This window comes from Panthera onca, chromosome A1 (assembly GCF_046562875.1).
Source record: "Panthera onca isolate mPanOnc1 chromosome A1, mPanOnc1 haplotype 2, whole genome shotgun sequence".
Taxonomy (NCBI): domain Eukaryota; kingdom Metazoa; phylum Chordata; class Mammalia; order Carnivora; family Felidae; genus Panthera; species Panthera onca.
The window spans coordinates 121,614,766-121,684,646 of NC_138339.1; the positions used below are offsets into that span (position 1 = coordinate 121,614,766).

A 69,881-nucleotide genomic window follows, 5' to 3' on the forward strand; every position below is an offset into this window, starting at 1 on the left:
AGCTCAGAGCCTGGAGACTGCTTCAGATTCTGTGTCTCTTTCTCTCTTACCCTCTTGTGGTGGTGCTCTGTCTCTCTCTCTCAAAAATAAAAAAAACATTAAAAAAATTTTTTTAGGGGCAGTCTGGGTGGCTCAGTCAGCAGAGCGTCTGACCAGCTCAGGTCGTGATCTCATGGTTCATGAGTTCCAGCTCCGCCTCAGGTTCTGTGCTCACAGCTCAGAGTCTGCAACCTGTTTCAAATTCTGTGTCTCCCTCTCTCTCTGCCCCTCCCTCATTCATGTTCGCTTGCTCTGTCTCTCAAAAAATGAATAAACGGGGGCGCCTGGGTGGCTCAGTCAGTTAAGCAGCCGACTTCGGCTCAGGTCATGATCTCACAGCCCGTGAGTTCGAGCCCCGCGTCGGGCTCTGTGCTGACAGCTCAGAGCCTGGAGCCTGTTTCGGATTCTGTGTCTCCCTCTCTCTGACCCTCCCCCGTTCAGGCTCTGTCTCTGTCTGTCTCAAAAAATAAACGTTAAAAAAATGAATAAACATTAAAAAAATTAATTAAAAAAATTTTTTAAATGACCACTAACATTTACCAAGTTTTACCATGAGCCAGGCACTCTGCTAAGCACTTATGCATTATCACTTTAAATCCACACAAGCACTCTATGAGGCAATTATTAAATTACTCCCAATTAATAGATGAAGAAACTGAGGCTCAGGTAGTTTAAGTACCTCATCCAAGGTCAAACAGGTAGTAAGTGGCAGAATTAGGGTTTGAATTCTAACTTGTCTGACTTCAAACCCAGGGTTCCTCACCACTACATCATATGTATTCCCCTTTGAATCAAGACTGGTTCATGCCCTCCCCCCAAAGTTTAGAGAGGACCCCAAAGGAAATGGTCCCAAATCTGGCCTATAAAAGAGAAGAGGGCTAGCAAAGGAGGGATGGGGGCAGGCAGCTGGGGCCAGGCCAGGCCCCCTGTCTGGGAAGGGACCATATTAAAGCCTCATCTACAGCAACACAAAGAAAAACAATTTGAAACTTAATCATCTCCCAGAATTATGATCCCTCCCCGCAGCAGGAAGCACATTAGCAGAGCTGAGAAATGATAATTCAGCAGCCCCCAACCCAGCAGGGAGGGAAAGAGAGGAGGAGGGAGAGAGCTGGAGGAAAACTGAAATAGAGGCATGGGGAGAGACTGGGGGCAGGGAGAGGCAGGGCCTGACCTCTCGTGGTTTTTTCTTCTGCTGAGTTGAAGACGTAATTCCAGGGGAGTGGCCTGGTGGCGATTAACCCTTCAATTCTGCTAAGACAGGGCCTCGGTGAAGTTGCTCCTGGGGTCATTTTTCAGCACTGATAGATCCCCATGCCCAAAGCTGCACCAAAGCCCACCCAGGCAAGTTGTGGTTTGTGGTCACGGTCTGAGTGGAGAACAGCTCCGGGATCCCCACGACCCTTAGCACCCTCTTGCCTGATGGCACCTAAGCAAGTCTAAGGTCCGTCAGGACCCGAGGTGCTGGACAGCTCCCAGAGCCAGAAAACGTTCTCTAGAAGACAGCAGGCAGGGTGGGTGGGGCGAGACTTCCCTCGTACTCCGCCGTTCCCACTCTGAGGATAAGCCTGAAGGCTGCTCAGAGCTAATGGGGGAAAGGGCTCGGGGTCGTGAAGGGGTCCCGATGGAGATCTGGTGGCGATCTGGAGACTGGAGCCCTGGAGGCAACTTCTCCAGACGCATTCCTTCCTTCTGAGTCGAGACCCCCCACTGCCCCCACCAACCCTCCCCCCCCACCCCCGACCGGGACAATGGCGCCTTCAGCCCCCAGAGATGAATGGGGCCTTTGAGAGCGGCACGCCACGGGGTCAGCAGCGGCCACCAGTCCCGGGGCTGCCCAGCCTCCAGCGCTCGGAGCCACTAGGCTGGAGCTAGCTCTTAAGGGAAGCAAGGTATCCTATGGTCCCTGTCTGAGAGAGTAGTGGCTCTAGGAAAGAGTTTCATCCTGGATCAGGCAGTTCTTGCTAAAGAAGGATTTTAGGGGCTTGGGTAGAGAGAAATCTCCCTCCCCTTACCAGGAAACGTCGCACTTGGGTGTCCCCTCCTCAGGAGGCATCAGAGCACCCTCCTCAGAAGGCATTAGAGCAAGCTGCATGAACACAGAACCTACCAAACTTTTGCTACTTCCTTTCTCCTCTCCCCAAATCCAGATCCCACCCTCCCATTGGACAGGTTGTTTTTCCCCTTCTCTTAGTGCCGTTCTCCCTTCTTCTGGGGCAGGCCCCAGGGTCTGGTCCCTCCTCTCTGCTCCTGTCTCCCCATCCCTTCCTGCACTGCACAGACTACCCAGTTTCTATGGAAACAAGCCCAGGATGGCTCTGCCAGGAGGCCAAGGCCACTACTGTTGGTTGGGTTTGGGGGGTGGGGGTGGCAGGGGATAGGGATTGAGAGTACGAAGCAGGAGGTGAGTTCTAGCTATTCGCAGGTGGCAACAGAAACCTATCGGGAACCAGACTTTTACTGTTGGGGGAGAGACATTAAGAAAAGCAGCCAGGGATATAACTGGGTGATGTGATTTGAGGCAGAATCGAGGGGATCCCTGTTCCTCCAGTTCTCAATGCTCCAGACATCCAAAAGTCCCCTTCAGAAGGGAAATGAGTGGGTGAAGAAGGAAGGGAGACAGTAATACCAAGACCTCTGCCCCTTCCTATTTCATATGAGGCTCTATCAGTTTACCTCTCCTGGGAACATGTTCACTTGAGAGAAGGAGGCCCTCGGGAAATGAGCAGGCTCCCAGGAAGTAGGAGTGGAAACTGGAGTGAGTGTGGGTATTCAGGACTATTCAGGAATTGTCCCTGGGCAGCTGGACCTAGAGGTGGCCAGAGGCCTCAGGGTGTCAAATACTTTTGTGGCATCTCTCCCTAGCACCTCCACTGAGGAGTTGGGCAATGGGCCTGCAGGCTGCAGCTCCCTCCCGTCTTCTGTCCCATCAGGATGCTGGGGTATGAAAAGAAGAAAATAGAGGCGGCCAATTAGCAGTTGGGAGCAGAGAAGGTGGAAGAAGCTTAAGGAAGGAGGGGCCAGGAGAAGGTGGCTGGGTGGGTATAGATGTGTGTGGCTAGGACAAGTAGGGAGCTTCTGAGAGGCTTAACTGTCAGCTGCTGGGAAGTAATCCCCAGCCCTCACATCCTCCCCATGCTCCCACTTCAGGCAAAGCTGCCTATTGGGTGAGGGCCACTGGAAGCCTCAGAGTCCTGGGAGAATGTGTTGTGGGGGGCTTTTGGGAAGGGGCCTCCCAGGTTATCAGGGCTTTCAGCAAAGCTTCCCTGGAGAAGAGGAGGGAGTGAAAGGGGTCCCTTGGGAGCCTGGGTTTCCTGGATCTGAGCCATGGGCTCTCTCTTGGCTATAGCCCCCGGCACAGCCATTTTGGTGTTTGCTTATTTTGGTTATTTTTTGATCAGATATTTTGGCGCTGTGCACACTGCCTCCTGTTGCCATGGCAGCCGTGACAGGGGCTGAGGCACCGTGAGAAAAATACCAAAATTAATGAGTGAGCGAAAGTGCAGCCGAGAGAAAAACAAGGTTAAAAAAAGAGTTAAAACAGTAATGAAAACAGGCTTCCCAGCTCCACAGCAGAGCAGCTGCTGGAGCCTCCCCAGAGCGGCAGCCCCCACCCAGCCTCAGGCTCCTGGCATCTCCCAGACCTCAAGGCAGAACTCACTCGCCTTCCCCCACCCGGCCAGCCACAGGCGCAGCAACAGACACACAGAACCATCCCAAGTAAAACAGTAGATCAGCTCCAACAGCAGATCGGTCCCAGCTCAGGTTGCATGCTGCCTCCCAGAACAGCATCCTAGGGAACAGCTTCTCATCTCCTAGGCAACAGAGTCTGGGCTATGGCCCCCACACAACAGTGGTCCAGCTACATTACTAGGAAATGGCCTCCCAGCTACACTTGAGCTTCAGAGCTATGGCTGCAGGCATAACAGCATCCCAGCTAGAATCCCGCACACAGTAACAGCACAGCCACAAGCCTGGGCAACAGCATCTTAGCTATAGCCAATCCCTGGTATGCTGTCATCACAGCTATGGCTTCGGGACCAATAGCATCCCAGCTACAGTCCTATACACAACAGTAGCTCTGCTCTTATCCCAGGTAACAGACTTCCTCCCAGGTACAGGCTCCTAGCAACAGCCTCTCATCTCCTAGGACCTAGGCAATGGATCCAGCTACAGCTCTACCTACGTCATATTATCAGAGAACTGCTTCTTTGCTATAGCCATTCTCAGGTGTGCCAGCCTCACACCTATAACTTCAGGCCCAATGGCATTTCAGTTACAGCTCTTCCCTCAAAATGCACACATGAACACACACACACACACACACACACACACAGAGCTTGGCAACAGACTCGTAGGTACTCTGTGTTGTTCTGGCTATAGCCTATGTACACCAGCATCACAGCATTGCAACAGTATTTGAGCTGCAGTCAGAAACAGCAACTGGGATGCCTGGGATGCCTGGGTGGCTTAGTCGGCTAAGTGTTCGACTTTGGCTCAGGTCATGATTGCACCGGTTCGTGAGTTCAAGTCCTGCAGTGGGCTCTCTGCTGTCAGAGCATAGCCTGCTTCAGATTCTCTGTCTCCCTCTCTCTCTCTCTGCCCCTCCCCCCACAGCTTGCTCTCTCTCTCTCTCTCTCTCTCTCTCCCTCACTCCCCCCCCCTCAAAAATAAATAAACATTAAAAAACAAAAAAACAGCAACCTTTCTGTTATAGTGCCAGGCCTTACAGCACCCTAGTCCTCTTGGCCACAGCCCATCCCAGGTACATTCATATCACAGCAAGAGCCTTAGGCGACAAGAATACCAACCACTTCCACACCTAGCATCCCCCAGGCTCCAACCCCTGGCAAGGTCTCAAGTGGAATCTCAGGCACCATTAGTTTCAGGAGCCCCCCAGTGCTCTACTTGCTCTACTGCCAGGTCCCAGTTTGGTAGGAGGCCAGGAGCCTTGGCTTCTCTCCTCTTCAGATGCCACCTCCTAGTCCCTACTGTTTGCTGGCCTCCTTTCTAGGGGAGACAGTATCATCCCCATGTCTATACTGCCCCAGGCTCAGATTCCCCCACCCCCCAGAGCCCAGCCTGGCAGCTGGGGTAGGAGGGGATGGGAAGCAGGGAGAAGAGTAGGCACACCCTGTGTTGCTCTGGCCCAGTTCTGCTCCTACCACTTGGTGCAGGATTTGGGTTTGATGGTGGTGGAGCAGGGAGGATGGAGGAGAACATCTGGGAAATTAGCATTTCCTGCCCAGCTCCGCGGCTGCCTATCTTGTTCAGCCCTGAGCAAGGGATGAGAACAGAGGAGCCTTTGAATGGCTCCCAGCAAGCCAACTGGGGAGGGTTTGCTGCAGTGGGCAGTGGGCACATGCTGGGGGCAGGGAGCCTGGGGCAGCTCCTCTGTGGAAGATTTCTTCTCTCTGGGCCACTAATTCCTTCCTTGGAGATGTGCTCAATGATGAGGAGAGTGTGAGTTTGGCGGGGACAGAGGTAGAGAAGCCTGTTACAGGACAGATCCTCCTTTCACTAGCTCATCCCACCCAGAGCCTCCCACGTGGGCTCCTGGGGTTGAGGGCTGGGAGTAGGCACTAGAAGAGGGCCCAGGTCAGAAAGGGAGGCTGAGTGAGGGAGGCTGCTCTGCACGAGATCTTTGGCAGTCCTCGAGTGCCCTCTTAGCTGGCCTGAGATCCCACCTTACCCAGAATAGTGTTCCACAGAAACGTGGGGAGACAGAAGGGAGGGGGAGGGGGAGGAAGAAGAAGAAAAAGGGAATAAAAGTGGTAGGGATGGGAAAATGGAGGACAGGAAGGGGACAGAGGCTATGGCAAATAGAGGCCAAACAACCAGTCATCCCATAATAGGCTTTTCCACACCCAGTGCCAGGCCTCGCCAGGGATAGTCTTCCTCATTCTTTTGACCTAGAACACCCTGCCTAGGCCTATAAGTGGCAAAAGGCAGGACGTCATATTGAAGTGGAGCATTTTGGATGCTGGGATACCAAACCCTGAGCACAGGAAAGGGAGTTCCCAAGCTCTCAGAGACCTCTAGATGGCGCCAGAGAGCCAGAGCTGAGAGGGAGAAACCAGAATAGGAGTGTGTAAGACACGGCGTGTGACACCGTGTGTGACTCGGTGAGTGTGAGTGTGACAGGGAGCGTGTGGCACTGCGAGGGCGTGTAACACAGGCCGTGACACCGAGCGGCCTTGTGAGGCAGAGACCCGTGTGAGTCTGAATGTGTGTATGTCACTGGTAAATATGTGGGGCCACAATTCCATCCCGCCCTGAGGGCAGGTGATAGGGGGACCCTCGAAGAGCCCAAGCTCCGGCGCTTCACCTCATTCTCACTCTTGTATATATCCCCCATCCTCATTCTAGAGGAGCCCCCGGGTCACATTACCCTCCCCCTCCTAAGGTCCCCTCCATAGCCCCACCCCCACGGCTTGCTGCGGCCTTAGAGGCTGACCGCTCTGCGGCTTCGGCCAGAGGGGGAGGGGTGGACTTCCCCAGAGCGCAATGGGAAGGGAGGGCCACGCGGGGTGATCTGGGGGTCTGGTCGGGAAGAAGGTGGATCTGGAGGAACGGATGCCCTCCAGGGAAGAAGGCACTGGGGGAGACATTTCCCCTGCCCCAACTTCCCAAGAGGCAGAGTAGGGGACAGGTGTTTGAGTGAGGTTAGGAAGGGAATTCAGGAGGGGTCCCAGATGGGGGCTCTAGTGGGATAAGTGCAAGGTGAAGAGCCAGGGAGGGGTACTGCCTGTGTATCCGGGCCCGGGGTAGTGGGGAGATAGCGAAGGGGAGTCGTGGCTTTGGGGAGCAGTGCTCGGGGTCCCCTCCCGGAGGGACCAGGGCGGTCCCGAGCTCCACCTCCCGGCCGGGGGGGGGGGGGGGGGCTGAGGGCGGGGAGGCGGGCGGGAGGCGGGCGGGCGGGCCAGGAGGGAGGGGGAGGGAGGGGGCGGGCCGGGCTGTGCGCTCCGCTCGCTGCTGGCTCCGCCGCCGCCGCCGCCGCCGCCGCCTCACACACTCGGGGAGCGGGAGCGCGGCGCGGACACGAAGCCGCCGGGGCTGCTGTGCCCAGAGCCAGCCGGAGCCGGAGCCTGAACCGCAGCGCCAGCCCGAGCCGTGCCGAGCCGCAGCCCGGGCCGGGGCCGGTGGCGGCTCATGGACAGCAGGGCCGGCGGCCGGCGGTGCCCCGAGGCGGGTAAGGATCCGGTGGCGGTGGAGGCAGCGGCGGCTCCCGGCCAGGAGCGGCCATAGCCGGCGGGAGCTGAGGGAGGGGCGCTCAGCGGAGCGAGGCCACGGGGGCCCAGGCTGTGCTCAGCGCGCTGGGGCTGAGGTGGGGGCGGCTGGGAGCTTGGGCTGGGGGTTACGGCCGGGGCACCCTGGCCTCCAAAGTCCGAGGCGAGGAGCGGAGCGAGAAGAGGGGGTGCTGAACCGGACCTTTGCCTCGGCGTCCCGCACCCCTGCGCGTTTGGACCCGCGGGGAATAAGGCGACTCTAGGAGCGCGCCGAACGGAGGTGGTTGGGGGAAGCGCGCAGCCCCCAGTTTGAGGGGGGGGCTCCCCGAGGACGAAGCAAGCAAGGACCCTAATACACAACGCACACACACACTTGTTGGGCGACCAGCTCGGATCACTTAGGTGCTTCAAGCTCCCCGCGGGCAACCAGAGGGCCAGACCACGGACATATGTACACGCATACATACATCCGTACATATGTGCACACAGACATACCTCCCGCACACCAGCGCCCACTGGGGCACCGTCACTAGCACATAATCCGCTTCAGCGTCTGCACGCTCGGCAGCACGGACACACAACCCTTGGCCACAACAGAGCGACAGAACATAACCGGGTGTGACATTCGGCGACATGGACACACAAACACAATCCCGTGCCCTCATGTACGAGTGTCACAGCCACAGTTCGCCAAATGAACACTCAAAACCTAGCCTCTCACATACATATTCCTTTAAGGAACACACCCTACCATAAAATATGTTACGCACTCCTTGGCCAGAACATAGATAACACAACACACGTCTCGCTTGCCCCCCTCAACTGCACCCACATAAACACACAAGCCTAGTGTCTCAGCACACGCCTTGACGGTACACACCCTAACACAGAAAGTAGAACCTACAGCGGCGCCTCACGGGCACAAACACAGAATCTACTGCTTCACACATCTTAACACTGGGTGTCACACACACCTTACACCAACAGTGTCACATTACACCTGCAGCCCATACACACAAATACACACTCAGTCCCTCTCCCTCCGAGGCCAGATTCCGTCCTGGAAAGCCGCTGGGCGGTCCGGCGAGCCCCCAGCGCCCCTTCATCTTAATCACGACATTGTTATTGTAAATATCAGCACAGCGGGAACCCTGGGGGCTGGCTGGACCGGCTTCCCTGCCTGCGTCTCCCCCACCCCCACTCCGCGGCCAGCCCTGGCCGGGTATTCCCGGAACAGGCTGGACTGGCAGGCCGCGCCACCCCGGCTCCCTTGGGCTTCAGGGCCCCAGGTCCCTTTGCAGAGGGTGCAAGCCTGCGGCGGTATTTGCGACCCTCTTCGGGCCTTTTAGCTGCGTTCTGCGAGCCACCTGGGTCCCCAGCACACCTGGGTCCCGCACACCTGTGTCCCTCTCACACCTGGACGCCCCCTCCGCCGGGTGCCGGCTACAGGCCAGAGTCGTGTGCGCAGGCAAGGCCCTGCGGCCCGAAGGGAGATCGCTGCACGCGCTGGAGCAAAACTGGTAGGCGAGACGGACTCAGCTACCCTCGGGAGCCAGACTTCTGGCCTCAGTTTCCCCAGCAGTGATTGACGACTGTTTCTTCTAGCTGGAAGTATTCGGTGAGGCGTTGAGGTCTGTGAGGATTGAGTGCGGGGCAAAGACCCCTTTCTGCTAGCCTTGAGAGGGTCCTTTTCTGGAGAATGTCCCCACCCGGCTTGGCTCGCCACGCTTTGTGATTCCGGCGCCGGCTCGCTCCCCGCCCCCTCCCGGCGCCCGCTGCTCGGCTCCCGCCGGCGCCCGCTTGCTGGGGACCCTAGGCAGAGGGCCGAGACGCGGAGGAGGAGGGATTCCCCGCGGCGGCCGCTGGGGCCGGGGGCGCAAGGGGCCCGCTAGCCGAGGCACGTTCTCACCGCTCCCCCCTCCCCCGCCTCGCCTTGAGCTCCCGGAGGCCCTGCGTCGCTGGGATGGGGGTGGGGCCGCCTGAGTCCGAGGATGGTGGAGGAACAGCCGTTCCCCACCACCACACGACTGCGTCCTCTGGGAGGAGATGCCCACGCTCTGGGTGTGTGCGGGGAGCGCCCGCTGACCACGGAGGTGTAGACAGGGGGTTGCCCCGGCGATGGAGTCCAGGACACCTTGCCGGAAGACGCTAGGGGCCTTCCATTACCTGCTCTGGGCCAACTTCCCGTAGCTGCCAGGAAAGAGGTCGCCCCGAAGGTGTTTGTGACAGCCTAGAGGTGGGGGCTAGTTTCTTGACGTAGAGGTCTAGGAGGATTGAAATCTGTAATTACAAGTAGCCCAGGGCGTGGGGTGGAATGGGGGAGAGGGATGAGAAGGGCCTCCAGGGATGGCCTAGGGGTAGTGTAGTAGAGGAGCAGATCTGGTTGCAGTTCTAGCAGCGTGTTTCCCCTCTCTCCTCCGACCCAATTCAGTAAGTGACTTCATCTGGAAGAGGGTGTCTTGATGGTCTGGTATCTTCCTAGCAGAGGGGCTGATGCTGCTGTGGCTACTCGGTCAGGGGATCTGGGCTAGATAGAAATAGTGAGCTTACTGCTGGGAGGAGAGGGGTGGAAGCACCAGGAGAAGGCCTGCGGGGGCGGGGGTGGGGGTGGGGGGTCGGGAGGGGGATGGGGAGGAGATGGAGAAGGCTCTTCTGATATGGGGTGAGGGCTACCCCTACCTTGAGCAAGGATAGCTGGTGCTGCAGAGTGAGATTCTTTCAACGATGTATTGAGCACCTGCTATCCACCAGGGCCCATGGTGGGTGGTGAGGATGCAATACAGTGGTAAGATACACACCAACCTTGTCTTCATAGGTCTGCTCAACTGGCAGGGGATGGGTGCATTTATTTACTGAACCAGTGAGCACCTACTGTGTGCCTGATGCTGGAAATAAAATGCTATATGTATGTATATATATCAGTCCTTTACAACGTAATAGATCTCAATGCCACAGATCTCATTTAATTCTCCCAGATACCTTCCAAGGGGCAGAATTTATTATTTCCATTCCACAATATGGAAGTAGGTTCAGAAAGGTGAAGTCACCTGGCCAAGGTCATATAGCTAGGAAGTAAGTGGTGGAGCAAGGGTTTGAGCCCAACAATCTGACTCAAGAATGCAGGTGCCTGGAAGCCCTGCAGAGGCTAATAGAGGGTTGTGAAAGAGAAGGGAGAGGAGCTGAGGGCTGTGCACTTGTTCACTGTGGGAAGTCTCTGAACAGCTCCACCCCACACAGCCCTGCTTGTTTACCCTACTCTCCCAGAGGTTGGCTTTGTCCTTTGTGGTTTTTGTTTGTTTGTTGTTGTTGTTGTTTTTTTTTTTTTTTTTTGCCCCTGGTGGTAGTGGCTGTTGTGTAACAGTGCAAGGGTAAGAAGGGTGGGGGTCAGAGCTGACCTGGTCCCAGTGACGGCTGCCTCTAAGTGTTTTAGCATTCATCAGAAAGTGGACCATGGTCCCTGAGGTGGACTGAAACTGAAGGTTCCAGGTGAACCTTCACTGCTATTCTCCTCCCTCCCCAGATGTTGACACAGATGGCGTTTTCCTTGGCCTTCCCTGGACTCTGCCCCCTCATACCTTATTGCACTCCTCAGGCCTGAGAAGAATGAATCACTGTGTATGCTGCAACTCTGCTTCTCAGGGTGCCTATGTCACGGGGCAGAGGTGGGGACACCCTTGCCAGGAAGGCAGCCAGTGCCTGGGCAAGGGCAGATAAGATGCTAATCACTTCAAAAGCTGCCGCCTGGGACTAATGACTCCCAATAACCAACCACCTGAGCAAAGTTCAGGGATGCTGGGGGCCAGGGTTAGGGCTGCCTCACTGCTGGTCCTGGTTCCTCTGACTCCTGCATCCCTAGGATGGCATGTGCCCTGTGGTCGGGTGGGGGGGGGAGGCCTGGGAGGCTTGGGGTTCAGTCCTTGAACCCCAAGCCCTCTCTTTCTTTCCAGGCAAGTTGGTAGCCCGGAGTGGGGAGAGGGAGGGAGGGAGGAGATGCTACATAGCAAACACATTCTAGCCTCTGTGACCTTTGTTGATTTTCTTTCCCCCCCAGACTCTGGGCCTTGAAGAGACATTCTTATTTCCCACGTCCTGACTCTTCACTTACTACTTTTGTGACCTGAGACAGTTCCTTATTCTTTCTGAGCCTCAATTTTATCATCTGTACCATGGGGAGCTGGGTAATAATAAAGTACCCGTTTCAGAGGGTGGGGAGGATTAGATGAGATAATGTATGCAAATGGAGTAAAATCTCAGGGAGTGTTAACTGGGATGATAATGATAGTGATGACAGTGATGATGATGGTAAAGGCGACTGTAGAATTTGCACTTCTTTCTTAACTCCAGGGACCTAGTGTTTCCTGATATTGTACCCTGCTGTCTGGGGTGGGGGGTTCTCTAGGTCCCTCCCCCTAGAATCAGAATTCCTGGGGTGGGGGCATCATTTTAAAGCAACTTTCCAGGCACTTCATGGGCCTTAAAGCTTCTTCAACTCTGGCCCTCACTGTGTGTAGCCACACCCCCAAACCTATGTTCCCCTAAATTCCTACTTCCTAAAAACACCTTCTTCCCCATACCTTCCTGGCCTTGGATATTCCTCTGTGGCTCTCTTTCCAACTCAGAAGTTGTATACCACAGTCCTTTCCTGACTCTTCTGCTGGATGGAGGTAAGGGATCTCATAAGGGTGACAGTGTGAATGAGTGAGAGAGAAAAAAATGTGTGTGTGTGTGGCGGGGTAGGGGGTGGTTACTGTGTTTGAGCTGCCTGGGACGCCTGAGGGGTTAGAACTGTGTATTGTGACCCTGAGAGGGGGAAGGAAGGGCTTAGCCTGTAGCTATTGGAGCCGCTACAAATCAAAATCACCCTGACTCTGTCAGACCACAGACCTCTGAATTTATAGCCAAAATGTGTGAGCATTCATTTTTTCTTGGAAAAATATGCACCGTGGTTTCATAAAATTCATAAAGGGGGCTATGATCTAAAAAGGTTAAGAATCCCTGTTCTGAAGAGAGTGAGTGGAGGCAAGCAGTCACTGCCTTATTTCTCCTCTGTGTCAGGTTTTGGGTAATTCCCATATAACCCCCACCCTCCCAAGATTTATGCATAGAATTGGTGTGCAAGAGGATTCCATCGTGTGTGTGTGTGTGTGTGTGTGTGTGTGTGTGTGTGTGCTGTTCCCCTCCCACCCCCATGGGAGGACAGAGGGTCAGATACCCAGCAGGGAGTGAGGTTCTTTGGTGAGAGTCCATTGGAGGTGTGATTGGGTTGGAGCTTGAAAGTAAGATGAGCCTTGTGCTAGGTCCATTCAGGTAGAGGGGAAGTGATGGGAGGATGGTTCCACATGGGGCATTAGATAAATTCCTCCTTCCTTTACAGAGATTAAGATTGCAACTCAGAACAAGCACACACACTAATCTGATAGCAGCCTCACACATTCTGAGCACCTTACTGCCAAGGAGTGACGGTGGGAGCTGGTGTGGTTCGGGAAGGCTATGTGAAGGAAGTCAAGTGTTTGACTTGTGTAGGGAATCTGCGTTCAGTGAACATTTGCTAAGAGTCTACTGTGGACCTAAACAGAGAGGGATTAAATTTGACCCTGGTAGGTTCTCAATGGAGTAAGGGAATTGGGTAAGGAAATAAGCAGTAACCACCCAGAAAGTGCCAGGATAGGCTAAGCCTGGGAGCTAAAATAGTCACCCTAGGCCTCTTTCTGAGTGCCTGCTGTGTCCTGGGTCCAGAGCAGCGTCCTGAGGAGGTAGGAGCAAACAAAGCAGAGCCTCTCCTGCTGTATGCTCAGTCTTGTAGGAAAGACATTTGACAAATTACTTCCCAAAGAGCCACATAACTACAATTGTAGGTGCTTTGAGGGAGCATTTGTTGACTATTTACTGTGTGCTAGGCATTTAGCCCACAAAATTTCAAACTCCCTAGACAATAGGTAGTATTATTCCCATTTTACAGATAAGGAAACTGAAGCTCTAAATCATTTCCTCCTGCTCAGCAGCCAGGAAATGGGCAGTTAGGGTCCACCTCAGACTGTCTGATGTCTTCTTCATCCCGCAGCCTTACATGTGCCAAATGATTACAACCAAACAAGATTGACAAATAGTCATTGAGGTAGAACTGTTGTGAGCTCCACGGTAGCAGACTGAGTCTATCTTGTATGCTGTTGTGTTCCAGTGCCTGGGACAGAGCCTGGCACATTTTAAGTCACAATAAACATTTGTTGAATGCATGGTGCCCAGCATTGTGAAGGTGCGTGGGTTGGGGCAGGGAGATGAATGTAGGGAGCCTGGCCCTACTTTCAGGAAGTTTGGCATTTGCCTGGAGAGCCAGAGAACGCAGGAATAGGTGCACAGTACTGGGGTTGAACAACACAGGCAGGAGGGCGGTGTCCCAGAGAGCTCAGTGATTCATTGCCACAGGATTGGAGCAGACAATAATGGCTGTGAGTTGGAGAAAGGAGAGGTCACCATGGGCTGGAGAGGCCTGGGAAGGCTTCTTGGGGGACCAGAGTCTGCCTTTGGTGGGATAGGTGCCACCTAAGACAAGGCTGGGTAGGATTTCCAGGTGGGAGGCAGGTACTTCAGGTGCAAAAGGGGAGGTGGGAAAAGGAGAGTGACCCTGAGTCCTCTGCAGGAAATGCTTGACTTTGGATTTATTAATAGAGGAGCTGGCCATGGCCATGGCCTCCTAGAGGAAGAAGGGGTCAAGACTGGGACAGTAGTAGGTCTGGCTGGGGTCTGCAAGCGCATAGCCTCAAAGCTGGAAGAGATGGGCAGAAGTGAGTTATTGGGGTGATGGGAGTGCAGCTTGTGGTTGGCTGTGACACACAGGGGCTCCAATTGGAAGGACCTGGGGGCTGGCATGGAGAAGCATGTCTGAGATGCGACTGGACCAGTTAAGGGGGGAGGGGCAAGGTATGAAATAGGGGCCAGATGTCTGTGAGGAGAGGGGTCAAATAGGAGCCAGATGTTTACTGAGAGACTCTACATAGGGCCTGGAGGGGAGTGGTCAGGGAGAGGCTGGTGGTGTGGTTGGCAGTTCTGTCCCAGTTAGACCTGCTGGGCTCGCAGTTGCTAAAGACAGGCCAGGGCAGCTCCCGATGCCACTTCCAGGGCTAGTCAGCCCTGACCACAGTCCTGACCCCAGTGTTAACCTCTACACTGTTCTTCCACACACCTGTCGGTGTCTAGTCTGCCCGCAGTGGAAGTAGGGGAGGGAGGGAGGAGCTGGAGTCCTGGGAACTGGCCAGCGCAGCATGTGTCTGAGGGGAGGTGGGTGGCTAACTCCTTCTCTTCAACTCCAGCCATCTCCAAGCCTTGATAGGTGCCTAGTTTCAACTGCCCCCCCCCCATGCGGGTGAAAGCATTGGGCACTGTAGGTGATTATTGTCAGAAATGAATCATTTGAGGGTGCCTTGGTGGCTCAGTCAGTTGAGCGTCCGACTCTGGCTCAGGTCATGATCTCACGTTTTGTGGGATCGAGCCTGGAATGGGGCTTTGCTGACAGTGTGGAGCCTGCTTCGGATTCCGTGTCTCCCCCTCTGCCCCTACCCTGCTTGCGCGCTCTCTCTCTCTCTCTCTCTCTCTCTCCCTCTCTCTAAGTAAATAAACATTAAAAAAAAAAGGCATTTGACATGTCACATCTCATACACATATATTGACTGACATCTCAGAAGGGAGAGAAATGAGAGGTCCTTCCTACTCTCTCCAGCCATCCTGAGTGGCCCTCCTTATGGGGTCTGGGGAATGTAAGGGGTGCCCGTGTCTCTTTCCTACCATGTATGTGGGGGGTTGCTTAAGGCCTTCCCCTTCCACTTGCTGTCTCTCTGTATCTCAGTATCAGGGTAATTACCATGGGTGACTAAGGCAGGATGCTGGTGAGAAGGAGGTGTTGGGCAAAGCACAGAATAGAGAGCAGGGAGGAGGGAGTGTCAGGAGGGTCAGGGCGTTCCATGGGCGGGAGCTGCTCTAGACTTGTTCCAGGCCCCTTACCTGCTCCTCCAGCTGGGGCAGACACTGCTGCTACACCCAGCTGTGGGTGAAACTCAGGGTTCCGGGTTTTGGAATCAGGGTTCTGGGCTGGAGCTGAGCTCTCCTCATGGGCTAGTGTATAGGTGGCAGAGGGAGAGTCAGGGGCTGGCTTGGGTTCCTCCTCCCAGCTGACCTCCTGTTTTGCCTCTTCCCCTTGCAGCCCTCCTGATTCTAGAGCCTGCCAGGATGGGGCCCCTGAGGCCTAGCCCAGGCCCTGGGGGGCAACGGTTGCTGCTGCCTCCCTTGTTACTGACACTGCTGCTTCTGCTGGCCACGTCCCCAGGCCATGCCACTCGGGTGGTGTACAAGGTGCTGGAGGAACAGCCACCCAACACCCTCATTGGGAGCCTCGCAACTGACTACGGTTTTCCAGATATGGGCCACCTGTACAAACTAGAGGTAGGCTCCCCGTACCTGCGGGTGGATGGCAAGACGGGAGACATCTTCACCACGGAGACCTCTATCGACCGCGAGGGGCTCCGTGAATGCCAGAACCAGCTCCCCGGTGAGCCCTGCATCCTGGAGTTTGAGGTGTCTATTACAGACCTCGTGCAGAATGGCAGTCCCCGGCTGTTAGAGGGCCAGATAGAGGTACAGGACATCAATGACAACACGCCCAACTTCGCCTCGCCAGTCATCACGTTACCCATCCCTGAGAACACCAACATCGGCTCACTCTTCCCCATCCCGGTGGCTTCTGACCGTGATGCTGGCCCCAACGGTGTGGCGTCCTATGAGCTGCAGGCCGGGCCCGAGGCCCAGGAGCTATTTGGGCTTCAGGTGGCAGAGGACCAGGAGGGGAAGCAGCCACAGCTCATCGTGATGGGCAACCTGGACCGGGAGCGCTGGGATTCCTATGACCTCACCATCAAGGTGCAGGATGGTGGCAGCCCCCCACGTGCCAGCAGTGCCCTGCTTCGAGTCACTGTGCTTGACACCAATGACAACGCCCCCAAGTTCGAGCGGCCCTCCTATGAGGCTGAGCTGTCTGAGAACAGCCCCATAGGCCACTCAGTCATCCAGGTGAGAGGCCCCTCCATCTAACTGTTAGGGTTCCCACCTTTAGAAATGGGAGCCCAACCCAGCCTGATGAATGTTCCCTTTACTTAAGGGGAAACTGCCAGGGTACTGTGGTAAGAGCTTTTTTCCCCAGCCCCAGTGAGATCTTCCTATAAGCCCCACCCTACCCCAGCAGGTGATATGGTTTTCCTCTATCAAACTACTTAGAGTGACATAGCATAGCACAGATAGCATATGAACAACAATCCCCCCCCCCCCATTCCCAAGGCCGACTCAAGTTGGAGAAACCTCTGAGAAGTGAAATCCCCTCCCAAGTCAAAAGATATTCTCCTCCCCAGCTGAGTGAGCCAAGTTAGAACAAGAACAGTCTCTCCAGAGATGAGAATATCTTCCCAACCAACCAATGGCCCTTTAGCCACATGAGATTCTCCTGAAACTAGAGGACAGAGCCTTACTTTGCCTCTCCCTGACAGTCGAATGAGATTATTTTAGCCAAGTGAGTCCTCACAGTTCTAGAAAACTGCAGTCAGATGTCTGTCTGTACACCAGCTTCCTTCCCTGGTACAGGGTGCTCTTGAGTATGGGATGCTTGGTACAATGGGGGGTCGGTTGCTTCTACTGAAGTTCTCAGCACCCCTCTCCATGGGAACTGCCCCAGGGGCTTGGGCAGCTTGGTGGAGCCAGGGCCTGGGAGGGAGCAAAGAAAGCGTCCCTGCAGACAGGTGGGCGTATCTCCTGCTGTCATCTCAGCCCTGGCCTCCTGCCAGCCCCAGCTCCTTTCTCCTTCCCCCTGGGCTGAAGCTGTCTGTCTTTGAAGTGAGGGAGCTGAGGAGGGCACAGCCTGCCCTGTATACCGTTACCATCCTGGGAAACCCTTCATTCTGTATCCTTAAACTGAAGCAGGGCATGGGAAGGAGTTTCAGTCCTGTCCTTTTTTTTTTAAGAGGCTGGTGGACTTGAACGTGTAGAAGAGAGACTGAGGAAGAATAGGGAGACAGACCATCAGAGATGGTGAATAATAACAGCCTGGGTGCCAGGCAGTGTTCCGAACACATTATGTGTATTATGTCATTTAATCCTTACAGTACAAGGTAAGCATTATCCCCATTTCACTGATGGGAAACCGAGCCCATAGAGATTTGGAAACTCACCTGATCTCACCCAGCTGATGTGTTCACATCCCACCCTGACCCCATCCAGCAGTCTGGCTTCAAAGCCTATGCATGTAACAGCTTAGATCCCCTTCCAGTGGGCTGAAGCAAGAGAGCAGGGCAGAGATGGGGCTAGAGGAAGGGCAGAAAAGAGAGGATGGGAAAGGACAAGCAGTGGGAAAGAGGCAGGAAGAACTCAAAAAGGCGGGGAGGGAAACAGAGACAGGAGTGAAGAGTCATCCAGACAAAGGGAGGTAAGATGGCAAGACAGGTAGATAAGAAGCAGGGTGACCAGTCTGGAGACAGGGAGAGGTGGAAATCATAATGAAAAGGTAGGGGACAGATAGACCGGGGACAGGGCGGTTGGCGAGAAGAAACAGGTTGGCTCTCACAGGGGTTAGCAAATACCAGGGTAGCTAGGAAGCCCTGCCCAGGTGTCTCCACTGTTGAAAGAGTGCTGGTTCCCAGCCAGAAGGAGAGGAGACTAGCAGTGGTTTGAGGGCCCATCAGATGTGGTGTCCAGCACTGTGTTAGCACAAATTTTCTGAGATGGACAGGTGGATGGACAAAAAGAGGGATGAATGTTGGGGTGCGTGGGTGGCTCAGTCGGTTAAGCATTTGACTCTTGAATTCGGCTCAGGTCATAATCCCAGGGTCATGGGATTGAGCCCTGCGTTGGACTTTGCATTGGGCATGGAGCCTGCTTACAACTCTCTCTCTCTCTTTTTCTCTTTTTCTTTCTCTTCTTCTGTCCCTCTCCCCAGTTCATGCTCTCTCTCTCTAAAACAAAGCAAAACAAAACAAAAAAGAGGGATAGATGCTATTTAGGGAGCTTTTGCCACGTGCCAGGCAGTGTTAGGCAGTTTTAGAAGTATTATCTCACTTAATTCTCACCACAACCCCGTGAGATAGGTTCTATTATTATCCCCATTTTATACATTTTGTAGACTGAGGCTTGAGGAGGTTGAGTAATTGGCCCAAGGTCACATAGTTAGTTGGAAAGTGGTGGAGCTGGGATTTGAACCCAGGCCTCGTCCGCTGTGCTTCTCAGAGACTCTGCCAAGTTATACCTGTCTGTTTATCCCCAACACCCACATCCTACTGCCATCACATTCTGTCTGTCTGTGACGTAATTCGAACCCTCTGTTTCTCCCTGACCAGTGGTACCTCATAGCCATTCCCACCAGGTTCCTGTTGCCCCATCACCACCCATATTTGTAGAGTTGGGCCAAGTATGCGTCGGCATTGGCGTGGGAGGGCGTGCCCACTGCAAAGGGACAGACAGTTCATTGTTTGGTGCTGGGATCCCAGCCCGCTGCCAGCAAGCTCTGTGGCCTGCACTAACCCCTCCCTGTCGGCCGCAGCAGCTCGGCCGCCCAGATTCCTCAAGTTGGTGCCTAGCCAGGGCCAGGCAGGAGGGAAGAAGCTGCTGAAACAGGTTTCCCCGGTTTGAGAGAGCAGTGGCCTGGCAGGCTCACTCTGACCCATATCCCCACCTGGCTCCTTTCAAAAGAAATCCCCTCACCTGTGGCCTCCAGGTGGGGCATGTGGGGCTCTACTCGTGTGCAAATACACAAGCGCACAAACACGTACCTTCTCACACGATAACAAATAACCCCAGTCTTGTAACACATGTGTGTGCATGCGTGCATGTTATACACATATGTCATGCATACATGCCATTTCCACTACTCACACCTTTCCAGCTCTCTAGAAGGGTTGAAGGCCAGTTTAACTGGCTGGAAGGGCTGCCCCAGTTGCTAGCTGGATCCTCATCCCCATATTTGGGCACACTGGAACAGGAATGGTAAGCAGAGTTGAATTATGCCCCATCCCATCTCTACTAGTTGCTTGTAGCGCTGCTGAGGATTTGCAGGCTGCGTCTGTGCTCCTCCGGGAAATAGATCAGTGATACCTGCCACAATGTCAGGGTTGGGAAAAGGGCAGTATAGGTGCTGCTTTTGGAAATGGTGCCACGTTCAATGAATTCTATCTGCTGTGCTCATTGGAAAGGCAGCACACGTGTCCCTGACTTTGCTATCCCCAGACTAACTCATTCCTGTTTTCCTCTTCTCCCCTGCCCTGAAGGTGAAAGCCAATGACTCGGACCAAGGTGCCAATGCGGAGATTGACTACACATTCCACCAGGCGCCTGAAGTGGTGAAGCGTCTTCTGCGACTGGACAGGAACACTGGACTTATTACTGTGCAGGGCCCCGTGGATCGTGAAGATGTAAGTACCCTGCGCTTCTCAGTGCTCGCCAAGGACCGAGGCACCAACCCCAAGAGTGCCCGCGCCCAAGTGGTGGTGACTGTGAAGGACATGAACGACAATGCCCCCACCATTGAGATCCGGGGCATAGGGTTGGTGACCCATCAAGACGGGATGGCGAACATCTCAGAAGATGTGGCAGAGGAGACAGCTGTAGCCCTGGTACAGGTATCTGACCGAGATGAGGGAGAGAATGCAGCTGTCACCTGTGTGGTGGCAGGTGACGTGCCCTTCCAGCTACGCCAGGCCAGTGAGACTGGAAGTGACAGCAAAAAGAAGTACTTCCTGCAGACCACCACCCCGCTCGACTACGAGAAGGTCAAGGACTACACCATAGAGATTGTGGCCGTGGACTCTGGCAATCCCCCACTCTCTAGTACCAACTCCCTCAAGGTACAGGTGGTAGATGTCAATGACAATGCACCTGTCTTCACCCAGAGCGTCACTGAGGTTGCCTTCCCAGAAAACAACAAGCCAGGTGAAGTGGTCACCGAAGTCACTGCCAGTGATGCTGACTCGGGCTCTAATGCTGAGCTGGTTTACTCTCTGGAGCCTGAGCCAGCCGCCAAGGGCCTCTTCACCATCTCACCTGAGACTGGAGAGATCCGGGTGAAGACATCCCTTGATCGGGAACAGCGGGACAGTTATGAGTTAAAGGTGGTGGCAGCCGACCGGGGCAGCCCGAGCCTGCAGGGCACAGCCACCGTCCTCGTCAACGTGCTGGACTGCAATGACAATGACCCCAAGTTTATGCTGAGTGGCTACAACTTCTCAGTGATGGAGAACATGCCGGCACTGAGTCCAGTGGGCATGGTGACCGTCATTGATGGGGATAAGGGGGAGAATGCCCGGGTACAGCTCACAGTGGAGCAGGACAATGGTGACTTTGTTATTCAGAATGGCACGGGCACCATTCTCTCCAGCCTGAGCTTTGATCGGGAACAGCAAAGCACCTATACATTCCAGCTGAAGGCGGTGGATGGCGGTGTCCCACCTCGCTCAGCTTATGTTGGTGTCACCATCAACGTGCTGGACGAGAATGACAATGCGCCTTTTATCACTGCCCCTTCCAACACCTCCCACCGGCTGTTGACCCCCCAGACACGTCTTGGTGAGACGGTCAGCCAGGTGACAGCTGAGGACATTGACTCTGGTGTCAATGCTGAGTTGACCTATAGCATTGCTGGTGGCAACCCTTACGGACTCTTCCAGATCGGGTCACATTCAGGTGCCATCACCCTCGAGAAGGAGATTGAGCGGCGCCACCACGGGCTGCACCGCCTAGTGGTAAAGGTCAGTGACCGTGGCAAGCCCCCACGCTATGGCACAGCCTTGGTCCACCTTTATGTCAACGAGACCCTGGCCAACCGCACCCTGCTAGAGACCCTGCTGGGCCACAGCCTGGACACGCCACTGGACATCGACATTGCTGGGGATCCGGAATACGAGCGCTCCAAGCAGCGTGGCAACATCCTCTTTGGTGTGGTGGCTGGTGTTGTGGCTGTGGCCTTGCTCATTGCCCTGGCAGTGCTTGTGCGCTACTGCCGGCAGCGGGAAGCCAAGAGTGGCTACCAGGCCGGAAAGAAGGAGACCAAGGACCTGTATGCCCCCAAGCCCAGCAGCAAAGCCTCCAAGGGAAACAAAAGCAAGGGCAAGAAGAGCAAGTCCCCAAAGCCTGTGAAGCCAGTGGAAGATGAGGACGAGGCCGGGCTGCAGAAATCCCTCAAGTTCAACCTGATGAGCGATGCCCCTGGGGACAGCCCCCGCATCCACCTGCCCCTCAACTATCCACCGGGCAGCCCTGACCTGGGCCGCCACTACCGCTCTAACTCCCCACTGCCTTCCATCCAGCTGCAGCCCCAGTCACCCTCGGCCTCCAAGAAGCACCAGGTGGTGCAGGACCTGCCACCTGCAAACACATTCGTGGGCACAGGTGACACCACGTCCACAGGCTCTGAGCAGTACTCCGACTACAGCTACCGCACCAACCCCCCCAAATACCCCAGCAAGCAGGTAGGCCAGCCCTTGCGGCTCAGCACACCCCGGCCCCTACCCCACCCCTATCATGGGGCCATCTGGACTGAGGTATGGGAGTGACAGAGCAGGTGTATCAGACCTGTGTGCTCACCAGCCCGTAGGGGCCGACCCGAGCCAGTGGTGGGAGGTGGGACCAAAGATCTGGGGATGCTGGGGCCTTGGTGATGACACTGCTGCCTCACCCAGGCTCAGAGCATTAGGCTTAGTGAAAATTGAGGGAGGGTGTGCTCTGTGGCATCCTCCTCCTTGCCCCCGCCCCACTGGGAGAAGCCTGTGATTGTCAAATCCCGAGACACTAGACCCCACCTGGTCTAGCTGGTGGGGGCTGATGGGTGGGTGAGCAGAGGGGTTTGAGGGCAGAAGGTGTGGGAGGGAAGTGAAGAAGTCTATTCCAAACCTGGGTCTCTAGCTGAGACCTGCCATTGGTGCTTCTCTAGAAGGGAAACAGGGAGACCAGGGGTCCTAGGGGGTAACTGAGTAGGGACTCTGTCAGGGAAGGGGGCCTCCCTATTTGTGCCTTCTAGGTGTGCTGTGTCAGCCTCCTCCCCACCCCAGGCTCCTGTGGCTGGGCCCCAGCTCCCCTTCCCCAGACCCAAACACTTACCTCTGACAATAAAGTTCTCTATTTTTGGAGTTTTGGTTTCTTATTTTCCCGGAACTGAGAGAAGGAGTGAGAGAGACTGGAAACAGCCCTTTGTCCTTAGGTTTCCCCAATTTCCCCATCCCTTCTCTTTGCCCCTTCCCACTTCCTAGACCTGTGTTCAACCCCAACCCTATCTTAATTTACTGTCATCCCATCTACCCCCACGTCTGACAGCGTGTCCCCTCATCCCATGTTTGTAAAGCCTTCTCCCTAGGAATGACGTCCTGCGCCAAGAAAGGGCAGCTGCACCCAAGTGAAATGCACCCAAGTCCTGCCCTTTGTCCATTGGCTGAGAGTTGACCCTTCCAATCTGCTCACATTGAGCAGTCCCTGACAGAGCTCAGGCCAGAGCACCGGGTGAGGGAGGAGTACAGCGAGGAGTACTGCCTGCCCTTGATTATACCAGCCACCTTCCTCCAGGGCACGGTCTCCCCAAGTCCCTTTCCCAGCTGTTTCATCCCAACAGAACTCAATTCCCAACAATTACTGGGCCCTGCCCTGCATGTCCTCACCATGATCGCCAGCCTGGGCTACTGGGAGGGAGGGCCCAGGGAGATGGGAGGGAATCCTGAGGTTCTTTGGATTTGGCCTGCTCTGTATCCCCACTCTTAGGGTGCTCCCTTCTGACTGAGGCTGAGGTATCCTAATCCTACCTCTCCTCCCTTCCCTTCCTTCAGCTCCTTGCTCTGGCCACCCCTGGGCTGCTGGCTCTCACTCACTCTCTCTCTCTCCATCTCTCACTTCTTGCTCTCCTGGGTCTGCCCTGTCTCTGGCTGTGCCCAAGGGGAACAGGGGCTAAAGCCTGGGTGAGGGGCCTCAGGTCCTGGGAGAGTCTCTGAGGCCAGAGGCGACGCGTCTCCATGGTGACTGAAGAGCCTTGAGACACTCCCAGGAGGTTCAAGGCGCCAGCTCTCTACCCTGATTCTGTCCACAAACTCCCCAATGCCCTGGGCGTACCCCCAAAGTAAAAACTCCTGGGGGCTTTGGAGGAGTGGGGCATGGGCAAGTGAAATCTAGTTTCATGTCATTTCACTTGGACAAATAAGCATCTCTAGGGGGACCTCCAGCAACTCCTGACCAACCATTCTTTCTCTTTTGTTCCCATGCTTGCTGCTGCCAGGTGCATCTTTCTCTTTTCCCTTTAGCTTCTTCATCTCTTTTTATTTCCCAACAGCTGAGGGATTATCCCTTACTCAGCTGCAACCCAACACATCCATGGAGCCACATTGCACATCTCCCAACATTCAGACACAACCAAACCACAACACCATGGTTGCCACTGAAACACCTAGGCCAAGTTCCTACTGTGTGGTCAGCATAGTACTAGACCCTGAAGGGAAATGGTCGTATTTGTATGACACATGCAAGGGAAAAGATGAGGCAACTGAGAATCTTAAATGTCGAGTGGGACATAGTAAAGCTTTTTCCAAGTTGTTCCACTATAACTTCTGCAACTAGATGCTTCCTTTTTTTTTTTTTTTTTTTTTTACCTTATACTAGGTACAATGTACCCTACTCAGCACTTTATGTGAATTAGCTCATTCAGTGCTCATAAGTCTTTGTGACATAAGTCATTATGATGCTCATTTTCCAGAAGTGAAAACTAGTTAGCGATGGAGTCAGAATTCAAACGGAAAGCATCAGGAAATCTGACTTCCAGAGTCTGCTCTTATCCATAATACTATACAAAAGGGGTCCTGTGATTAAGTTAGTTTGGGGAGTAAGAGATGCACTATCACATTAACCTATTAAAGGCTCTGCCAATCCTGTGAGAATTGGGGGGAGCCTGTTACACTTTGTATAACTCTGGGTTTTCCCAATTTATTTGACCATAGTGCCCCCTCCCTTTCTTTGAGGAATGCAGTATAACACCTGCAGAGGACAAGGGAGTGGGCTCCTGGAAGGAAAATGTCAAACTTGAGCCAGCTCTTCAGTGATGAGCAGGAGCTGGGCAGGAGGTTCAACCAAGGGAACCAGCTCCTGAGGCAGCAGTGAGCATGGCCAACTTGGGGACAGGGAGAGGGCAGGAAGGGGAATATTCTGGTTGGCATGAAGGCTATAGAAGAGAGCTGAGAGAGGAGATGGGAAGAACTGTAGGTTGTAGGTGACACAGATGCCATGCCAGAAGTTCCTGAACAGGAAATGGGAGCCCCTGAAAAAGCTCATGAGTTTTGGATGAACTGAGTTTTAGAAAGTCCAGTGGAACGTATGGTGGATATAAAGGGGGTAAAGGTGAAGGTACAAGACTGAAACTCTAAGGTCTGGACTAAAATGGTGGCAGTGGGGACAATGAATGGATGGATTTGGCTAAACTTAGGGAGAAACAACCTGTAGGGCTCACAGGATGACTGGATATAGGGTAGGGAGGGGGAATGAGTAGGACACCTACCAGGATTCCCAGGTAAACATTTTCCTTCTGTGTCTGGGTGATAGGACAGTGATGAAGTTGCTGCCCATGCATAAGCTGGTGAAAGAAAAAGAAGAATTTGGTTTCAGATTTGTTGAATCTGAAGGACCAGTAGGGACGGCCAATGGGAAATATCCAGCAAATGTCTAGAACTTCAGGACTGGAGTCAGAGAGATTTGGGATCTAGGCTTTTTAAGATTTGATAGTGATAAGAATTACAGGGAATGTTTAGGGTTGAGTATGATCCAACCCTTCATTTTACAGAAAAAAAATCCAAGGCAAAAGAGACCAAGGGGCATGCCTAGTAGGCAAGTCTGAAGCTTTGGATTACCAAATGTATAGGTTCTTTGGGGAGGGAGAGTTACTGGCTGTCATCTTGGAGAAAACTGGAAGGAGAAGCACCTGACAACCAGATGTCCCTGTGCCTCACAGACCCCCTCCTGGAGACTGTTCACTTCAACACCAGGTGGACGATGCTCCTTTACAACATCCCAGCCCCAAATGTCCAGGTCCATTTTGGGGACCTCGTCTGTCATCACCCAGACCATTCGGTGTTTTGGATAACAACATGGATCCCAAGAAGGGTTGCCTATTCCTGAAGACGAGGTGGGAGCCAAGATGGGAAGGTAGTTCTGGGCTGCCTTCCCAAAAGCTTCAGGGCTCCTTGTCCTGACAGCTCCCGTCACCACCCCAACTGCCTTGGATGGGATGGAGATTGTTATGGTATCAGGAGGGTGGGTCTGCAAACTCAGGACCCCTTCCTCTGGCCTTGTTGATAAGTTCCTATTGAGGGCTTTAGAATAAAGACAAAGCACCAGCGAAATCTTAGAGGATTGGAGGGAGCCTGGAGACTCAGCCCAAGGAGAGCCCTGGCCTGAGCTACTCCCACCCCTGGCTTCCAGGGACCCTGGGTCTACACCCTCCACAACTCCTGATTTCTAGTTGGCAGGAAAATCAGTGGCAGTCCCAGGTGGGTGTTTGGGTGACTGGTTGGTGGTGCCAAGTGCCAAGCTGAGGTTGCCAGGTTCCTGGGATGATCATTAACCTGTGGCAGGCAGACAGGGCTGCCTGGAGCCGCCTGTCACGGTTCCACTGCCCCTATCCCAACCCCCAGTCCAAGCTTCTAAGTCCAGGCTCCACCAAGCCACAACCCCTCCCAGAAGCTCCTTCCCATTTCCTAGAAGGAGAATCCATCTGAGGCCCGCCTTCCTAATTCCTGATGGATGCCAGGCCCATCCCCCTATGCCCAGGTCCTCCTGGGCCCTACCCTCTACAGTTAATACTGTTTTCCTGATCTGGAGGATGGAGGAGTTTCCATTGTTCTGCTTCCCCACCCCCAAGGGGCCCTGGTTTGTTATCAGGCTCCCCTTCCTTCTTCCCTCCCACCTTTTTCCATTCCCAGGCCTCTCTAGAGGGGGATGAAGTGGGGACAAGGGGCTTGAGTGGGAGGGGACGCAGGAGGGAGTCCTGAGGCAGCCGGCAGCATCACACAGCAGGGGTAGGAACAGAGGATCAGAAAGACCTTGCGATCTCATTTGGATGGAGGCAATGGGAAGTTACAGAGCAAAGAGACAGGTGAGGAGCTGAAGTTCGGGGATGCTATTTGGAAATTAGGGAACTGTTCTGGTATCGGTGAGCTGTTTTGGAATAAAGAGTTCATACTGCTTTAAGGAAGCTGTTCTAGAAATCGGAAGCTTGCTCGTGTTTGAAGGCTATGCTGGAATTAGGGGAGTTGGCTGGTATTGTGCTATTCTGGTGTGGGCTGTTCTAGAATTAACGGCTGTGGCAATACTGGGAAGCTGTGCGGCGGTGAGTGGTTGTACTGGATTAGGCTTATTGTGGTGGCCTGGGGGCTCTAACAACACCGGGGCCTATGCTGTGTTGGGACTTTCAGTGTGGCCTTGGCTATCCTGGGAGCTGTCCTAGAATTAAGGGGAAGTCCTCGACTGGCATCTGTGCTTTCTTGGGGGCTCTGCTGTTGCTAGGGGGGCTGGGCCTCCTCTCGGGTGCTGCTGAGGCCTGGGGGACCGGAAGCTCTGGGGCAGGCCTGGCAGGGGCTGGGGTTCGTGGTGGTGGTGGGCCCCCTGGGGCCAGCCTGCCTGCCACTAGTGACACTCCTTGTCCCCGCAGTTACCTCACCGCCGCGTCACATTCTCCGCCACCAGTCAGGCCCAGGAGCTGCAGGACCCGTCCCAGCACAGTTACTATGACAGTGGCCTGGAGGAGTCTGAGACGCCGTCCAGCAAGTCGTCCTCGGGACCCCGACTCGGCCCCCTGGCCCTGCCCGAGGACCACTACGAGCGCACGACGCCCGATGGCAGCATAGGAGAGATGGAGCACCCTGAGAACGGTGAGGAGCACCAGCACGGTCAGGGCGCCCCGGGAGTGGGCAGGAGCTGAGAATGGTGACCGGAGTTTAAACATACCTTCCATTTATTGAGCTCCTGCTGTGTGTTCAGCAGTAATCGTGGTGCTGAGTGCTTTCAGCCATATACCCATTTAATCTTCACAACTTCTCTCTGATCTGAGAACTTTATTGTTCTCTTTATAATGGAGTAACGGTGAGCTCAGAGAGGTTGAGTCACTTGCCCAAAGTAATACGCAGGAAGTGACAGAGCTGGGAGGGATTCAAACCCAGGCTTCTCTGACTCCTAAGACCTTGCATTCAGTACCACATTATACTGACTTCCTGGGAACAGGGACCAGGAGAACGGTGGCCAGAGGGCTCAGGTGGTGGTGAGGGAAACTTGGGGGAACCTCGAGGTAATAAGGGTCCATTAATGGGGTCAGAGGGCCTTGAGAAAGGGGAGGGGACCCTGGATGCTATGAGGAGCTCAGAAAAGGGTATGATGATCCCCTGAGAGGAGGAGCCGGAGAGGGTTTAGCTGAGGAAAGGGAGCGGGGAGGTGTGGGGAGGGGAAAGGCTTGTCTGGGAGGGGTTTGAAGGGTGATGGCAGAAGGGATGTCTGGGCCAGAGCAGAGGTCAGTGTGGGGATAGATGGTGGGTGTGCTGTCAAAATGCGTGTGTCTGTGTAGTGCGTATTGCATGTGTGTGTGTCTGAAGGCATCCATGGTAGCTTGTGGAGGGGGAGACTGAATAAGCTTCCCCTTAGGACTGAAAGACTCTCCACCTTATAGCTGTCTTTGGGTCTTGCCCCCTCCCTCCGTCCAAACTACCCCCCCAAAAACGATGAAAAGTTCCACTCCCCAGCTCTCAGGAACAGGGCACTTGTCTGACATCCCAGGCCCTAGGTCTCAGAGGGCCCTCCATCCCACTATGCCCCTCCATGCTCTATCTCATGCCCATCTCGTCCTTTTTGTGCCCGCGCAGAGCCGGCTGGCCGGAGCAGGCCCTGAGGCGGAGTGCCAGGTATGTGGGAGCTGCTCTGGGGTCTGGGGTCTGTGGGACTTGGCCCAGCACCCAGCTCCGCCCACCCAGTGCCCATGCTCTGCTCTGTGCCAAGTTGGGTCTCCCAACTCTGCCCTGAGAGGAAGAGCCTTGGTGCTTTGAGGGTTAACAACAGAGCTGTCCCCTCCTCACCTTGCACTGGCAGGAGGCCAAGCCAGGGTGGGTGGTACCAAGGGAGCCCCTGCCCCAGGCAGTGCTGCTCAGTCATGTCCCTGAGGGAGGGTCACCGCCTGGTACCGTCCCTGAGCAAGGGCAGGACAGGGGCAACTGTGACAGGAAGTGCTCATGGCCCAGCCGTTCCCATGGAGACCCCCGCTGCCCAGCAACCACACCGGCTACTGATGTCAGGCGGCCAACTCCTGTTCCCGTGGGTGTTCTGGGCAGGGAGCCGGAGCTAGGCCAGGGGTGGTGGTTGGCATAGGGGGCTGGAGTGAGGTGGGGAGGGGTTGCATGAGTGTGCTTGTGAGTACCTGGGTGTGTGCTTCTATGTGAACTGTCCACACAGAAGCTCATCCCCTCTCCCTGGCTTTAAAGAAGGGCCTTGCTATGCTGTGGAAGGGTGGGGTTCCAGGACAGCTGGGAGCATGGTGAGTTTGAGGGGGTTCAGAAGGTATGTGCCCACATTCGTCTGAGGATTCAGATGCCCAGTGTAGATCTGTGTGTCCATGCCTATCTGAGGATAGGGGTGTGTGTGTGTGTGAGAGAGAGAGAGAGAGAGACAGACAGACAGACAGACAGACAGAGATATTGTGCCTTTAAATGAGGATGGGGGTTTCACACTCCTAAGGGTAGATTTGCTCGTTTAAGCCGGTCTGGAGATAGACAGATGATGGGGTGTGTAGATGGGTTCTGTGTTTATGCACCTGTCTGAGGGCAGATTTGGTGGGCGTGTTGATAGGAGAGCTGGGGGTTGGCTGAGGATGGAGGAACGCATCTATTTAAGGATAGATTGTATGAGAAAGAGAGAGAGAAGAGCATGCGGTGGATGGTGGGAGGGTGTGTGTCTATTTGCAGGTGTGTGTACCTGTGAACTCAGTGGGCAAAGAGGGCGCGCACCCTGTTCTGAGGCAGGGTGTGGGCACCTGTGGGAAGCCACGGAGTGGAGCTTTGTGAGGTTTCTTTGCCTGAAGACTGTCCTCCCCACTGTCTCCTGCAGACCTGCGCCCTTTGCCTGATGTCGCCATGACAGGCACATGTACCCAGGAGTGCAGCGAGTTTGGCCACTCCGACACGTGCTGGATGCCTGGCCAGTCGTCTCCCAGCCGCCGGACCAAGAGCAGCGCCCTCAAACTCTCCACCTTCGTGCCTTACCAGGACCGAGGAGGGCAGGAGCCTGTGGGCGCCGGCAGCCCCAGCCCCCCGGAAGACCGGAACACCAAAACGGCCCCCGTGCGCCTCCTGCCCTCCTACAGTGCCTTCTCCCACAGTAGCCATGATTCCTGCAAGGACTCGGCCACCTTGGAGGAAATCCCCCTGACCCAGACCTCGGACTTCCCACCTGCAGCCACACCGGCATCTGCCCAGACAGCCAAGCGTGAGATCTACCTGTGAGCCCCCTTCTGGCCTGTGGCCATGCCCCTCCCCCAGCCACCGGCCAGCTCCCAGATGGGCCCATTCCAGGGCCCTGCTCCTGACCCCTCCAGCGTGGACTTCCTGGCCAGGGCCCTACTTGGGGGTGAGTACTGGTCTCATGACCACGCAGGCCCTTCCCCCATGCAGGGTCCAGGTCCTTTCTCCTCACTTCATCCCCCAGCCCCTGGGAGCCCTTCTTCCCCTTTATGGGGCTCCCCCCAGCTGGTGCCCAAGAGGGCTCCTCTACAATGTCTAGGCTCCCTTCTCTCAACTTCCAGGGAGCACCCCCTCACTTCGGGCAGATGGTGGAGTCAAGGGTGGGCAACACACTTTTAACTCATTGTTTCTCGCATGGCCGACTAGGGTGGAGACAGGATGTCCCCATTCTGGCCCTGCTTCAGGGCTGAACTGGGGAGCCCCTCTCCCTGGGAACTCCCAGAGGAAACTCTTGACCCCCAGGGGCTCCCTGAAGGGCTTTTGTTACCAAAGGTGGGGTGGGGATGGGGGTGGGAGTGGGGCGGAGGCCTTGTCTTCCTATACTGCTCCTGGGCTGGCCCACCTGCCTGCCACATGCCCATGCCTGATCCCATCTGGGCACCCCCCTTCCCTACTGGTCATGCAGTGTCTGTATATAAGGACCTTGGAATGATGTCCCCATTTCTGCCTGATTTGCAACTTTTCTTGTTGATGTTGTGTTGTCTTGGGGGACCCCTCGGAGGGGGGGCTGCCCTGTGCCCCCTCCTCCCTGCCGCAGTGCCCCCCACCCCAGGCCTCTACTGTTCCATGTTGTAAATACCCCTGGGGCCGTAGTGGGATGGGGGTGCAGGCCAGGGAAACAGTGGGTGGGTGGGGGTGGGAATGAGGGTAACATTCGCCTATCAGCAGAGCTGGGCTTTTATTTAATTTTTTTTAAAAATACAAATCTCTATTTTTTTGGAACTGTTGCGCTGTGCCCTGGGGGGGGGGGATCCCTGCTCAGGCTGGCCCCCCCACATCCAGATGAGCATCACAGAGGGGCCCTGAGGCTGTGGGGGGCAGCTGGACAGGGGTGGGATGACTGTGCCTCTGGCCTGGTTGGGTGAGTTGGGAGCAGGAAGGTTTGCTCAAGGGGTGGCTGGTTGCTGCCCCCAGCAGGGGGAACCTGCACCCTGCCCCCTCCCTGCCCCCCAACCCCCAGCCCCTGCCATGACTGACCCGTCAGCCTGTAAAACCACCATTGCCTTGATCTCAGGGGGTGGGAAGGGCTGCCTCAGGGCACCCTGGGCTCCAGGCCCCCTTCTTCCAGTTGGGCTTCCCTTTGCCAGGGTCAGGGGTCCCATGGGGGAGGGGGTGGGGAGATTGGGGGGCAGAGAAGCCCAGTCAGCCATGATGAGGTGGGATTCCTTTCTGCACCTCAGGGGGCCAGGGTGTGAGGGGCATCCTGCAGAGCCCCCATCTCCCACTGTGGCCATCTCAAAGCCTCAGTCCCTCTCCCTTCCAGAAACCCCCACTGCCTTGGCCCATACCTCTCCAGCTCCCCAGGGGCCCAGGCTGGGAGGCTGGAGACTCAGGGTATGGCCTTTGCTTGACTTAGTCTAAGCTTGGGGGGCAGCCCAAGGGTGGGAGGGGGTGGTTACAGGCTGCTGGGTCGTCTGGTGCCTTTGGGAGCTGTGCTGCTGGGGTCTTGACTCCTGTAACCCCAGAGACCCCATCTCCACCTTAGAAAAGCCAGGGGCCTGAAGAATCACCCTATTCTCTGCTCCTTGCCCCTAACTTGGCTTGGGGTAACAGTGCTGGGAAGGAGAGCATTGTTAGGCTGGTGGCCTCAGCATACACAGCCCTTCTATTGAGGGAAGAGGGTAGAGTGGGCTGGGGTGGCAGCAACCAGGTCTGGGGGTTGGCCAAAGGCTCCTTTCCCTGGGGGAGGCCCAGAAGTGGGCTCGGGGCTTATTAAAGAGACAGCTCCCTTCCCCTGCACAAACAGGGCAGGTGCAATAGTGGTGGAGTTGGTAACATGAGGTGCCCAGCTGGTGGGGCAGTAGCCTCAAGGGCTGTCCTGGGTCCTGGAGGTCAGGATTCTGGCAAGAAGATTGTATGAGGCCCATTTGCTTGGTGGAGAAGGTGGTCCAGACAGGAGGCATTCCTGGAGTCAGTGGACTCCCCTGGAAGCCCCTGGTGGCCTGGGCACCTTGCCCTGGTCTTGGAGACCCCTGAGCACTGAGTGGAAGGGCAGAGGAGCATTTTGCACAATGGAAAAGCCAGAAGGAAGGGGGTAGCCCAGATGGCTGGGAGGGCTGAGAAGCACAGAGGGGGAGCCCTTCCCACAGGCCAAGGCAGAGTCCTGGCCCCCTGGTTGGGGTCAGGGTGCTGAGTCTTTCACCGCCTGGGCACTCGAGAGGTGAAACCAAAGGTGGGCAGGGGATGGGTGACAGCACTGGGGATCACCCCCATTGGTCCTAGGTCTGTGAAACCCTTCCCCAATGCCTTGTGTCGCGTACAGTTTTATGTACAAATAGGCGACATTTGGCCAGAGGAGACCCCCTCAAACCCAGCCTGACCCAGTCAGTGTCTTCCTAGAGGGGACCTAGTTGGTCCCCAACCCCCTACTTCAGAGCATGTCTCTTGGTAGGGGGAGGGTATATGGGACCTCTCCTGGGGTCCCTGAAGCGTGTCTCACATCCCTGGGGGAGGGTCTCTGGGGCATCTCTCACCTCTGGGGGCTCCCTAGGCCCTATCTCTCCCTTTGGGAGTCTCTGGAGGGACATGTATTCCCTCTGGGGACCATGGGAGCATGTCTCCCCCCTACCCAGGCTCTCTGGGGAGCCTGTTTTCCTCCCAGGGTTCCTGGGAGTACTTAAGGCATGTCAGTCTTGGGCCATCTCTCTTCCCAGGGAAGGGGGCTATCTCTGCAGCATGTCTGGGAAGGGATGTTTCCGGCCCTCCCTGTATCTCTCCTCTGGGGGGTGTCTCTGACCTGCAGCACTTTGGGAAGAGACTGGGCAGCTCTGAGCTGTCTTTTCTCCTGGAGGCTCTGGGATACCTCTCTCTCCTGAGGACCCGGCCTCTGGAGCCATTTCTTCCCTGGGTGTGGGCTGTCTCCTGGTGTTGGAGGGCTTTTGTTGGCCATGAGAAAGTCTCTTAGGGGGCGTCTCCATGCGGGACTTCTCTGGGAGGGGGGACTGTGTCTCGCCCATGGGGTTCCCGGGCGGGTGTGTCTGCCCGTGGGGAGAGGGAGACTGTGTCTCCTCGGGTTATCTGAGTGGGGAGGGGGGCCGTGTCTCTCTCGTGTGTTGGGGGGTGGGGTTCGGGGAGGGGGGTTTTGGGCTCATCGGGTGCCCACACTGGGGTCGTGTTTCTCTTGGTTCGTGCCACTTCCCACCGCCTCGCTCCTCCCGGGAAGGGCCCCCGCCCCGCCCTCACTCGCCTCCCATCCCTGGCGCTGCGAGCACAATCCCGTTGATTTGTAATGATTTCTGTCTCTTTCTGTCTTTCTCTTTCTCTGACCCCCCCCCCTCCCCCGCCGCGAGCATGCGCAGGCACCGCCCCTACCCTCTCCGGTTCGGTTCGTTTCCGGTTTGTTTGCTGAGCTGTCAATGGAAGACCCGTGTAATTATTCCCGAGCTTTACAATAAAAGTGTGAAAACCGGACCCCACCTCGCTTCTTCCGGGCCCTCAGGCCTGCGTCCCGGGAAGACTGGGGGCTAAGACTGGGTTAGAGGCCTTTGAGGGGGCCAGGAGACGCGGCCGAAAGGAGGGACGGAGACCCATTGAGATCAATCGGTGCCACTCTGGAATGGGGGCCAAAAGGACGCAGATTGAGGACAGACATCTACTCTGTGCTTGTCAAAGTGGCCCCTCCCCCAACCAATCCGCTGGCCCAACCCGCTCCAGGCAATCCCAGCCCCGCCGCGAGCTAAGGTGCGGGCTAGGGATGGGGGGGCGGGGGGGCGCTGGGGAAGGTCACGCTGTGCTGCCTTCTTCCACGGGGCATGTATCCTTTTCCATTCCCCTTTCATTTGGCAACAAGTATGAATTACAGATCTGAATGGAAGAAGGGGTGAGAGATATCTGTCTGTCGCTGCGTCCCACACTCAGGAACCAGGGTTGGAGGTCGATTTAGGGGACCTGAAAAAGTCTCACCCCAGTCTCCGACTGCGCTCCCCTCCCCCCGCTTCCGGGCCCGAGCGGCCCCGGCCTCCTCCGTCCGGCTCCCGGGTAAACACTGGCTCCGGAGAGGTCGAAGAACAGAGACCGGATCAGCCGGTTTCCCGGCCCCGCCTCCCGGGGTGATCCTCCCTTCTTCCCCCTCCCCCCCCACCCCCGCCCGCCTGCGCTTCCGCTCCGCCTGCGAGCCCCATCCTCCCGCCCGCGCAGAATGGGCCTGGCTCCTCGACCCCGGGGTCGGTTCAGCGGCTGGGAGGCTGGGATTAGCCGAGCGCAGGGACTAATCCTGGATGAGCCTCCGTGTAAACCCGGATCGACTGCGGGTACAGCGGAGGTCGCAGGCGCCCCTGCATCCGTTCCCATACGCAGGCTTCGCAGGGCCTGGCGCCCACCCCAGGTCCCCTTACTACATTCAGTGACCAGTGGCTGGATCTTCTGTGAGGGACGGGACGGGCTGGAGTGGGGGGATGAAGAAGACACCATCAAGATCAGGCTTGGACCAGGGGCTCCAGAGCCTGGGGTGGGAGGAGGCCTGGAAGGGCTGAGGCCCCTTTGGCAGCCTCTGAATTCACAAGGGATCAGGTCAGCTCTCCAGCTCAGTGAGCAACCCGCAGGCCCCCCACCAATCCTCCAGTTACAGAATCACAAACCCTCCCTCTACCTGGCCAGAGTGACCAGCCCTAACCTTGAGGCTTCACTTGATCAAAGGAAGCAGTGAATCAACAGGAGGACCTCACAACATCCCCACCCCTGACTCAGCCCCACGTTGAGGGTAAGGAGCTCCTGTTAAGGTCTAACCCTGGAAAAGATGTCAGGGGTCAAGAGACACGGATATTAGAATCCTGCTGCTGATTGTTCACTTATTCTGTAAACATTTCCCCTGTCCCTTGTGCCAGCCCAGCATAGGGTACTGGGACACCCCGAGAATGACACACGGTCTCTATGGGAAAGGCAAACAGGTAAATAATAACCACAGCATGTGTTCAGCCCTGCCCTAAGCTGTAAATTTAGGCTGGAATGCTAAAGGAGGTGTCTCCTCCAGTAGAGTCCAGAAGGCTTCCTGGAAGGGGTGGTGTCCCAGCTGGACAGATCTGGCCGAGGGAGTTGTGTGTGAAAGGACCTGGGGTAGGAGGAGGGGAAGGTAACTGAGGAGGGCAGGTAAAGTTGAAAAGGAAGGGGGGATTGTGGTGGTGCAGAATTAGAAGGCCCTGCTGGTCAACTTAAGGAGGGAAAGAGGAGCCATTGAGAGATCCTGGAAAAAAAGGTCAGATTCACATTCTTTTGTTCTGTTTGTTTGTTTGTTTGTTTATTTTTGAGAGAGAGCAGGGCAAGGGCAGAGAGAGGGAGACACACAATCCAAAACAGACTCCAGGCTCTGAGGTGTCAGCACAAAGTCTGTCTGGGGCTCGAACCCACGAACCATGAGATCATGACCTGAGCCGAAGTCAGACGCTTAACCAACTGAGTCACCCGGGTGCCCCAAATTCACATTCTTTACAGGTTTTAACTGTCCTTCTCGCTTTTCTGCACAGGTTTCTGTGGGGATGCCTGGGATGGGAGTAGAGACACCCACAGACAAACAGGAACAGGAGCCAGGTGCACTGAAGGTTAGGAAAGATGGTCCCTACCTCCTTCCCTCACATCTGGAATCAGAGACTTACATTAGAAATCTGGCTGTACTGCTTCCTAGTGGTATGACCTTGGGCAGGTGACTGAGCCTTCATTTCTTCATCTGTAAAATGGGAATAATAATGCTCACCATCACCGAGGATTCTTGTGGCACTTCAGTGAAAGAATTTGTCCATTCTTTTACTGAACACATATTTAGCACCTACTATGTGGTAGGCCCGGTGCCAGGTGCTGGCATTACAGCACTGAATTAGACAGGCATGATCCCTACTGTCTCTTGGAACTTCCATTCCAGTAGAGAAGACAGACAATAAACAAACAAACAAATGAGATAATTACAGATTGTGTTAAAGTGCCGTGAAGGAAACAAACAGTAGGACATGAAGGAGGATAACTGGAGGTGGGGGAAAGGAAGGGGCTGCCTTACTCACTGTGGCCTGAGTAGCTTATCTGAGGAAACCTGGAGATGTAGAGCTCAGAACACAGCATTCCAGGCGAAGGAAAGGGCAGCTGCCAAGGCCCTGGGGTGGGAGACAATAAAGGGGTTAGCCTGATGCCTCTAAGATGCTAAGCTTCCTGAGGGCAGGAAACTAGGTCTCTTACCTCTCCCAACCGGCTGGACAAATACAGGGTAAGATGCATAGAAATGGAGGGGATTTTCCAGCTTGCTGGGCCAACTTCCTCCCCACCCGCAGCCCCTGGAGTGATGTTGGGGGGTTGCTGGCCTCATCAGTAGGTCCATCTGCACAGCTTAATCTGTACTCCAGCTGTTCTGTACAGGAAAGTCCTCTGCCCACTCCTGCTCCTTTCCCAGGGTTCCCAATCCTCTCCTCAGACAGGAGGGGCAGGTTGGGGCCCCTCCAGAATCTGCTGGTCCAGAGTCTGGACTGAACAGAATTTAGTATCTGCCCTGCAGGGGCTGCGGGGGAGGATGTGTCCCTGATGAATATCACCAAGTGTTTTAGGATCATTGGGGCCTTTTGGGAGTCTCCGCCTTGGTCTGGGTCTCCCTTCAGGGAAAGAAACCGCGAAGAAAGATTTCTTGCACATGAGTACGTTTCACACGCAGCAACCGGCACCCCCACCCTGCCCCGTGCTGCAGAGCACACACAGCTCCTCTCACACACTCACCATCCAGCTGCACACTGCGTCTCCATGGCAACCAGTAGGCCTGGTCCACGGATGTTAGAAATAAGTGCCAGAGGAAGAGAAGAGAGAGAGGGAGAGACAGAGGAGAAGCATCAGAAATAAAGAGACTCAGAAAGACAGCCTCCCAAGGAGGACCCCACTCTTTCCTTGCACCCCCCCTCCCCCCCCGCCAGAGACTCTTGAATGGACTCAAGGCCTGAGGATGGAGGGGCTCAAGACGGGGACTAAGTAGTGGGCTGGGGGCTGTCTGGAAACAGGTAATGGGGCACAGTGGGCAGTGAGGGAGGAGGAGTATCAGGGAAACTTGAATGACAGTCTGGAGTCCTGGGCTAAGAATACTTGGTCCAGGTAAAAGACAGATGAGGGGGTTGGGTGGGGGTGGGAGACTTGGTGGGGGGCTCCCTTCCCTTCTTCCAGGCCTAATTGGCTGCTCAGGCTGAAACCTCCTCTTAGTCACTTAGTCTAATTAGAATTGTTCCTGAGAAGATGGTGGGGGAGGGGAAGGAGAAGCTCGGGTGTGAAGGTGGAAGGGTGGGTGGAGACAGAGCTGGGGGTGGGGAGTAGGAGTTCCTTCTATCACCTTCCATCAATTCCATCACCGGCCAGTGGATGGGCTGAGCTCTAACTGTCCAGGTTGTGGGTCACTGTACATCCTGGCCTTCTGTCACCAATGCTCCCTCAAACACCCCTGCTTTCTGCTTGGCCCCTGTGTCTCTCTCTGTCTCTGGCTCTACCTCTTACTCTCTCTGGCTCTCCCTTGTTATCTCCTCACCTTCCTCTTCACCTTTCCTCAGGGTCTTCCAATCTCTGGCCAGCAATATTTGAATAATAAACAGGTGAAGTATTTAGGAGTTCTGGCTAGGGCTGAAGCAGGGGCAGGGAGAGCAGGGAGAGGGGATTATACTGGAAGCAGCCTCATCTTCTGGGAGTAAGAGGGAAGGGGACAGACACTGCCTGGCATGACTCCCCTGACCCCCTCCCCCTTCCCAACCCCAACTAAGGAGAGACCTCGCTGGAGTCTGTGGAGCTTGGCTTCTGGAGCTGGACTGTCTGGACTGCCTTGAACAAGTCACTTAACCTCTCTGAGCATCAGTTTCTTAGCTATGAAATGGGGATAATAAATCCTAAATTTTTTGTGTGGATTTAAGGCGATGGTGCATGTAACCAGTTTAGTCCAATAAATTGTAAGTGCTCAATAAATGCAACTTTTCTCATCACTCCCAGACTCCTTTCCTTTCCCTTCTGGAACCAGGACATCTGCATCTTCCAAACTCTCCTTATTCTGCTTCCTCAGTCTTTCAGGCTGAAAATGACCTCTTAGCTCTTAGACTCACCTTCCTTGCCTATGCAGTGCCAGGAGGGCTATGTGAGAAGTTAGGCATGGATCCTGCCCCCTTGCCACAGGGTTAGGACAGACCCTCCTCCAGTTTGGGATCTGATCTTCCCTTTTCTGCAGTACTCCGAGGGAGGAAAGGGGACAGCCATAAATGATGTAGGGGAAGTGTACTTGCTGAGGGGGACAATAAGGGATGAGCAATGTCCAGAAACCTAAATATTTCATGGGGCTGCAGCACTGGGAAGGGCAAAGTCCCCGAGCTGTGTTTGTGAATATGCTTGCAATTCCATGTGGCTTGGAGCTCTTCCACATGCCCAGTGCCCTCTGCACGTGCTCCAACCCTCAAAGTGCTGCGCCTACAGAAAATTGCCCCGATGAACCCTTTCCTGGCCACGATCCCTCCAAAACCCCTCATCACATGCATATTTTGTTTCTTACAGCTGTAGTAGTTTGTTCAGGTTTGAAGCTGTATTTTGACATGGGCACGCTTTTCTTGCTCATTCAATTTCCCCTTTCGATCCCCCAAGGACAGATGCTCTTGCCCCTCACCTCCTCGGCCTTATCAGGGGAGCCCAGTAGCTGGAAAGAGCCGGTGGGGTGGGAGCAGGGGCGGGGCTGGGGTGGGGATGGCAGGGGGGAGGTCTGAGGAGGTTGACTGAAGAGGAAGGTATCCATTACAGCAGGTGGGAGTGGGTGGATAGCAACAAGGTCTTCTGGCCTCAGAGTGCACGGCTTACAGATGAGCTGGGAGGACCGCCTTTGCCAAACCTCTGCCTCCAGGTGGCCCCTGTTCCCCACTCTCTGTGACCCTTCTGACTCCATAACTAAGTAGGGGATTAGAAGGTGCCCTTGTGGTCTCTGTCATAGCTCCCCTTTGTCCTTTTCCTTGACCTTATCCCAGTCTATCGTCATTTCATTTATTTGTTTATGTGTTCAATTTCTGTCTCTTCCCACTAGAATAAAAGCTTGCAGGGGGCAAGAATCTTGTTTAACTTCTTTATCACCACTCAAAATGTTTACTGAATGAAGGAATGAATAAATGAAGAGGAAATCTATTTGGGGATTCTGTAGGAACAGCAAGAAAAGGGAGCAAGAGAGAGGGCTGGTGGGCCACAGCTGAGTAGGGATAAAGGCCAGAAGGATTGAGCACAGAGCAGGAAGGAGGTGTGGAAGGTGGGAGGAGGAGGTGGCCTGGGGATGAGAGGTGGACTGGAGAAGTGGGTGTGAGGAGAGAGCAGCGGTGGAGGTGGAGGAGCTAGAGCCTGGGGGCAAGAGATCTAGGGGAAGGCATCCAGGCTCCCAGAGGGGCTAGGGGCAGGGGCTTTGGGCAGGAGGAAGTTAAGCTTGGATAGGGGCCAAGGATAGGGTCTGCTCTCACCAAGGCTAGGCTTGGAATTTGGTCTGGGGCTACAGTGGGTGGAGTGTAGGAAGGGCTGAGCCATGGCAGTTTCCCAGGGCCTTCAGGTGCCATCAGTGTGTCTCAGACACTGACCCACCCTCACTCCCAAATCTGGCCCAGATGCCCAGCCTCAGTTATCCTTCCCTTACCCTTCCAGGCCCATAAACAGGAAATGGCCCAGCAGGGGCTGGCCAGTGCTTCCCTCAGAGCAAAAGCCTGAGATATTCCTGAGTAGGGGCGGTGCATGCAAACAGAAGAGAGGTCTTAACCCTTTGATTACCTATGGTATACCCAGAGAGGCCCCTTCAGAAGCCTCCATCCTGCCGAACCAAAGGTGACAGCAATATTCACTCGTTAGCTCTAAGCCCCACAGGAAGCTGGGGATGAAGAACGAATTCTTTCACGGGACTCTGCCTTGTCCCTTGGCCCACTCTCCAGCCTAGAAGGCAGGCAAGGGACAGTGGTGATAGCCTGGGTGAGGACGGAGAGACTCCCATCAGAGAGCTAGTGTCTCCACCACCACCCCCCCCCCCCACCGAATTGGCCAGAATGGCTATGTGTCATGGGGGAGCGGAGGAGATCATAGGTGCACACCTGCAGTGGTTGTCATGGCAACCTGACTTGGATCCCAAGAGGGTGGACTCTCCCCCAAAGCCCTGTGCAGCCTGGAACACAAGAGCAGAGACACATGGGGGGTTGGGGTGGGGGCAGGGAGGTCCACGTGCACGTGTGTACACACACACACACACACACACACACACACACACATTTTGGGCTTTGCAGAACTCTACTTCTTAGAGAACCCTGTCAGGTTCCTCCCTCTTCTACTTCCCTGGGTGAGGCTGAAACCAGGGATGGCGCCATAAGAGGATGTGCTGGGGCCAGGGAGAGGGAGGCACCCTACGAGGGGTGTGTGTGTTTCCCAGGTGTGTTGGTGTAGGATCCTGCGTGCAGTGTGCCTTGGGGGTGGGGGTGGGGGGGCTGTCCCAGTTGTGTGGAGGACTTGTGTATACTCAACTGACCCATCCCCAGTCCCAAAGCCAGACCACACAGAAGAGGGATTTGGGAGGGAGAGGATTATTAACAAAGACAACAATAATCACAGTTAACCTTAATTGAGAGCTTATTAAATTCCAGCTATGTGACTGTGGTGAGCATTTTATAGGCAGTGTCTCATGTGATCCTCACAGCAACTGTACAAGGTAGGAATTATTAGCCCCATTTACAGATAGGAAAACTGAGATTCTAAGAGGTTAAGTAAATTGCGCCCGGTCCAGGAGCTGGAAGAGAGACAGGGAGAGACTCTGCAGGAGTCTGCAGGAGGAACAGAGGATCAGGGTAGCAGCCACTGAGGCCACAAGTCCCATCCCTGGGCTCCACAGGACACTCATGCTCACGTGCTCCCATGCTCCTCGGCAAGGCTGCTCGGTGCTATGCCAAGAGGCAGGACCTGGCACCCTCGGGTTGTGGTGTCCGCCTGGCCTGGGTTGGGGCAGCTGAGGGCACCTGTGAGGGTGTGGGGACACCGAGCAGCGGGCATCGTGATTGGCACGAGCCAGGGGAGCGGCTGGCAGCCTTGCTCCTGGTAAACACGAGGAGAGGTTACTTCACAAGGAAACATTAATTAACTTTAATTAGCACCTTGCATCTCGGAATATTATTAACATCTCAATTTCTCTAATCAAGGCAGCAGGAGAGGGGCGGCATCTGCCTTGCCGACTCCTTCCTGGCCGTGCTCCCTGGCTTGGCGTGGTTCCTGCCTGGCCCCCACCCGCTGGATGGCACCCAGGAGCACCTCCTCAGGGGCAGGTTGCCAAGGGGAGCCAGGGAGTGAGGGGACGGGGACTGGCAGGGCCAAGAGAACAGGTCCAAGCCAGGGACATGTGAACCAGTGCCAGCGACAGGGCAGGAGGACAGGGGGTCTCCTTACCTTTCCAAGAAGACTATGGACACCAAAGGCAGGGCTAGGCTTGTGTCCCCTGACCCAGAGAACAGACATGGTTGCCTTGCTATTTCCCTCTTCCTTCCTTCTCCCTGCTTCTCCTCTCTTTCCCTCCCTCATTGAGCTAGCCTGCCCTCCCTCTCCCTCATGTCTTCTCTACCTTCTCTCTGTAACTCCCCCTCTCCTTCTCCTTCTTATAGAAGGGTGGTGGTCAGGGGCAGTGTGCTGGCTTCCACCACTGGGACACAGAAATGGGCACAGGATAAATCCTGTCCCCAGGGAGTTTAGAATCCCATGGAGGAGATAAGTCTTGGGAATAAAGAACTCTAATTGGGCTCTGTACTGATAGGCATCATAATAGAGGAGAGATAAAAGGCTGTGGGGGCTCCAGGAAGGAGGCAGAAATGGGAGAGGCAGGGACTCTAATTGTGGGTCACCAAGACAAACACCATCTGAGGGACCAGGAAAGCAGAAGATCTTGAGGCAGCAAGGGCACTTGGTGCCGACCAGCCCTTTTCCGCCCTCTTCAGGAGGCCATCATGGAGGGAAGGCCCTGAGGGCACAGGAGGTGATTCTCTGTTCATTACAGCCACCCTCAGTGGCTGTTAACCCTGCCTCGTGTCTGATATTAATAACTGACTATCCTCCTTGGTCTAATTACAGTGGCCTGCTGCTTGCACAGTTTGGGATTTATTTGGCAGTGTCCTCGTGGCCGTCTCCCGCGTCCATCCAATTTGTATTTATTGAGCACCTATTATGTCTTGAGGGCAGGGTCTGCCCTCGAGTAGACTCCAAGTGCTGAAGTTCCTCTCTACAGGGACTGGAGGGGTCATGGTGGAGGTGCCTACAGGCCTGGACATGTCAGCACAACGACAGCAGTGTCTGCCGGACTTCCCCACAGGGAAGAGGCTGGTTCCATACTGGCTTCGTCAGCACCCCTGGCTGCTGCAGCAGCTGCCTACAGTGTCATCCTTGTACATCCCCTCCCATCTCTTTTTTTTAGACCATCCAGAGGACAGCATCAGAAGACTACAGTTCAACTGTAAATCTTGTCCAACATTAACTCAGAGGGCAGGTTAAATGTTCAGTGGAGACTCCAATCTCAAACCCACCTAGCTGGGGAGGGCACACACCATTTGATTTTACTATCTACCTTGGTTCAGAAAACTGATCACACGTCACATTGCCAGGTGCAAGGTGGGACCAGTTTTGTTCGACCACCCTCATGTGGGGCCACGGAGCGGGGATGGGCACTGGCTTTGCCTTGGCTATCACTCTGTTTGCTGGAGTGGATCATCTTCATTGAGGCCTATGGGATCTCATTTAATTTTTGCAAGAACCTGGAGAAGCAGGAATGTCGATGCCCATTTTATAGCCTGGGAAACCAGACAAAGAGGTGAATCTACGCAGCTGGTAAGAAAGTGAAAGCAGAGCAGGACAAGAACCCGCTGTGGCCAACTCAGGATCACTTCCTTATTTGCGTCTTTCTGTTTTATTTGTGAGCTTACCCTCTGTCAGAAGCTGGGGCGCTGGGTTGGTGGGGGGGCCAAGTGCGGCCCCTGCCCTCAAGGACAATAAGAGAATGGCCACTTGTCTCTTAGCAAACCCTAGCTCTCCCCCTCCCTCCTCCAAACTCCTCCTCACCACCCCCCTCCTCCCAGCTCCCCAGGGCCCTAAACTGGGCCTCAGTAATTGTAGAGTAGCCCGCACAGGGCGGGGAAGAATCTGACGTTTCCAAAGGCCTTTTTGATGTTGATGATTATGGCGATGATGATGCTGTCCGTCTCCTACCAAGACTGGGGCCTTTCTTTGTTTCTCTCACCATCGGGGTCTTTCTCTCTCCCTTTCTCTCTCTCTCTCTCTCTCTCTCTCTCTCTCTCTCTGCCCTGAGGACTGGGCTTGTCAGAGGACCAAGAGTTGCTCCTCCTTGGGGGCTGGAAGGGGACAAACTGGGCAGAAGTGAAACGAGGGGAATCAACCCACCCTTCACCTTCCCCAAACTGGGCCCAGGGGTGTGCTGATGTGTCATTAGCATAACATTTGCATAAGGAACAATTGAGGAGATTGGAGTCTCGCCTCAGAGGAAACACCTGCAAGCTACAGTGAATGAAAGCTTCTCCCGCCTCCACCCTTAGATGCCTCCCACCCCACCCCAGGATGGGGGACGTGGCTGGAGCCCACTCATGTGCCTCGCAGTGAGGATGACGGCGATCGCAGTTATCATTCACGGAGTGCCTACTCAGTGCCAGGCACCGAGGTGGATGTTCTGTTTCTCTTCATCTTCGCAACCACCCTCGGTGGTACATTTTATTATTTTATAATACAGCTTACAAAGGAGGAAGCTGGGGCTCAGCCACCTCGAAGTCAAACAGATTATGTTAGCAGCGACAGAGCTGGGCTTTGGAATAGGGTGGTATGATTCAGTGCCCGTGCCCTCAACCACTCAACCACTCACAGCAGATTGGGGTGCTCGGGGCTCACTTCAGGCACCCAAATCCAGTCTCCATGGACTCAGGGGATCCTGGGAGGCTTAGAACAAGGGCTCCAAGACAGGCCGCTACCCAAAGGCACACATGCTTGCATACACACATGCACAGCGCTCTGCCCTGCCCCCACCTGTGCTTCTGGAGGCAGAGGAGCTGGGCTGACTTGGCCCATAACCAGGTTAGCTAAGATCCAATTAACTAGTTAGCGCCGGCAGAGCTGGGGGCAGGCAGGGCGCGCAGGAGAGCGGGACGGATGGGTTGGGTAATGTGCAGAGACAGCCAGAGACAGCGGCTCCGCTCTAACCTGATAAGCAGCTCCCAACATCACTGCCGCCCAGCCTGGCAGGCGGAGCGGCCTCAATCCTGGGTTGCTGGGGAGGGTGCTGGGACGGTCTCCGACCCCCATTCCTCCCTTCCACACATACACTGCCCTCATCTTCTGGCCTCTCCTCAGCAACACTCACTCCTGCTCTGCCCCCTCTAAGGACTGTGAGGAAGGCAGCTTCTTCTGCTAGATGTTTTCAATCACTATCTGCAGTCATGAACAGAAGGTAAGGGTGAAAGATCCACTTCCTCCAGGTGGGAGGCTGGGGGTGAGGAAGCTGGAAGAATTAATGGACAGGGGAGGTGAAAATAATAGCAGCCACTATTTGTGGAGATTGCCACGTGCCAGAGATTCTGCAAACCATGTATATGTACTCTCTCATTGACACTCACAACAACCCTCTGCTGTAGGCACGATCATAATCCCCATTTTGCAGATGGGAAAAGTGAGACCTGGAGAGGTTAGACACCTACCTGACTATCAAGATCCTTCAGGCTTAAAACCACCACCCCTTTGAACCATCCCTCTGAACCAGGTCTAGGATTAACAACAATATTACCGATAACAGTGTGCTTCTTGCTTTTGTATAATCACTTTAGAGTTTACAAAAGCTCTTTGGATTTAATCCTGACAAGTCTGTAAAGTAAGTGTTTTACTTCTAGCCCCTATTTTCCAGATAAATACACTTGAGGCTTGGAAGGGCTTGTGCCCCCAAGCCTCACAGCTGGTGAGTAACAGTCAGAATTTGAACCCAGGCCAGGTCTTGCTGACTCTTAGTCTAATGCTCTTGAGGAGACAGTGGAAAAAGTCTGTAAGTCAAGGGTGGGTCATTCATCTATTTACTTGTTTATCACGGCTAGTTGGAGGAGTATGTGCAAGGCACCACGCTGGGCACGCTGACTCAGGGCTGAAGAAAGCAAATGGCTTCCTGTCTTCATGGAACAGGTGGAGAGGAAGGCCCTGAACTTCCGTGTCTGGGAACTTAGGGCTGCCTTGGTCTTGGAACTCCAGGGAATGAAAGACCATTCTGGTCTAATTTCCTCATGTTTTTCAGAGGCTGCATCTGAACCCCAGAGGGTTAAGTGACTACCCAAGGTTATACAGAAACAGGCAGGCACACCAGGTCTCCTGGCTTGACCTGAAGTTTCCTCTCAGCCCAGGGCCTCCCCTTCATTGTAGGATGGGGACTTACTAACCCTGTAAGCTTTGGGTTCACCCACTGGGGAAGGAGCAGATGCTGTGCCAACCATCCCTGGGGTTGGCACCCCCATTTCCGTCTGTGCTCTGGGAGAAGAGAATCTCCTGAATCCTGGCCGCTTCAGGCCATCTGGGGCTGTGGGGTCAGGACCCAGGGATGAGTGTATTGAGCAGGACAGCAAGAGGAAGCTTGCACCTGTGTGGGCCACCCGTGTGAGATGATGTGTGCACCTCTGTGTCGCTCTCTGCTTTCCCTGATACCAGCACCAGAAGGGTTAAGCTGTCCCCGGCCAGTCCCCAGCCTGGGGGGCCTGAGGAGTAGGAGTAGTCAGTGCAGGAAGCTGCTCTCCCAGTCCCCAAGGCCCAGGGAGGGGGAAGGGAGACTTTCTCAGTCTCTTTCCCAGGCTTCTCAGCCTCCCTGGGGATCCAGCTACATGCCTAAGAGGTGACCCTTGACCCATCCCCCTCCACAAGCCTCCCCTCCCCTCTCCCCCCAACCCAGCCCAGCCAGAAAAGACTCTGATCATCACTCCAGGGCACTAGTAGAGTGGGATCTCCCTACTTCCTCACCTCATTTTCCCCACCATCTCACTTATTCCCCTTAGTGCCTAACTTCACTTCTGTCCCACAGTCACTATATTCAGACCCCTGAACTTCTTCCCCCACCCTGGCGCTGGGCCCCCAGGCCCCTCCTCCCAGCCCCCGCATTTGTAATCTTCTAAAAATAAAAGCTTGGGATTCAAGTAGGCAACTCCGGAAATATACAGTCCAGCCCAGGCATCCGCCGGGGTGGAGAAAGGACCCACATATGGAGAAATACCCAGACGCAGCAACGCCCCCACCCCCTGCCTCTCAGGTAAACACAGGAACTCTGTCTGTTCCTAAAGAGAAAGAAGGCAAGAGGAGGAGGATGGGCCCCAAAAGAGAGGGTGTGGGGGCCCCTCATGGGCTCCTCTGTCTGAAATCGTAAGTGATGGCTCCCCTCCTGCTTTCTCACTGCTTGGAGAACTAGCGGGCTGTCTCTTGCCATGGCCAGCTCTGACATCCTGTCAGGACTGAAACCCAGGGAAATTCCAGCAGGTTTGGGCCTAGTCCCTGCTCAGTTTCCCAGGAGTAAGCAGACAGCCACCGTGGGCAGCACTGGTCAGAGACATGTATTCTTTATCCCTCTGCCTCCCCGTGGACCCTGGCCAGGACAAAGGCTGAAGGGGTCAAGGAGGGGCATCATCTGAGATCTCTTTGTTTCCCAGCTGTATGATCAGGTGGCCCGGGGAGAAAGGGTTTTGCAGTGTCCTGCAGGGATACTTCAGCTCCTCTATGACTGGTCCCGGCCACTTCCTCAGAGTGGCAGAAGGACGAGGACCAAATCACACTGGATTTGATAAGATCCACTCCCACACTGGGCCTTATGAACTTCCTGGGCTGGAATGTGTGTAACTGCTCAGCAACACATCTTGGGACCTCATGAACAATGGTCATAATTAGAAGAATAATAGTAATATTTTTCAAGCACTTGCTCTGTGCCAGACCTGGGCCAAATACTACATACACATCATTCTCACTTAATCCTGTCAGGAGCCCATTTTTATTACCCTTGACTTATAGGCGAGGAAACTGAGGCACAGGTTGCTCATAGAGCCGGCGCTAGCCTTAGGTCACACTAGTAAATGGCAAAGCTGGGACCCGAACCCATGGCTGTGTGACTCCCTAGCTTTTCCTCTTTGGCTCTGTGTCGTGGCCTGAGGGCACAGTGCCCTGCTGATGGGGCGTCTTCAAAATAACTGTGGTGTCAAGGCTCAAGTGGGCACCACTCACGTCCTGCGGGTAGAAGCCTGCCGGGAGGCTGGGCTTTCTTCCCACCTGGCCTGGGCCTCCTTTCTGCATGTTGGCAGACACATGCACAGAACACACGGGGTTCAACGGGCCCTGGCTCATTCCATTCGTACCACCTCAGTTCAAGCCTCAGCAAAATGGCAGAGGTCAGCTTGGGGGGATCTGGGGAGCTGCCCCATCAGCCTCATCCTGGGATCCCGGTCCCCAGCACCCCCACCGCTGGCCCACAGCCTGGCTGGCCCTTGCTAACCCCAGCCAGGCAGACTCCTGCGGCAACCTCACAGGCAGCAGCACAAACTCTGTTTGCCTTCCCATTTCCTTTCGCGAAGGAGGGGCTGCTGAGCAGGCTGGCAGCCTGGACGGGGAAGCCCACAGCACGACTGTGAAGGAGACAAAGGCTAACTTGAAAAGCAGTCCCTCTTGCCAGCATCTTGGAGCCCCTTCCCAGGCCCGGTCACCCAACCCTGGCGCTATTCTCCACACCTGGCTTTTGCATGGTAGGCAACAACCAGCCCTTCCTCTCAGGCCCGAGGGGAGCTGTCCAGCTCGTCCTACACCATTTGTAATCCCCACCCAAGAGCAGGCATTTTGAATTGCAACCTTTTCGGTTTAGACAAGATATATCTGTCATAGGGGAATTAGATGGTGTGCCCGGGAGAATCACACCAGTAAAGTTGGTAACACAGGTAAACAGGCCAGCACCTGGTATATATAAAGTGAGTGGATTAGGCAGTCACTCCTGGGACCCCTTAGATGGGTCATCACCCACCACAATAATGCTGGCTAGCATCACCAACTTACCAGCTACTGTTTATTATCAGTCACAAGCCTGACACTGTGCTGAGTACTTCACACACATTCTTTTTTTTTTAAATTTATTTCTTTATTTAAGTAATCTCTACAGACTCGAACTCATGACCCTGAGATCAAGAGTTGCTCACTCTGACTGAGCCAGCTGGCCAATCCCAACACACATTCTTATTTAACATTTACGATAACCCTATGAGTTAGATGTTGCTTATCCTTATTTTAACGATGAGAAATCTGAGGTCATAATCTCACAGTTAAGTAAGTAGATGAAATGGGATTTGAACCCAGGCCCGCAGATACGTGGTTTTCTCGTGGTCACTCTTCTCCCAGCTGGTTGGCCCTTGTGCATGTTCATATGCTCCTCAGATAAAGTGAGCAGGACTTCCTGAAATTCTGAAACCGCTCTAAGCAGTTCTGATGGAAGAGACATGTCCTGACACTTCAGTGAGGCTTTGCTTTTAGCCTCTAATTGGCTGCTGGCCAGCACTCACCTTCTTGTACCAAACTCTTCTGATCAATAACTACTGGATGCTTTTATATGCAGGAAGCTCCCACCAAAAGTCCCTATCATTATCACAACTCTTTTTTTTTAAGTTTATTTATTTATTTTGAGAGAAAGACAGAGCATGTGGAGGAGGGGCAGAGAAAGAGAGAGAGAGAGAGAGAGAGAGAGAGAGAAGGGGAGAGACAGAATCCCAAGCAAGCTTTGCCTGCCCTGTCAGCACAGAGCCCAATGCGGGGCTCAAACTTACAAACCATGAGATCATGACCTGAGCCGAAGACCCATGCTTAACCAACTGAGCAACCCAGTCGCCCCTATCACAATTCTTAATAGCACCTTCGAATCAAAGAATCCTTTTGCCCACTTAATGTTTGTCAACTAATTTACATGCCCCCTTTGACCTTCTCTTTTAGATCCTACCTGGTCCTCCCTCCCACTGTGACCTTGGGGGTCCAGGATAAATTCCATTCAAACTGCCCCTCCGGATTTCTACCAGTATGGTCTTAATACATAAATTTAACTCTAGCCCCTCTGTCTGCCCACCCTTTATCTCTTTCTTAATATCTCTCTGGTCACATCACTCCTGCTCCTCCTCTGACTATCTCTGGTGTCTCTGTCACTGCCTCCCTCCCCAGAGCCAATGCCACGGAACCACCCAACATATGTAAGTGTGACTGCCTGGAAAATGTAACTTTCAAGAAGCTTGCAGTTGAGTGACAGTAAACAGAACCTTGGAGACCTAGACATCATCTAGGGTTTACATGGACTCAGCAGCAGGAGCTTAGAAATAAGGCAAGAAGAGAGAGGGAAAGGAATGGGGATGATCAAAAGAATGAGCTGGAGGGAGAAATGGGAAGTGAGGGGAGTGATATTGATTCAACCAGGCCAAAAGCATCCTTGACTGTCAATGTTGGAAGGGCCCTTAGAGATCAACCAGCCCAGAGTGGCACAGAAGTTTCAAGTCACGAGTTAATGCTGAATGATGAGTAGCAGCTGCCTAGAGTGTGTCCTGAGAACAGAGTGCTACTATTGATTAGCAATGTCTGCCATGGGCACTGGATTAGAAATGGTGGCATGTGTGCCAGAATTTACTTCCCTGATCTAGTTTCAACCTCTTCATTGTGGAGCAACTGAGGAGCCCAGAGGGCAAGAGACTTGTCCAAGGTTTCCACAGTGAACTGGAGGCAGATCTCACTCAGGGCCCTTGCTGTCTCCAAAACCCCAGGAAAAGTTGCACAGCTAGACAAAGACAGAGGACCCAGGGAAAGTGGGTCTTCTGCATAGGATAACAAGTAAAGGAGCAGCTAATCTGAAGCTGTGGAGAAGACTGTGGATATCACAGATGAGACACTGGGTGCTTGCTCAGTTCTTACCGGGTGGTCAGTTGAGTGGATGTGCCCAGGAGCCTGGTTGTGCCTCCCCTGAGCTCTGGCTTCTCCACCAATGCCCTCCCAGGGAGGACAAGGAGGCTCCCTGGAGCAGAGGTCTTGGCTGTCTCTCTAGTCCTAGAGAAGCCAGTCAGAAAGAGGCAAGAGGAGGGGAAAAGGGTTTGGGACAGGGATAGCACACATCGGGGCAAAGGCACTGGCTGTGCAGCCATGGAGAGGGCCCCAAAGGTGGTGGCAATTAAGAGGTGTCAGACAGGAGACAAACACAGAGGCACCTGTGTGCAGGTTCCGTGTGTGGGCCAGAGGAGAAGAAAGAACCTCCAGGTGACAAGAGCTGCAGAATAGGGATAATGATACCCTGACAAAGCAGTGGGGGCTTGGAGCCCAGCCCATCCAGGGTGCTGGCACAGCTAAGCTGTGACATACCACTCATAGGCTGGGGGATGTGGGAGGGAGGAGGGGGGGGGCCGAGGCGCCCAGCACTGGCACAGCTTTGTAAGTTTGCTCTTGGGCTTCTGCCTCTCTTCCCTTCTCTTCCTTTCCATCCCATCTCTTCCTTTCTCTTACCTCCCTCCCTGCCTGGCTCTATACCACAGAGTCTCCAATGGGAGCAGAAACAGGGGAAAGGAGTGGTAAGAATGGCAATGACATTGAAAGATGTGGGAGCTGCTCTAACTCAGGTCGCCTGCCCAAGGCTGTGAGAGGAAGCCAGGCTGTGAGACGTCCAAGAGCAGAGAATCCATCTGGATGCCACACCCAGTTTTTCAAGAGAGACAACTAAGAACTGGTGAAGTGAAGCCTTCCTCCAAGTCAGCACCATGTTGGTTTGCCATCCCACTTTCCCATCTTCCTTCTGCTGCTAAGCACACCCATATTTTCCCTAGGCAACCATCCCTTCCTCACCTCTGTCCATGTGGTTTAGGAAGGGCTGACTTTATCCCCGACTAGCCGAGATCTCAGGGTGCAGCTCAGGACTGGAGCTGGCCCATCTGTGCCTTTCATCCCTGGGCCACATGATTCAATAAAAGGTGATCCAGTATGATCAGCACTAAACCATTGGAAAAGGTGTGCTTTCTATGGGGTTTGCCACCCTGGTAGGTTTAAGCCTGATGCTATTTAAAACACTTGGGGAAGAGCTACCAGAAAGTAAATCTAACACAAAGGAGAGTAGACCTGAGAATTGGAGAGAGACAGATGCCAAATGATCAAGTGCCTGGATCCAGCTATGCCTGAAGTCTACCGCTGGGCTTTTCAGTTATGTGCATAAAAAAGCTTAAGCCAGTTTGAGTTGGATTTTTATCCAAGAGACTCTAAGTCAGCTTAGAGAAACAAAGGAGAGGGGGGAGAGACAAGTACCTGCAGGAATGAGGACAGAGTCTGTTGGGAAAGCAGGGGTGTATGTGTGGAGGGTGGGGAGTGCATGAGGATCACTGAAACTACATTCAACAGTGAAGCAGGATACCAGAATTTATTGGAAAGAACACACAGCCAAAGTTGATTCTCCAGGTGGGCCAATCTGAGGTGGGGTGGAAACTTTTGTACTGGTACACAAGCTATCGTATCTGTCTGTGTAATGACAGAAGTCCATCTGACCCCCAGTGTGTATGCGGTGTGGATCTGCACGGCGTGGGGAGGAAGTCATGGTCGGTTGGAGTTTATCTTGACGGTCAGCACCCAGGTGCAACGGATGTCCCTGCTAACAGCTCTTATGATGTAAACTTCATTCCAAGACAGATATTTAAAGACAAATGAAAACATTCAACCAATCCTTGCTGATCACATGCACTCAGCATCTTCCCAACCCCTTCCTTATCAGATGTCCCCAGATTTCACCTCATTTACAGAACATTAAACTTAGTGATGAACAAGAGACAAGAGGAACAAAGTCACAAGCTTGGCTCATACATGGGGCAGGATATGGAGTTGCACAACTCCAGCACATCACCAGATGACTCCAACTTTCCCCCCTTACCCTGGAGTGGCAAGATGTATGGAAAACCTATTGATTATAACCTAAGGAGAGGATCTCCTGGAGCCTTGTCTGCACTGCTAGTAGGAGATGCCAGGTGGGGATGGGGATGGCAGGAGGAAGTCATGCCCAGCAAAGATAAGAAACTCTCTTCCCTTGTCACAGGCACACGGATGTCTGTGCTTGGAACCCTCTGGGGTCAAAGGATGGACATAGCCTTAAAAAAGACAGAGAGGGTGGAGGGTTGATTCCTGGTGCCTGGGAGTTATTTAACTCTCTCTTCATTTTTAATGTTTATTTATTTTGAGAGAGAGAGAGAGAGAGAGAGAGAGAGACAGAGAGAAACCCAAGCAGCCTCTGCACTGTCAGCACAGAGCCTGATGCAGGACTTGATCCCACGAGCTGTGAGATCAAGACCTGAGTGAAAACCAAGAGTCAGATGTTTAACCAACTGAGCCACCCAGGCACCCCAGAAGTTATTCAACTCTTTATACTTCCCCACCATTTCCCACTTCCCCTTACTGGGAAACAATTGATGCCTTAAGAAAAAAATCTACACAAACAAAATACATGTATGTAATATATATGCATACATAAAATACAATGTGTATGAACATACACGGTATTCAAATGCAGTCTTTCCCCTCCCCTAACTTGCTATTTTAGAGAGATTTCCATCCTGTCCAGTTAAGGTCTGCCTCATCCTTTCTTCCAGCTTCATGGTAATTCTGCTTATTTATCTAATCCCTTACTGATGGACATTTAGGTTGTTTTGGATATTTTAAAAAATATTTTATTTTTTTAATTATTTTTAAGTTTATTTAATCTCTACACCCAACATAGGGCTTAAACTCATGACCCCAAGATCAAGAGCTGTGCCCTCCTCAGACAGAGCCAGCCAGGTACCCCTAGTTTTAATTTTTGTCTGTTGCACATATAATCTAAATATCTAATACATTTTGTGCAGTGGACACCTAAGACATCTTATGCACATCTTGTGCACATATATGAGCGTTTCTTGAGGATTCATTCCTAGGAGAGAGATTGTTGGCTCAAAGTGTGTATGAGTTTTTCACTGTGAAAGACACTGCCAAGTAGGACTGGAGACCTTTTGCCTGTGAAGGAGCCCTCCCTGGGGATGATCCAGGGATCAAGCCACCTGGGGTGGAAAGAGCATGGGCTTCCAAATCAGACATGTTCAGGTTCAGATCTTGGCCCTGTCATCTTCTTCCTGTGTGACCTTGGATAAGTCACTTAACCTATCTGAGTTGTTTCCTTAACTGCAAAGTGGCGGACCATAAGAGCTGCTTCACAAAGCTGTTGCAAGGATCAGATGGCATCTCTAGGTAAAGCCTCTAGTATGGGCCTGGCACACAGTAAGCTCTTGGGTAATGTTAGCACCCTTTCCCTGCATAGACCCCCAACTTTATTCATCCTGGGTGGCCAGCTCTGGGGAAAGGCTGGGGAAGGTGATTAGTGAATGTCACGCAGAAGTCAGGACTCCATGGTGGCTCCTTCTAAAGGTCACCTAGACAATACTTGGAGCTAGGAACCATTCCAAGTAAAGCATGAAGATATGTTTTTGAGAACACAGGCTGGGGGCCATCTGCTGGAGAAACTTTCACTAAATGATCCTTTTACCCTGGTCACTGCCCTCCAAGTTCTGTCTCTGCAGAGGAGTAGGAAGAAAACCTTCCTCAAGAAAAAAAGTGGGCTGCCTGGATTTGATCATAGGGAGTATGGAATGCTATGTGCACAGAGAACAGACCAAGGATACATACAGCAGACAGGATTGATGTCGGGCAGCAGAGTGAGATCTCTGTCTTGGGGAGCCAAGGTGCATGCTCGAGGAAACCTGCAGGGCTGCCCTGCTGGAGACCCTTGCCCAGGACATGGCCCATCCATCTCTGTTTAAGAGAAAGTAGTTCCGTGAAGGGTCTGGAAAGCAGGTGGGGGTGGCCATCCTTTGGGGGTAATGGCCAGATTGTGTCCATTGTCCCAGAAAGATGCCAGTAATCTTAGGGCCCCTTAGCTACAGGTTGCTGTGCTCTGCTCTCTTGAGGCCCCCTCTCCCAAGCTTCAGGGCCATTGACCCTTCCTTCTGGAGACTACATGGGCCATGGAATCCAAGACTGAGCTGCTCTTCCTGGAAGAAGATGAGTGTGTAAGCCCAGAGACTCCTACAATAGGGACCAAAGGGGTGAGTTTGGCAAAAGAGGTGGAGCTGAGCAGCCTGGTGACAGCAATGGTGACAAGGGCTCCAGTAGATGTAGTCATGATGAGTGATGGCTTGGTTGGGGAGGCTGTGGGGGCCTGGTAAGAATAAGCTCTGTGATCTGAGTCTGAACCCTTGGGTTTCAGTTCCAGATCCATCTATTGCAAGCTGTGTGGTTTAGGGGAAATGGCTTGCCCTTTCTGACCTCAATTTCTTCATCAGAAAATGGAGAAGCTGATACTACCAGTCCTATCTTCCTCAATCTCTTGAACCAGCAGGTGTCTTTAACATGCCAAAGGGTGAGAGAGGATTCAGATGGTACTACTATGCTAAAAACAACTTGGGAGGGGAGAAGATGACTGAACAGAACTGGTCACATTATCCCAAGAATGATTTCTTGTGTCCCCTGGAGGCTCTTGTTACCATGACTGTATTTCCTGGTTCCCAATTCCTGGACTCTGGGGTACCTGGGATCTCTGGCTCTCTCCTCACTTAGCATTTCACAGTGAAGTCCTGGCTTGTTGCCCAGGCCCCACTCATGGGTGCTGATGCTGACCCTGCAGGCCCCTGGCTCCCTCTGCCTGGCTTGAAGACAGGGCCCAGGCTCTTTGGAAGAACTAACAGGAAGCTTGCATGAAAAGCTGAATGTTGTGCATAACAGGAGCTGATTATGGCAGCTGAGGGCTGGGCTTGCACAGGCTCACCCAAGGAACACTTCACCCAAGCGCCCAGAGGGTTTCAGCGCTATGCCTAAGCATGATTCTGGGCTGAGTGGGTCGGGTATCAGGGATTTGGCAGGGAGATGTGTCCTCCAGGTGATCCCTTAGCCCATAATGGAAGTAAGTTCTAGAACATGAGGCTTCCCTGCTTTGTCCATGCCCTTATTCATGTTCTAGAGAGATGGGCAAAGGACAAAGTATAAGAATAAACTCCCTATGGGGCGCCTGGGTGGCTCAGTCGGTTAAGCAGCCGACTTCGGCTCAGGTCATGATCTCGCAGTCCGTGAGTTCGAGCCCCGCGTCGGGCTCTGTGCTGACAGCTCAGAGCCTGGCCTGTTTCAGATTCTGTGTCTCCCTCTCTCTGACCCTCCCCTGTTCATGCTCTGTCTCTCTCTGTCTCAAAAATAAATAAACATTAAAAAAAAATAAAAAAAAAAAAGAATAACCTCCCTATGATGAGATAGGAGATGGGGGCCATTTATGCCCTACCACTGCAAAAAGAATTTTTAAAAAGGAATAGGATTAGGGTGCCTGGCTGGCTCAGTCAAAACGGTATGCAATTCTTGATCTGGGGGTCATGAGTTCGAGCCCTACAATGAGTGTAGAGATTACTAAATAAATAAATAAATAAACTTTTTCTTTTTAAAGGAGTAGGCTTGACGAATGCCTGCAAATAAATGGGAGGGGGCAGTGTGGGGGTGATGACCCTGAAGAGGGAGGGACAGGAAGCAAAGGATATGTTACTGGGCACTGAGGAGATGCCTGATACCGCGTCTGCACGGTTTCAGTCATCTTTACGACCACCTTGTAAGGTGTGTAGGTAGACACTATCTCCATAGGTCCATTTAGCAGATGAAGAAACTGAGGGTCTGAAAAGTTAAGTAGTGCTGCTAGGAGGAGGCTGACCTGGAATTTAAACCCAGTACTGACTGTCTGACTGCTAAATTGGTGCTTTGTGTTCCTTGCCTACATCCCCAGGTCTTGGAGACATCCCTCCTGCATAACCCCATCTCCTGGCCTTGCCTCCAAGCACCAGCCTCCTCCAACTGCCCTATTCCCAAGAGCTCTTTGAATCTCTTCACTTACTCCTCACTCTGCTTCCTCTTTGGAAACCAGCCACAGGCTTTTTTCTTCCATCTGAGGGAGAGAAAATGGTCTCATTCCCCACCCCCAGGTCTTTCCATCCTCTCATCCATCCAAACCTAAGCATCTCTCTCTCCTCCCCTCCTCCCTGCCTTCTTGTTTTTTTTTTTTTTCTTTCTGTTTATCCATCACTGGAATCCATCCCCCCCTTCCCTCTTGCCTGTAGGTTCTGTGGCTATAATCAAATCATAACTTTTATTAAATTTAAGATTACTTTTTAATGGAATCAATTTCTTGTGTGGTGCTTCTCTGCCTGCCCACGGGCTCCACAGGCTCTGTGCTCAGCATCCCCACCCGCACAATTGTCTCTGCCGCTGGCATTTCTGGCTAAGCTGCCTCGAAAGGAGGGGCAGGTCTGCCATCCCTAAACACACATGGAAACACATACATTGAGCGCATGCGCACACACACACACACACACACACACACACACACCAAGATGCACCTTCCTGTAAAGCCCCAGCTGCACAACCTTCAGCCCCAGGCGCCCACGCTGAGTAGTGGGGGTTGGGGGGGGAGCAGGATGGAGGTGGCAGGGGCAGGAGGAGGGAGCTGCAGAGAGAAAGACTGAGGGCACAAAACAAACACAGAGCCAGGCAGACATTTCTCAGCCTGTTAATTTCCTACAGTTCTGTTTTCCATCCTCAGAAAGAAGCTGGTTTCTGCCAGTCCACCCCCTTCGCCCTGACTGCATCGTGCAGCTGGTGAGCAGGGAGGAGGGGGTCCAGAGGAGTGGCCAGAAGACTCTGGTCTTCATCTGATTTATAAAAGTACAGACAAGATGCACAGATGCACCCGAAGCTGTGACCCTGAAGAGAAGCCCAACTTGGAGATTTGCAGGCTGGACCAGTCAAACCATACAGGCCTGGGGCTTCGGGAGGAAGGGAGACCAGGGGTGCCACAGGGAACATTGTAGAGGTTGGAGAGGGTACAGGGAAGAGAGGAGTCAGAGGGTCACTTTGATGGAGGAGCCAGAAGCTGGGGAGAGGTACTGTGGGAGTTCTCATGGTGAGCTCATGGTGGGGGCCTGTAGAGGGGTGTCTGCTGACTCAGCAGAGGCTTGGCAGCTTCCTTGAACTGTCTAGGCAGACTTGGGCTCTACTCCAGCTTTCCTGGGAGGTTCCCTGGACAGTCTCAGGTGGACACGATCATGGGTGGGCAGGTAGATATGAGGCCATCCCTTGGCTCTTCACACTGTCCTCCACACAACTTGTTCACTGTGTGTCAGGAGGGGGACCTGTCCATCCAGGTGGGTGGTGCATAGCTTAGTGGGTAAGAGCACAGCCTTTGGCATCAGGGAGGTCTGTGAATCTAGACTCTGATGCTTTCTAATTGTGTGATCTTGAACAAGTGACCTAACCTCTCTGAATCTGTTTCTTCATCTATAAATAAGGATTTAGTGAGATGATACACGTGGAGCATCTAGCATAAAGCCTGGCATGTAGTAAGAACTCAATAAGTGGATTGTTAATATATAAACTATGTCTTCTAAGCATTAGCCAAATGCATACATAGAGCCGAGATAGATTGGGATCTAAGCCAAGGGGTAAGTCAGAGGGCAGACGCCACCAGGCATCCCTCAGCTCCTGGAGGCAGATCATGCCAAGACCATAGACTGTGGTGTGACTGGAACCCAGGACATGCCAGGGCTCTTCCCCTGCTTAAGGATTGTTTAATGGTGGGAAGCCCACAGAACCTTGTCAGGAGGAGAGGTAAGGGACTGATGAAGGCTCCTTGGACACTGAAGGCCAACCCCATGGCCCCATCCCTGACTTTCAGGGGCAAATGAGCCTGAAGGGGGAGGGCCCTCTGGGACAGGAATGCTGGAAACCTTCTGCTCCCTGCAGCCTCTGAGAGCCACCTGTTGGTTATGAAGACATAAGAGAGCTGTGACCTTATTAGACAAGGTCCACTTGAGAGGGGTCTGTAAAGATTTAATTAGGCACAGGGCATAAGTGAACTTTGCTTCCCATTTCGGTCCTCTAACCCCAGGGGGAGGAAGAGACTGATGGAGAATGTGAACAAGGGGCAGGATTGGAAAAGTCTGGCTCTGTTATGAAATCTTACAGCTTAGGAACAGAGACCAACATGTGGTCAGCTTAGGAACAGAGACCAACATAGCCAGGTCAGCTTAGGAACAGAGACCAACATAGCCAGGTCAGCTTAGGAACAGAGACCAACATAGCCAAGGGTCACAGTATAATGAGATTTCCAGCACAACACCATCAGGGCTACACTTTGGAATCTGGTAGCTGTCTTGGAGTGAGAGGCAGCTGGGGCCCCCTCCCCTAGGTGGGAGCTCACCCTTCACCTTTCCATTACCTGTAGTAGGATGCTGGTCCAACCTGCTGAGCATCTTCCTTTGTTTGACCCCTAGTACAAGAATGCCTGATGAATCTACACCTGGACCTACAGACCTGCATGGTCTTGTCTGGGCCTGGATGTTCCCACAGGGCCATGTATTCGTCACATAGGCAGAGCTTTATTGCTCAGGGGGACTTCTGAAATCTGAGTATTGTTCACTTCTGTTCTCCTTTCACTCATAAGGTAACTAAGGTGGGGGGTGGGAGGAGTCACATAGAGTAAGGGTTAGAGCCCGACCAAGGTTTCCTGATTCTTCCACCACTGCTTGCTATGCTTTTTGGTCCCCACTCCTCCAGATGTAGCTATAACTGCCATCTACACCTTATAGCACATGTCCTTACACAGTGTTTACCATGAACAGGCACTTTACATGTATCCCCAGCAACCGTATGAGGCAGGTACTATTACAATCTCCACTTTACAGATGGGAGGAAGAGAGGTTAAGTAACTAACCTTAGCAATTAGGGGTAGAGCTGGAATTTCAAACCAGAAAGTCTAGCCCCAGAATCTGGGCTCTTAACCCCTCTATTCTATATCTCCTCACCTGCACGCACTTGCCTTCACTTTCTTCTTCTTGGGTTCCTTGCTTTCACCATCATTGTTGCCATCACCACCACATTCACAATCTGTCATTTTCTACTTTCTGATTTCAGTCTAAGCCAGACAATCACCCCGGCCACAAGGGCATGCTCAGCATCATGATCACATTCCCTTTTGTCTGGCTCTTCCCCATCATTTTTGCCATCATCACCTTCAACATTATCATGCTATCAGGACCACCTTTGCCACCTACAAAATTCTTAATCGCAAATGACTGTGAACCTGGAGACCAATGCAGACATAACTCCTGCCTTGGGATTGGAAGAGAGTGCTTACAATCTCCTCCAGGCATATATAGTCTCTAAAGTAAAGGTACAAGCCAAAATGTGGAAAGGCAGGCTTGTTCATAGAGGCTTTCTGGAAATAAGAGGGGTGGGGGAGAGAAGTTGCAAACAGCCAGAGAGTGTCTGTTGAGGGAAATTAATCAATGGTCAAGGAGATTGCTTGTCATCTTTCAATATCTATAGCAATAACAAGCCTCCAGGGAGGGGGTCGGAGCTCCAAGGGAAAAGAAGATCAGAGGATCTTCTGCCCAACCCAATCATCTAATGAGCTACAGGGAAAAATGGAATCATAGGCAGCTTCCACCTACTTTGGGTGTTGGCCAATAAATACCCCATCTTCCCAGCCACAATAGCTCTTGCAGTCCCTGGGAGCCAGCAGCAAGCACACTGCCCAGGAGTTTTAAAAATTGATTATGCCTTTGGGTCCAAATTCCACCCACGTCCCAGCCCAAAGAGTCTGCTGGTTGGCGCTCCATGAGTGTTGGCTGCCAGGGGTGCCATCGTCCTGCACAAGATCAAGGGAAGAGGAGGCAATGGCTTCCCGGACCAGAGCCTCCACCCAGAATTCCAGCCAAGTCCTCAGAGCTCCCAGGACCTGGAGGAATTTTCCCCCCTGGTTATGTTTGGAATTGGCTGGTTTTCTGGGCACCAGGCCCAGCTCAGTTTAATTTTTGTTTATTTTTATGTACAGATTCTCTTCTGTTTGGGGAAGAGCTTTGTAAATTATTATTATTTATATGATAAAGAATAAATCACACCAAATAAAAAAACCCACAATCTCTTTTTCTCAATAGAATTACTAAATTAGGGGCTGAAAGGAACAGCCGATATGCTGGGGTTTGGTTTCAGGAAGCCTTTGGACATGGATTCTCACAAAATCTCTTAGTAAATGGGCACTGTTGTCCTGGATTTGATGCTACTCACAGCCAGCAGAGGCATATGGGGCCTCTCAGGAGGACCGTGTTGGTTTGGGCTTAAGGATGCTTCTGGTCCTCCACATCCCATTCCTTAGGAAATGAGTAGGGCATTTTTAAGTGATTCACTAACTCGGAATGGTAAAAGAAAAGGGGAAATAGAGGAGTTGGAATTTCTTGCCAGAAACATGATCAAATGCCCAGAAATGGGATGGGGGGAGGGTACATAGGGGTTACTTGAATAGTGGCATTATTACATCAGGGGAAAATGAGCCAATCATTTCTTTGCCTATTCATTACATTTGCATGGTATGAATCTATTGGCTGGAATGAAATGAGTCAGGAGGCAGGGATGCAGATGGGCAGAGGAGAAGCTTGGCCCAGAGAATGTCCCCAACTGGCCCCCACCAACCTGGGTAGGGAGAAGACCAATTCACCAGAAGGACCATCCCTGCCACCTCCTTATCCACTCTCAAGTTCTGTTTGGGAACTAGGGGAAGACACACCTAGGGCAAGAATATATCATAGGGCTAATACGCTAAAGAGCAGGGAGAAGAAAAAAAAATCAACAAAATCTGGCTTTTTTTTTTTTTTTTTTTAATCTCCCAGGATCTCAGGCTACCAGAGATTTTAAAAAACAGACGGACCTGGCAGCGATGCCTACCAGCTTTTGCTCAAGCTGTGTCTTCTTCCTAGAATGGACTGTTTGTACCTCCGTAGCTGAGTCCTACCTTTGCTTTAGGCATAGCCGTGACCACCCTATGGTTAAGAGTAGGAGTTCTGGACTCTCATCTTGAGCTTGAACATCCACTCTGCCACTTAAAAGTTGTTGAAAATTTGGGCAAGTTGTTTAACCCTCCTGAGACTTAGTCTTCCCATAAAAAAGAACAATCACATACATACATTTATAGTGAAGATTGAGAGAATCCATGTAAAAAATGCCTAACACATCATAAGTGCTCAATCAATGTGGTTGTCATTTTACATAATACTCGAATAAGCTATCCCAGAGCTCCCCACCCGGGAATTAACCATGTCCTGCTCCCCCCACCCCACACTAGTTCACTTGTACCCTGGGAACACAAAGCTTCTACTTTTTCTTTTTCTTTTTTTAAAGTAATCTCTACTCCCAACATGGGGCCTGAACTCACAACTCCAAGATCAAAAGTCATGTGTTCTACCGAGCCAGCCAGGCGCCCCAGATAAAGCTTCTAAGATTTCTACCTCAATTATCTTTCACAATCTACCCTGAATTAGCTATTGTGTATAAGTGTGGTAGTCCCTAGCCATGCTTTGCACTTAGTAGGTACTGAGTAAATAAAAAAATGTTTATCTTAAAAGTTGCCGGGAACCTGGGTGTTTCAGTCGGTTAAGTGTCCAACTTTGGCTCAGGTCATGATCTCATGACTCATGAGTTTGAGCCCTGCTCTGGGCCCTGTGTTGACAGCTCAGAGCCTGGAGCCTGCTTCAGATTCTGGTTCTGTCTTTCTCTGACCACCGCCCCCCCCTCCACTGACACACTGTCTCTTTCTTTCTCTCTCAAATATAAATAAACACTTAAATAATAAATAAATAAATAAATAAATAAATAAATAAATAAATAAAAATTGCCTAACTAGTCAAATTCCTAAGCTCTGTAAATGCCACTAAATTCGATTTTCTCTGTTCTAGCTCCCATACAATGCCTGGTTTGGCCACCCCCAATAGAATAGGACATGGGGGGCAATGGGAAGTGGGCTAGGCCCTAGGAAGAGGCGGGAAATGGAGCCTATGAAGTGCTTTACTGCTTCCAGGCCACATGGTCAGTCTTTTTCTAATGCCCCTCCCATAGGGCACTTAAAATTCCACCCTCATCTTTGATTAACCAACAGCTGACCTGAGACATGTCTGTTTGTACAGGTCCTCATCCAGCCAGAGAGTATAGGTATTGATTAGCTGAAGTAGTGCAATGAACTGTACAGGCCATGACTCTGAATTTTCTAAGAGGCCCCTTGAGAGGTGGCCCATGTAGGCAGGCAAAGGATGTCTCTGTGTGACTTTGGACACATATGCACTTGCCCTTAAATATCTATACATTTATATATGTGTATTTGTGGGTAAACACAGGCCCTTTCATCTTGGAGTACATTCAATGATTCGTTCACTTGTTCATTTATTATTTACTGAGGTCCTACTGTGTGCTAGCACTATGTCAGATGCTATAATGTGGAAGTCACTAAGATAGAAAATTCCTGCCCATGAAGAGTTTACTTTCTAGTGAGAGGAGAGAACAAGAGTAAATATGCAAAGAAATAAAAAAGTCACTTTCAGATTGTGAAAGTGCTATTAAAAATAATAAGACAGGGGCACCTTGGTAGCTTAGTTGGTTAAGCGTCTGACTTTGGCTCAGGTCATGATCTCATGGTCCTGTGTTAGAGTCCTGCCTCTGGCTCTGTGCTGACAGCTCAGAGTCTGGAGACTGCTTCGGATTCTGTGTCTCCCTCTCTCTCTGCTCTTCCCCCACTCACTCTCTGTCTCTGTCTCTGTCTCTGTCTCTGTCTCTGTCTCTGTCTCTCTCTCAAAAATAAATAAACATTAAAAATAATAAGAAGAAGACAGGCTAAAGGAATAGAGAGTGACAGGGCACGTAGCAGGAGCCCCTTTAGGCTTGGGTGGGTTGGGCAAAGCCCTGAATGATGAAAACAAGTCTGCCTCAGAAAAACCGAGGAAGGGGCACCTGGGTGGCTTAGTTGGTTAAGCGTCTAACTCTTCGGCTCGGGTCATGATCTCATGGTTCATAAATTCAAGCCCTGCATTGGGTTCCACGCTGACAGTGCAGGGCTTGTTTGGGCTTTCTCTCCTGCTCTCTGACCCTTCCCTGCTCTCTCTCTCTCTCTCTCTCCCCCACCCCCTCAAAATAATAAATAATTAAAAAAAGAAAAACCTAGGAAGAGAGCATCCCTGGTAGAGGGAACAGCACATGGAGAAGCTTAGAAGAACTGCTTAAGGACTCTAGGGATCTATGAGTTTTTGAGATATATTTTAATCAGCTCTTACTGCATACACATATTTGTGTCTTTCCATTGCTCCCAGAATCGAGTCCAACTCCTCACTGGGGTCTACAAACCCCCTGTTTGGACCCCCATGGCTTCTTCAGTTCCTTGAATGAGACAAACTTCTTCCAGCCACAGTGCCTTTGCACAGTTGGTTCCCCCCCCCACCACCCTTAAATGCTGTTCCTTACCCTTGTTCTCTAGTTAAAGCTTATATCCTTTAGATGTCAGGAAGCCTAGGGTGGTCCACCTGTCTCCCTTCCACACTAAATCAGGCTCCTTTGTTAGATGTTTTCATATTACCATGTTCCTTTAATCAGATCCCTTATCTCATTTGGTAATTATGCATTAATTTTTGTGCTTATCTGATATTAGTATCTGACTTCCCCACCAGAATTACAAAACTTGGGAGAGCTGGGATCTCGTCTGTATCGCCAGCTAGTAGCGCAGTGCCTGGTGCCTGGAAGGCACTTAATAAATATTTATTAAATAAATACTTATGGATACTGGGGTCAGCTCTGGGCCCCACTCTTAAGAGTCCTCCGTGACACACTAGGCAGCATAGAGGAGGAGAATAGGATGGTGAAGGGACTCAAAACCACAGACTAGTGGGGTCTGGGGGGCAGGGCGCAGGGTTGCTCAGCCCAGGAGAAACAAAGCCTCAGGGGGCTGCAATGGCAGCCTTCAAATCCAGTAGGCCTGTCACATGCCAGAGGGAGACGACATTAATAGGGAGCCAGAAGGTAAAGGACTGGGTTATGGGGAGGTGGGTGGGGATCCTTCTAAGGAAGGTCTTATAATAGTGAGAATTTTTAGGAGTGGAACAGGTGCCTTGGAGGTAGTGAGATCTCTGTCCTTGGAGGCCCCTGTAAGCAGACAGGAGAGGAGAGGGACTCTGAAGTCTTCACTTATGTGCCAAGGTACTGCAATTAGGGGTCTCCAGTGGGTCAGGTCCCTCAATCCCATTGCCAGGCAAATAAATGCCCAAGGCACCAAGGTGTACAACACAGAGTGGGGAGCAGTGTTGTTTCCAGCTTCGTTCTTGGTGGCTGCTCTCCCCCCTCCTCCCTGCTTTGTTCTAACAGGGTCTGGGAAGGAGGGGAAGGGGGTAGAGGTAGGGGAGGCTCTTCCTGTGCATCTTAAGTGGCTCCTTAAGTGGCTCTGCAGCTGGAGGAGTTGTGCATATTTTAAGTGGAGTTTACAGACAATGGATCTCTCTAGGGCTTGGAGGGGAAGGAAGCTGAAATTCAGGACTATTCTGTGAATTCCCAAGTTCTTTTTGTCCATTGTATGGGGAACAATGCTGTTTGTCCTGCACATTCACTCAAGGTGGGAGGTGGGGCTGGCGGGGGTTGGGGGGAATACTTATCCCTGGGAGTTCTGAGGTTCTTGGGGGGAGTGGGCTAGTCAGCAATGGGGGACCCTCTCAGGGAAGGAAGAAAGCTGAAGAACCTGGAGAACCTGAAGGTGGGCCACAACGGAGGTGGGGAAGCTGCAAGTCTAGTTGAGTAGGTTTGAGTTCTAGGGAAGCCCCGGCAAATAGAAAAAAATTGCTTCCCCTTCACTCCTCCCCACCCTTCCCAGGGGTTTCTAACTTTCTAAGTCTTCTGATATCGACCTGTTGTCCAAAGGCTGCATATGATGGGGGGTAGGGTAGAACTGGCGATTTACCAAGTGACCTTGGATAAGTCATTTCCTCCTTGAAACCCTGCCTTCTTGCCTTGTTTCCAAGGTTGAGCGGTTGGCTCAGAGATGATCTCACAGCACTGCCAATTCAGACACTCCTTGGACCAAAGCTAGTTTCCCTCCTCTATCCACCACATCTCCAACCTCCCCAAGCCCGGGTCCCTCCCTGATCTCCAGACTGTATCCCAGTGGCATGCAGTATTGGTTGCTGGAGGACACTGTGCACCCTCAGACTGAAAGGGGTAGGGAGATGGAGCCCCAAATTCGGTCATAGAACCTTACTAACAAGAATATCTCCACTTACTGCATCCATTATCTCATGCTGCCTGGATGAAAAGCCTGGCTCTCGCACTAGCAGACTCACCCTAACCTCTCTGAGCCTCAGTTTTCCTTCTGCAGAAGAGACCCAGCAATAATGACATCTACCTCAGCTGTTCTGAGAATTAAATGAGATATCACATCTAAAGCACTGTATTTGGAAGGGATGTAGGGCTCATAGATGTCAGCCCTGTACCTGCATATAATTATTATCTCTGCTTTTCAGATAAGGAAATCAAGGCTCAGAGAAGGAAAGTATCACACAGTGAGTAAATTAGGGCATTATGATTCAAACCCAGGCTGGTTGATTCTGAAGTAGAGTTGCTGACCACGCGCTGGGCCTCCTGCAGGGACGGGACCGATGTCTGCTAGAAGCAGGTCTCTCCTGACTTTCTCACAGCACCTGTCAATGCCAGAGAGCCAAGTTTCCTCCTCCCAGGCAGGGCACATGCATCATTTAACTGGGGCCGGGGGCTAGGAGACCCCTCCAGCTCTTCTCATACTCACACTAAATTAGAATCCCCCGGCTTTCCTAGCATTTGCAAGACCGTGTCTTATACAGGGGCAGGGGCAGCCTTGGTGCTCCTGGATTGGGTTCCAGGGCCGAGCTACAGTGTGGCTGGTCCTGGAGAAAAAATACCTGAGGCTGGAGGGTGAGACCTGGCCTTGCTGTGCTCTAGGATCTTGGGCTCAACAGGGAGGCTGTCTGGGCCCCGGAGGGTCACAGAATCAGAGCTAGGAGAGACATAGGTCCATGAGCTGAGACAGAGCTGGGAGTGGGAGGTGCAGAGGCCCAAGCTTTGGGGGCGCAAAGATGGGGGTGGGGGCACTGAGCCCTGGCTGCTTCCCATCCCTATCTTACCCCTCTATCCACTCTAGTCCAGCCCTGTGCCCGCCCCCACTCTCAGCATTTCTCTCTCTGATTCATGCATCTCCACTGAACGGGAGGAGAAAAGGCTGGAATGGGGGAGAGAAAGCTGGGAGGAAGCAGTCCACTTTGCCAGGTTAAGCAGTTCTTGTTCTATGAATGAAGGTGATATGGGTTTGGGGTGGGGGAAGGCAGGGGAGGGAAGGAAGCACTGGGCAGGGCAGCCTGGGATGGGGTTGCCATGGGAACAGCAGCCTGTCAGGATCCCAGCCTTCAAAGCTGAGGTGCGGGTGTTGCAGGTTCCTAGGGGAGGCTGATGGCATGTGTGCGTGTCTGGGGTGGGGGAGCAGTTCTGATGTGAGCCCCCTGGGACTTCAGCTCCTGGATTCCAGATCAAAACCCTAACCTGATAGGGAAGCGGCATCACGAGATGTTCCCTGGCAGACACCTCTCAGCCTCAAACTCTCTCTTGCTGCATATAAGGCAGGGATGGGGGTGGAATCTACACTGGGGGGGAGGCTGTGATATAGGTCCTCTGCCAACACTACCTGCTCACTTCAAATGGGGCTGGAGGGAAAGGAGGGAGGGAGTATTTTGTCCTCTAGGCCTGGGTTAGGGGCCAGGCTCCACAATGATGAGGCTCCCTAAGACCTCTGGCTCCAATTTCCCAAGGGGGCCTCAGAAACCTGGGGGGTAGAACTTAGAGAGAAGCCCCTGGGCTGTGTGTGAGCTCTCCCGACTGTGCTCTCACTCCCACCACCCACCACTGTGACCCTCTGGCCACTAGGGGGGGCCATGGCCCAGCATCCATAGGAACAGGTCACTTCTGAGACCCAAAGTGGCCCAGTGAGGCAGTGTGACTGAGACGAAGGCTCAGGGCAGTTGCTTTTCACGGAGTTGGCCCAGCTGATTCAGGGCCTTTGGGAGGCACCCAGCAAACAAAACATGAGGGCCTTTGGGAGGCACCCAGCACCCTGCAGCTGCCAATTCAATCCCAGCCTTCTCAAGCTTGAGGCCCCACCATCCACTCAGACCTTTCCAGAGACCACCAACCAATTTAAAACAGCTCTCAAGCACCTACTACTCACCAGCACTAGGCTGGGCCTTGTGAGGGAGTCGGAAGGCGAAGGTGGGGACGGCCGCTTACACAGTGTAAGCGGCAAGTAAAAATGCTGGCAATGGGGTCGTGAAAACCTGCGTTTGAGTCCTCGCTTTGCTGTTTCTAACTGAGTGACCTCAGACAAGTTACTGAACTTGAGCCTTGACCTCCTCATCTGTAAAATGGCGTGGATAACAGTGCCTAGCGCATGGAGTTGTGGGGAGGACTAAATGAGAAAATGGGCATAAAGCCTTTAGTGCAGCAGGTGGCCCATGGGAAACCCTCAGTAAAGGCAGTTACAGTTATTAAAGTGAACCATGCAGAGTGCTAGTGCGGAGCTAGAGGCCAAGTGGCAAGGAATCTTGGAAAAAAGACAAATCAATCTGGTGAGAGAATCAGGGAGGGCTTCTTGGATGTGGTGCCTAATGTGAGTCTGAAGGAAGGGTAGGATTTCTTTTGCTGGGAAGACCAGGGAGGGTGTACCAGGCAGAAGGAAACTCGATGAGGGAAGGCATTTAGAGTTCTTACTTTATTTTATTTAATCCTTGCAGCATAAATTGGCAGCCCCGGGTCTCCCTCAGGGCACCTGTCTCCTACATCCCTATTTCCAAAGGCTCTCCCACCTACCAGGAGCCCTGCCCTGGGCTCCCTCCTCCTGCCCCTCCTCCTCTTCCTTTCTGTCTCACTTGGACTATTTGCCTCTTCCTCTTCCTACCTTCTTCGCGTTAAGAAAGCCGGCTCCGAGAAAGCAAGTGGCACGAATAGTGACCACTGCCCTGGGAAGGCTTAGCTCAGCTGGGGGCGGTTTTGCCCCCCAAGGGACATTTGGCACTGTCTGGAGACTGGTTATGGAGACCAGGTGATAGCACAGTACCACTAGCTTCTCATGGGTAGAGGCCAGGGATGGGTAGAGGCCAGGGATGCTCCTAAACATCCCGTGATGCACAGGATGTGCCCCCACAGCAAAGAATGGCCTTGTCCCAAATGCCCACAGTGCTGAGGCTGAGAAGCCTGGTTCGTACCAAGAACTGCAGCTGGGGAGAGACTCGGCCCTCTTCCCCACACTCCTGGTGTCAAACCTGCAAATCTCCTCCCCATCCCCAGCCTCTGATTCCCTTCTTCATCTCCCCCCCTTTACCGAGTCCGGCCCTCTGCACCCTCTGGCCTCCCACTCCCACCACTCCGCGGCCTGTGCCCCATCCACCCGGGTCGTGCCCCCCTTTTATCCCCTCCCACGGCAGGGGCTGCGAGGGCCTGTCAGGCAGGAGTCAGCCCGCGGGCTGCACGAGGCTTCGGAGACTGAGCTGCCTGCTGCACTCGGCGCTGCCGGCCCACTGATTGGCCGAGGCTGCTGTTTCCATGGTGATCCCCAGCAAAGCCCAAGGCCCCCCTTGCCGGCCCCCCCACAGGCCCTATTCAGTGGCGAGAGCAGCGACAGGCAGGTTAATAAAACAGGAGCCGCGTGAGGAGCCGGGCTGTGGGCCGAGGTCCCAGCGTGGTGGCCTGCCTAGAGGAGGGAGGGAAGGGTGGGGGTGGGGAGCGAGGCGCTGGCCCGCTGCCCAGTCAGCACCCTCCCAACTCCAGCCGAAGGAGGCAACTCTACCCGTGGCAGGTTCTGGGGCTGCACTGGCCGTGGCTGGGGGGGGGGGGAGGGGGGTGGCCCCTGGAGTGCACCATCCTGCATAGGCCTCTGGGGGCAGTGTCCCTGACAGCATCAGGACACCTGCACCCCATAAACGGAATGGGAGGAATCCTGGAGCTGGGGGTGGGAAAGGGGAGAGATGGGGGTGGGGTGAAGGAGATAAATGGCAGTGAAAGATTGGAACGGGAATCAGGAAAGAGATCCGGTGAGATGCGGATGAGGCAGGAGGGAAGTCGGGCTCTGGAAGGGAGAAAAAGATGAAGAGAATGAGGAAGGGGTTGGAATGAGACCAGGGGAGGAAGGAAGAAGGTGGATGGAGTTGGGGATGGGGTATGGCAGATCCTGAAGACAGAGAGGAGGCCAGGATGGGGACAGAGGGGAGCTGGTGGAGGGTGCAGGTGGGGGTGCTGATGACAGGTGGCCATCAGAGACTGGGATGGGAGCTGACAATTAGGTGACCAAGAATGGAGTGTGAAGGGTCAGGAGGTGTGGGGACAAGCACTGCCTCTGGCTTGCTCACCACTTATGTCCCACACAGAGCCTAGCCAGAGTGGGTGTGCAGCAAGTGGAGACTTGTTACACAGCTGACGCTCACAACTTGCATGTGGAATGAGTGGCTGGAGTAGGGACTGGTGGGCTGTGGGTGCTGGGAGTGTGCTTCGCACTGGAATCCGTGACCTGGTACCAATGCCACTCTCAGCTGCCCATATCAACACTGACTGCTTCTCATTTACTACTTCGGATAATTCTTTGAGGCAGGCACAATTACCATTTGACAAAGGTTCAGAGAGGTAGAGTGACTTGCCCAAGGTCACACAGCTCTGATCATTGCCTCAGATATGGTGAAGACCTGGTCAGCTTCGGTGTCCAGACATGGGCATTTCGGGCCAGAGACCCAAACCATACAGATGGGTAGCAGGGGAGGACAAGGAGCTCTCAGTCACAGGGGCTCCAGGATGGAGTCTGGCTGTGATGCCGGGTTGGGTGTCAGGCTCTCCTTGGCTGCCATCCCTGACCCAGGCACTCACTGGCTCCTTGAGTCAGCTTTCCCATCTGGTGGAGATGCTGGGTTTGCTG

General features: G+C 53.3%; 1 protein-coding gene and 1 long non-coding RNA gene across 4 annotated transcripts; one reads left to right on the forward strand and one right to left on the reverse strand.

The window, feature by feature from the left end:
* Positions 1 to 7,006: 7,006 nt before the first annotated feature.
* Positions 7,007 to 33,439, forward strand: PCDH1 (protocadherin 1). 3 transcript variants are annotated; one of them, XM_078450109.2, is made up of 6 exons: positions 7,007 to 7,231; positions 15,463 to 16,325; positions 19,562 to 21,757; positions 26,962 to 27,181; positions 28,163 to 28,201; positions 29,397 to 29,509. In XM_078450109.2, exons 1-5 carry the CDS (start codon positions 7,192 to 7,194, stop codon positions 28,186 to 28,188), a joined length of 3,345 nt encoding a protein of 1,114 aa, XP_078306235.2. In that variant the 5' UTR covers positions 7,007 to 7,191; the 3' UTR covers positions 28,189 to 28,201; positions 29,397 to 29,509. The 3 variants fall into 3 exon arrangements, with proteins under 3 accessions (XP_078306235.2, XP_060491878.3, XP_060491876.2); XM_060635895.3 differs by lacking the exon at positions 28,163 to 28,201 and having other exon boundaries at positions 29,397 to 33,439; XM_060635893.3 differs by lacking the exons at positions 7,007 to 7,231; positions 28,163 to 28,201 and adding an exon at positions 9,256 to 9,504 and having other exon boundaries at positions 29,397 to 33,439.
* A 2,049-nt stretch (positions 33,440 to 35,488) lies between these two features.
* LOC144616944 (uncharacterized) lies at positions 35,489 to 40,222 on the reverse strand. The gene is made up of 3 exons (XR_013556872.2): positions 40,063 to 40,222; positions 36,716 to 36,755; positions 35,489 to 36,105 (listed from the first exon to the last, which is right to left on the reverse strand). It is a non-coding gene; the product is annotated as an uncharacterized LOC144616944 (long non-coding RNA).
* Positions 40,223 to 69,881: the final 29,659 nt, after the last annotated feature.

What these genes read in the sequence shown, in the direction of transcription:
- PCDH1 (XM_060635895.3), top strand. Translation starts at nt 7,192, where the DNA reads ATGGACAGCAGGGCCGGCGGCCGGCGGTGCCCCGAGGCGG. An exon ending in TAGGCCACTCAGTCATCCAG is followed by an intron (nt 16,326 to 19,561) that starts GTGAGAGGCCCC and finishes CCTGCCCTGAAG; the next exon opens with GTGAAAGCCAATGACTCGGA. An exon ending in CCAAATACCCCAGCAAGCAG is followed by an intron (nt 21,758 to 26,961) that starts GTAGGCCAGCCC and finishes TTGTCCCCGCAG; the next exon opens with TTACCTCACCGCCGCGTCAC.